This window comes from Excalfactoria chinensis, unplaced genomic scaffold (assembly GCF_039878825.1).
Source record: "Excalfactoria chinensis isolate bCotChi1 unplaced genomic scaffold, bCotChi1.hap2 Scaffold_71, whole genome shotgun sequence".
In the NCBI taxonomy this organism is placed as follows: Eukaryota; Metazoa; Chordata; class Aves; order Galliformes; family Phasianidae; genus Excalfactoria; species Excalfactoria chinensis.
In genome coordinates, this window is record NW_027315711.1 from 82983 (window position 1) to 151865 (window position 68883).

The following is a 68883-nucleotide window of genomic DNA, read 5'->3' on the forward strand; positions in this document are numbered from 1 at the left end:
CAGAGGCACTGACAGATGTGAGCCTGAAAGCACAGACCCCAGCCAGGAGCCCAGGGATGGCCCGTCAGCTGTTGCAGGCTGAAGGCACCGCACAGTTTGATGAACAGCTGTGTGCTTCCTGCTGGACTGTGAGTTTCTGAGAACATCCGACCCCATCAGCTCCAAAAGAAGGAGGACAGACAGAGTCACTGCATGTCCTTTGTTCTGTTAAGGATCACAGAGAGCCTGGTTCATTATATAGAGTATGTCTGGGCTAATCTACAAAGGAACAAGCTGAACAGGAATTGACTTGAGTAATGATGTTTTGGTGAAAAACAATACAGTATTTTAAAAAATGTATAAGAACAAATTACAAATACAAAATGGCACAAAAACAAACAAAAAAAAAACAAAAACAGTAAAATACAGCTCGATTTAGTAAAAAGCTGCATTAAATATAATGAATTCAAAAAGATGGGCAGTACACTGCTTTTGAAACACATCTAGTCATAACATTCCTCACCACATCCTTGACTTCGCTGTTCCTTATGCTGTAGATGAGGGGGTTTAGTGCTGGAGGCACCACTGAGTACATAAGTGCCACCATCAGGTCCATGGATGGAGAGGAGACAGAGTGGGGATTCAGGTAGGCATACATGCCAGTACTGAGAAATAGGGAGACCACAGCCAGGTGAGGGAGGCACGTGGAGAAGGCTTTGTGCCGTCCCTGCTCAGAGGGCATCCTCAGCACGGCAAGGAAGATCTGCACATAGGACACAACTATGAATACAAAGCATTCAAAGAATAAACTGACACTGAAACTCAGAAACACAACTTCCCTGAGATTTGATTCTGAGCAGGAGAGCTTGAGGATCTGGGGGACTTCACAGAAAAACTGGTTGACAACATTGCCTTGGCAGAGAGGCAGTGAAAACGTACTGGCAGTGTGCAGCACGGAAAGGAGAACCCCATTGCCCCAGGCAGCTGCTGCCATGGTGGCACAAGCTCTGCTGTCCATCAAGGTCCCGTAGTGCAGGGGCTTGCAGATGGCAACGTAGCGGTCATAGGACATTATGGTGAGAAGGGAATACTCTGCTGAGATGAAGAAGGAAAAGCAAAAGAGCTGTGCAGCACATTCTGTGTAGGAGATGGCCCTGGTGTCCCAGAGGGCATTGGCCATGGCTTTGGGGAGAGTGGTGGAGATGCAGCCCAGGTCGAGGAGGGCCAGGTTGAGCAGGAAGAAGTACATGGGGGTGTGCAGGCGGTGGTCGCAGGCTACGGCTGTGCTGATGAGGCCGTTGCCCAGGAGGGCAGCCAGGTAGATGCCCAGCAAGAACCAGAAGTGCAGGAGCTGCAGCTGCCGCGTGTCTGCCAACGGCAGCAGGAGGAACTCGCTGATGGAGCTGCTGTTGGGCATCTGCTGTTCCTGGGCTTGGAGTCCTGCTCAGAGTGCAGAATACAAAGACAATTCCAGACCATTCTCAGAGACACTCCTGCTGTAATATTTAAGTTATCCTTTCCCTTTGGAAAATGATCATTTAACTCCAAAGTTTGAATTTATTTTTATGAGCTTCACCATCCCTTAAGGAGTAGAAGACTGTGGAGCTCTTTCTCTCATCTCATTTCCTAATCGTATCCCAGCTGCCTGCATATTTTCCTCTTTTCTGCAGCTGCTCTTCAAGACTTCAGCCCGAGACTCTGTGCATATCAGATTGTCCCAGAGAAATCAGCCTGTTTACAGGATAAGTTTACTATTAAGGTCTGCACAAAACAACTATGAGAACAGAAAATGACTGCGTCTTTTAAGGAACGAGAGGCTGAAAGAACAACCAGTGTGACTGTTAATACAACAGACGGACTGAAAAATTACTGGGGAGTCTCAGAGCTGTGTTCAGAGTTGACAGCCCCTTTTAGATTTTTGCCTCCAATCTTCTTCCCTTCCCTAAGAACGGGACATGGTAACCCCCTGCTTTGTCTTTCCTTTTGCATAGGGCCCTAGGAAACATTTTGTTGTGCAGTGGAGCTGTGATCCCCTGCCCCAGGCAGCAGCTGTGGCAGCACAAGCCCTGCCATGGGGCTCCTTCCCCCCACACGTCTCCCCGCAGCGCCCTGGGCAGCTCCCCGGGCAGGCTGAGTGCTGAGCCTGGCAGGCGGCAGAGTCCCATAGCCGGCACACAGCCCCTGGGGCACAGCAGGGACCCTGCTCTGCAGGACAGCCCAGGGCACCCGCCTGCAGCCCTATATGCACAGCCTGCAGCCGTGCTGGGACAGGGCTGTGCTCTGACGCTGAAGCACACAAGTCCTCAGCTAGAGCAGAAGTCCTTTTCCACATTAAAAAACATGCAATGCCTGCAACCAGATCAGCTATGGGATGTCTCAGTTTAGTTATCCCTCTATGAAAAGCAGCTGCATGGCCTGCATTGAGTCTTACCGTGTTGTGATCTTTGAGCAATGCTCCTGCACTGGGCTCACAGTCCGCTCACAGCAGACAAATCCTGCAAGCTCTCTTCCCTTTCTCTCCTCACCTGTCGACTGCAGGCTGTGCTGTGCACAAGAGCTGCACCTGGAAAAAGCTGTCCCTCTGCAGCGCTGCCCACTTGTATGAGCTCCCTGTGTCCCAGGAGCCCAGCCCAGCTCAGCAGCAGAGGATGTCATGTTTATCCTTCCCACTCGTCTCCCCTGAGATTTCCAGAGTTTTCATGGCCAACAGCTCCTGAAAGACAACAGCATCGTGACTGTGCTTTGAAATCTGCTGAATTAAACACCAGATGTTCAGTGGACAGTGATTAAATCTAGATATATGGGGAGTCCTACTAGGTAGTGTTTGCTGAAACAGATACAGCACACAGACAAGGACAGGGAGGGTTGGACTTCTCCTGTGCAGGGCAGTGATCCAGCTGAGGTATTGCATGCGCCTCAACTCTACCTGCAAAGAAATAGGGCCAGAAATAGGATTCAGCTCCCCACGGACACACAGGAGCTGGGAATCTTGTGATTCTGTTCTGATGTGCACAAGGAGTTGCCTGCATGTGAGCTCCTGCTCTGAGTCCTCGGTCCTTCAGCACGGAGGCAGTTGCTCACACACAGACTGGGTGATGCCCAAGTTGCCTGGGGCGCTCCTGGATTTGTGCCAGTGCATGTAAACCGTGTGGGAAATCCCTGAGACAGACACCTCCTTCCTGAGCATCAGCTGAGGGCAGAGAGGCAATAGAGGCATTCCTGACCATCCTAAATAACAACAGACCCCAGCATTTAGGGCACCTCAAAGTGCCTTTCTCTCCCGTCTCCACGGAGCATGCAGAGTTACTCAGCTGACTAAATGGGTGAGCTCACAAAAGAAGAGTCAGATCTTTTTCCTTTTTCCATCTAATGTATATTCTGGAGCTCAAGGCAATACAAAGCTAACATACGTCTTTATTCGTCAACAGACAAAACCTTGGCTTTCTATGGACTCTCAGCTGAATGGCAGCAGAAGCAGCCTACCATTACGTCTGTTCTTTTTCATCACACTCATATGCAGCTGCAAATGAAGCCATGCCCGAAGAGTGTCTGTGGTGCTACGTCAACTCCAAGACCCATAATGGGTCTAATGCTTGTGTGCCACCTCCTACACACTAATACCATAGACGAGCTATCCAGTCAGGCTATGTCCAATGATGGTTTCTAATTAGGACGTTTACTTCTGTGGTTTTTGCACTAATGCAAACACCAACACACAATAAGCTAAAAAACCTGGCAGAGCTGCAGGCCTGAGCTCCTGTTTGGAGCACAGGGACACAGTTGAATGGCTTCCACAGCTGCAGTGTAGTGCAAGGGAGATACAGACTCTTTAGGATGGATGGGCGATGAGACAAGGAAGGACGACTACCCTCTGTGAGAGTGCACTGAGCTCTGCCTGAGGATGGCAGAGCAGCCAGGTCAGAGCTAATGGAAATGGCAAACAGAGGAGACCAACAGTGTCTGTTCCTGTCTTCCTGATCAGGGAGAGCAAGTGGAAGATGCCCCCTGTAAACAGATGGGAGCCTGATGTTGTCCGTCCCTTGTCCCCTTTGGGGGCCTTTTTCACTCCAGTGTCTGCTGCAGGGACAGCACAGCAGGGCATGTGCCATCCAAGAGCACACAAATGGCAGCTTCTTGGCCAAGCCAGAGGAGACAAAGCAAGAGGAGAGATTCTCTGCTAGATCTCATACTCACCAGCAAAGAACGGCTGGTGGTGAATTTGAAGGTCAAAGGCATACCAGGCCGTCTGCGAGACACCGAGGGATCTATTTGAATTTATGTATTTATTTGTTTGAAGCTGTAAGTTTAAAAGATGTTCACTAATGTCAATAGAAATGAAAGAAAACATTGAAGCCAAAGATTGAAATCAATGAAAATGTGTTAACCCGTCTCAAATGATAAATTCTCATGAGTCTTGTTCCACTTTTAGTTGTAAATATGAGTCTTTGAGGGGATTTTTTTTTTTTTTTTTTCTTGAAACTTCAGTGCTTTCCAGAACTGTAGAACACAGTGGCCTTCAGGTTCAGAGACACAGACAGTGATGCTGGCGTCGATGCCTTGTGACTAAAGCCTGGCGTCTTTCGCTATTCTTCCTTGCTGCCTATTTGATGTCCCTCATCCTCCAGGTGTCTCCAGCTCTCATAAATAAATAGCCATGGTTAAGGGCATGTTTCCAGCAGGCCATTTGGACACACACTTCTCCCACTGCCCTCCAGATTTCCCCATCCTTTGCTCTTTGTTCAGTCAGATACCTCCCCATTACCTGTTTGATTTCTGACTTTCAGGGGGATAACTCAAACTTGCTCCATCACTCCAAAGTCTGATGGACTCTGTTGCCAATTCCTTCACCGTGATTCTATCTATCCCTTCCTATCTATTATTTTCTTTTTTTTTTTTTCCTTTTTCTTTTTCTCTTTCTTTTTTTTATTCTCTTTCCTTTTTTTAAAGCACGATCTCTGAAAGATGTTCATTAATGTCAGTAAAAGTGAAGAAAAGAGTTTAAGATAAAGATAGAAGTCAATGAGAATGTGTTAACCCTTCTCAATGTGTGAAATACTCACGAGTCCTGTTCAGTTTTAAGCTGATACCTCCCAACTATTTGGCTGATCCATCCCAGGGAGATTACTGGAATTTGCTCCATTCCTCAAAAGTCGGATGGATTCTGTTGTCATCTCCTTCACTGTGATTTGATCTATCCCTTACTATCTGTGTCTAACTCATTTCTTGTACAAATATTCCCTGTGGAAGATAAAATTGAATAGAAGCAGCATGGACATGATTTGCAGTTGATCACTGTGTTTTACTCTTCATTCAATTGCATCACCTTTCCTTCTGTTTGTTGGCCAAAAAAAGAGAACGCTTTATTCGCCCTTGTGCAGCGGGTTCTCTGTGGAAAGCCAGTGGGAGTTGGTGCAAAGCAGGTTTAACACTGAGCGGGTGACGGCAGAGGAGAAGAGTGATGTGAGGAAAAGTGATGCAAGTCCCATGGGGCCAATGTGAGTAGAAATGGCATGGGGAGCTTGAGAAGGACATTTGTCCACAGACTAACAGAATAGAACTTATTGGGGACATCCTGGATTGATATCAGTTGCACAGTGCTGCTTTAAAGACTTGTTTATGCCCAACTATAAATAAATAGACAGTAAATGTCTGCTGGATTCTTCCTCTTTAAGCTCTCTCCAGATATCTCTCCATTTTGCTGAACAAGTTCTGAAAACCTGAAGAAGATGACAGGAAGGCACAAGACACAGGAGGCTCTTTAGGTTATAATGGGCCCCAGGGTGGATTTGATGCCGAGTCCATCAACCTCCAGTGCAGAGAGAAGTTTGCACAGAGTGCTCAACAAGACAAAGTCAGAAGTAACAGTGAGGTTTCTTGGAGTATTAATGGGTCCACTGAGGGACACTAACAAGCAAGCTTCTCAAGGGACTTGTTAGAGCAGATAATTGGAAGTAATGACTACAGGCAATGAAAGGCACTGTCATGGTGGCTCTGATGCTGAGAACCTCCTCCTTTGTCTCCTTTGTCTCCTTTGTCTCCTTTGTCTCCTTTGTCTTATGAAGCAGAAAGGCCAAGCCCTGATTCCCAGACCCTTGGCAGGAAGATCCTGTCCCTCATATTGGCTAAGGGTCCTTCCTGGGACAGGAGATGCAGAATTGTATGATGTCAAATGAAAGACAGGCAGAAGATCCCAGGCTCTGCATGTGGTGCAAGGACGCTGTGAGGGTCATGTCCCACGTGTGTCCTGTGTCTCATCGCAGGATGTGGGATGTAAGAAAGGCCCAATCTGAATATGTAGTCAATCCCATTGAAACTCTGAACTTCAGATCTCTCAGTTCCAGTGGCCCTCCTTTGCACACCCTCCAATAGATTAATGCCATTAATGTTCTGTGGTGCCCAGAAGTGCACCCAGTGCTCCAAGTGAGGCTGTAGCAATGCAGAGCAGAGAGATGATCCTTTCCCTCACCCTCCTAGCAATAACTTGTTTTCTGTGCTCCAGGGGACCGTCAGCCTTCCTGGCTGCCTGGGCACACTGCTGACTCATGTTCAATCTGATGGTGACCAGGACCCCCAATCCTTTTCAGTCAGACCACTCTCCAGTGTCCCATATCCAGTCAGTGTGTATGTCCAGGTTGCCCCTACCCAGGTGCACAATCAGGCACTTGTTCTTGTTATACTTTATGCACTTGGTGCTTAGGACCAACTGGTACCCACTTCTCTGACTTGTCCACATCTCTCTGCAAGTCCTCCACCCTCAGTGGAGGCAACAGCACTTCCTCATCTGGTATTGGAATGTGGAGATACTGAGGGCCTTCTTTGCTACTGTTTTCAGTGAAAAAGCTCTCTCAGGAATCCCAGACCCTGGAGCTTAGTGAGAGGGTCTGGGGAATGGAAGACTTCCCATTATTCGGGGAAGAGCTGGTCTGAGAGCACCTAGGCCACACTGATGTTCATAAAGCCATGGGACTTGATGGGGTGCATCCATGGGTGCTGAGGGAGCTGGCAGAGGAGACTGAAGAACAGCTCTCTATCATCTTTGAGAGGTCTTGGAGAATGCGGGAGGTGCCTGAAGACTGGAGGATAGCCAGTGTCACTCTGGTCTTCAAAAATGGCAAGAAGAAAGATCTGGGTAATTACAGGCCAGTCAGCCCCACCTCTGTCACTAGAAAGGCCAGGGAACAGCTTGTGCTAGATGCCATCTCCAGAAAGACGGAAGAAAAGGAGTTTATCAGGAGTAGGCAGCATGGGTTCACCAAGGGGAGATCATGCTCGACCAACCTGGTAGCTTTCTATGATGTTGTCACTGGCTGGGTGGATGGGGGGAGAGCGGTGGATGTCGTCTACCTTTATTTCCGCAAGGCATCTGATAGTGTCTTCCATGAAAGTATGCTTATAGGAAAGCTGAGGAAGTGTGGGATAGATGAGTGGACAGTGCGGTGGGTTGAGAACTGGCTGACTGGCAGAGCATAGATGGTCATCATTGTCAGTGCAGAGTCCAGTTGGAGACCTGTAAGTAGCGTTCTACTACCCAGGGGTCGGTGCTAGGTCCAGTCTTGTTTGACATCTTTATCAGTGACCTTGATGAGGGGATAGTGGCCACCCTCAGTAAGTTTGCTGATGATACGAAGTTGGGAGGATTAGCTGACACGCCTGATGTGTGTGCTGCCATTCAGCAAGACCTGGACAGGCTGGAGAGCTGGGTGGTAAGAAACCAGATGGGGTTTAACAAAAGCAAGTGTAGTCTTGCACCTAGGGAGGAAGAATGCATGCACCAGGACAGGTTGGGGGATGACCAGCTGGAGAGGAGCTCTGCAGAGATGGACCTGGGTGTCCTGGTGGACAACAGGTTGGCCAATGGCATTCTGGGGTACATTAAAAAGAGCATGTCCAGCAGGTTGAGGGAGGTGATCCTCCCCTTTATTCTGCCCTGGTAAGACCTCATCCGGAGCACTGTCCAGTTCTGGGCTCCCCAGTACAAAAAAGTCAGGGACCTCTTGGAAACACCCCAGCAGAGGGCCACAAAGATGGTGAAGGGACTGGAGCATCTCCCCTATGAAGAAAGGCTAAGCGAACTGGGTCAGTTTACCCTTGAGAAAAGACGACTCAGAGGGGATCTAATCCAGGTTTATAAATATCTGAGATGTGGGGGGCAAAGTGGTAAGGCCAGACTCTTTTGAGCAGTGTATGGAGACAGGACAAGGGGAACTAGCCACTAACTGGAGCATGGGAAGTTCCGCACTAATGTGTGCAAGAACTTCTTTACAGAGCAGGTGACGGAGCACTGGAACAGGCTGCCAAGGTGCTTGTAAGAGTTTCCTTCTCTGGAGATATTCAAGACCCGCCTGACCGCCTACCTGTGCACCTACCTGGTGTTCCCCAGGGGTCAGTGCTGGGGCCTGTCCTCTTCAATATCTTTATTGATGACCTGGATGACGGCATCGAGTGCACCCTAAGAAAGTTTGCAGATGACATCAAATTGACTGGGAGCGTGGATCTGCCTGGGGTTAGCCAGGCCCTACTGTGGGATCTGGACAGGCTGGAGAGCCGGGCCGAAGCCAATGGGATGAGGTTCAACAAGACCAAATGCCACGACCTGTACTTTGGGACCTGTAATGGACTGCCCAGAGGTGTGGTGGAGTCACTGACCATGGAGGTGTTCAAGGAATTATTGGAGGGACAAAGATTAGTGGGAGCTATTGGTGATAGGTGAACAGTTGGACTGGATGATCTTTTAGGTCTTTTCCAACCTTGGTGATTCTATGATTCTATGATATCCTGTCCTTGTATGTGTTCCCTTTTTGTTTCAGCAAACACTCTGCGGGAGGACTCACCACATGTCTGGAATTATTTACTGACTGCTGGAAATCTGGTGTTAAATTAAACAGATTTTAATGTACAGTCATGATGCTGCTCTCCTTCAGGAGCTGTTGGCCATGAAGATGCAGGGACATCTCAGGGGAGATGAGTGGGAAGGATAAAAATGACACACTCTTCTGCTCAGCTGGGCTGGGCTCCTGGGACACAGGGAGCTCATACAGGTGGGCAGAGCTGCAGAGAGAAAGCTGTGCCCATGAGCAGCTCTTGTGCACAGCACAGCCTGCAGGTGACAGAAGGAGAGGAGAGAAATGGGAGAGAGCTTACAGGATGTGTGAGGTGTGAGCAGGCTGTGAACTCACTGCAGGAGCATTGCACACAGACCATGACACGGTAAGTCTCACTGCAGACCATGCAGCTGCTTTTCATAGAGGGATAACTAAATGTGGGACATCCCATAGCAGATCTGGCTGCTGGCACTGCATGTTTCTTTTCTTTGGAAAAAGAACTTCTGCTTTGACTGGGGGCTTCCATGCTGCACTATGAAAGCACAGCCCTGAGGGCGCCCTAGACCAAGACGGCTACAGGCTGTGCAGCCGGGGCTACAGGCGGGTGCCCAGGGCTGTCCTGCAGAGCATGGTCCCTGCTGTGCCCCAGGGGCTGTGTGCCGGCTATGGGACTCTGCCGCCTGCCAGGCTCAGCACTCAGCCTGCCCGGGGAGCTGCCCAGGGCGCTGCGGGGAGACGTGTGGGGGGAAGGAGCCCCCCGGCAGGGCTTGTGCTGCCACAGCTGCTGCCTGGGGCAGGGGATCACAGCTCCATTGCACAACAGAATGTTTGTGAGGGCCCTTTGCAAGAGGAGAGCCAAGGCAGGGATTTTTCTTTTCCTGTTCTGAGTGAAAGCAGAAAGGATTGGAGGCAGAAATCTAAAAGGGGCTGTCAACTTTGAACACAGCTCAGAGACTCCCCAGTATTTCTCCAGTCAGTTGGCTGTTTTGTGAACAGTCACACAGGTTGTGCTTTCAGCCTCACCTTCCTAAAAGGATAAAATCAATTTAAGTTATAGTTCTTTTCTGCAGGCATTAATAGTTCACTTGTCCTGCAAAATGTCTGATTTCTCTGAGACAAATTGAAGTGCAGAGAGGCTGGGGCTGGGGTCTCGAAGAGCAGATGTAGTAATAGTGGAAAATTTCCATGAGGCTGGGATATGATTAGGAAAGTAGCAGAAGGAAAGAGCTCCCTAATCTTCTACTCCTTAAGGGATGGTAAAGATCATGAAAATAAATTCAGTTTCTGGAGTAAAATGATCGTTATCTAAAGGCAAATGAAAACTTTTATAGTATAGCAGGAGGAGTGTCTTTGAGAGTGGACTGGACTTGTCATTATCTTCTTCACTCTGAGCAGGACTCCAAGCCCAGAATCAGCAGATGCCCAACAGCAGCTCCATCAGCGAGTTCCTCCTGCTGCCGTTGGCAGACACGCGGCAGCTGCAGCTCCTGCACTTCTGGCTCTTGCTGGGCATCTACCTGGCTGCCCTCCTGGGCAACGGCCTCATCAGCACAGCCGTAGCCTGCGACCAGCGCCTGCACACCCCCATGTACTTCTTCCTGCTCAACCTGGCCCTCCTCGACCTGGGCTGCATCTCCACCACTCTCCCCAAAGCCATGGCCAATGCCCTCTGGGACACCAGGGCCATCTCCTACGCAGGATGTGTTGCACAGCTCTTTCTGTTTTTCTTCTTAGCCTCAGCAGAGTATTCCCTTCTCACCATCATGTCCTATGACCGCTACGTTGCCATCTGCAAGCCCCTGCACTACGGGACCTTGATGGACAGCAGAGCTTGTGTCACCATGGCAGCAGCTGCCTGGGGCGCTGGGGTTCTCAATTCCCTGCTGCACACTGCCAGTACGTTTTCACTGCCTCTCTGCCAAGGCAATGTTGTCAACCAGTTCTTCTGTGAAATCCCCCAGATCCTCAAGCTCTCCTGCTCAGGCTCCTACCTCAGGGAAGTTGTGTTGCTCCTTTTTAGTGTCAGCTTAGGCTTTGGCTGCTTTGTTTTCATAATGGTGACCTATGTGCAGATCATCCTTGCCGTGCTGAGGATGCCCTCTGAGCAGGGACGGCACAAAGCCTTCTCCACGTGCCTCCCTCACCTGGCCGTGGTCTCCCTGCTTGTCAGCACTGCCTGTATTGCCTACCTGAAGCCCCCCTCCATTTCCTCCCCACTCCTGGATCGGACAGTGGCACTTCTGTACTCAGTGGTTCCTCCAACACTGAACCCTATTATCTACAGCATGAGGAACAGGGAGATCAAGCACGCTCTCAGGAAGGTGTTGCATTAAGCACTATTTCAGCTTCAATAAAGCGCACATCTTCCTCACGCAATTCCCAGAGATGGTTCTTTTTGTTTAAAGCATCTTTGATTGTTTGATTGTGTGTGATATAGCAACCTGCAAAAAAATGTTATTGAACTTATAAATAATTTTTTTTTCACTTTTTCTTACCTACTTTCCATTTTCTCACTCCAAGAGCTCATATAATCATGGAGCCAGATTTCCTGAATAGGTTAAAGGATTCCTAAAAAGCTCTCAATATAGAATTTTCCTTATCTCTTCTCTCTTCCTACCTTGTCTGGGTGTGGGGGAGGTTCAGCCACAGACAGCAGCACAACGTGCTCTTTTCATTCCTGCTCTCTTTCCACTGCCACAGTGCTCTCAAGTCCTCTCATTTGTGCAGTCCTGAAGGTTTTGTGTGTCTCACAGCAGTCCTGTTGTCTCTACAGCAGCACACTGGGGCTGCAGTCAGTAGCCGTCAATATGAACGGCTGTGTCAGAGCTGGTCTCCTTGCTGGCACTGCCATAACAAGAGGGCCCCTTCAGAGCAGGACCAGAGAACTGGAGGCCTCTTCCAAAGCTGGTGTAAGGAATGTACCTCTGGAGCTGCTCCCTGAGAAGAAATTGAGATCTTCTGGTGCTCTTCACTGAGTGACGGGGACAGTTCAAACATCCCAGGGAGATCTGTAAGGGACTCAGGACAGGGCTGAGGTTCAGAATTTGTGGTTTGCAGTAAAGATATGAGGAAAAGGATTATAAATATGGTATACACATATATTCGTATATGATATATATAGTATATTTTCACACATATACAATATAGGTAGTTGCTAACATTTAATCATAGATACTTATAGATATGCTTATCTGTTTGGAAGTCCAGGACCAGCTGCAGGGGTTTTAGCAGCTACAGGGTTCACTGTAGGAACTGGAGCAGCTGTTTTCCTGTTGCAGTAGTTGGAGCAACTGCTGAGCTCATTGCCAGAGCTGGAATCACCACAGGATCTGTCACTGAATTTGGTGCAGCCACTGGGCTCATTGGAAGGATTGTGCCTCCTGGCACAGTGCACCTCCCTTAGGAGGCATTTGTTTCATTTTCTTATCACAATACTTGATACAGCTACAGGACCTGTAGCAGGAGTGACTGCAGAGCTCATTATGAGGAGTGGGGTGAGAGCGATTTCTGTCCCAGAGCTTGGAGCTACCGCAGGACGTGTAGCAAAGCCTTGGAGCTACTGCAGGGTCTGTGCCAGGAGTTGCAGAGGCTGCAGCACTGCCAGCAGATCCAGCTCTCTGGATCTGGCACACTGCAGTCACTTGTGCCTCTTGGGGATTACCAGAGACACAGCAGACTTTACCCCAGTATTCTACCAGTTTCTCAGGGTCCTGCTTGGAGATGACGTTCCAAAGCCCTGGGATTGCCCACCGCTCCAGGCAGCTGCCCAGACAGTCCAACACGCCCTGCCTTGAAGAGCCTTCACACCTTGGGGCAGATCTCTCCATGATATTATTGAATAACTGTTTAATCTGAGAAATAACCTGGAACAAATTAATGACACGTAGCAATGGGAGGGTGCTGGTGTGAGCATCCCATGAATTGTCAAAATCCTCAGGAGCTGTTGGAACTCGCTCTGGAGCTCCAGGGAAAGAAGAAGAGAGAGGGAGGCTGAGGGACTGTTGGAAAGTGTCCGTCATTCTCACCTCCATAGCCGGGCTCCCTGAGGGGGCTGCATGAAGGGTGTAATTATTAATCATATCAACAGTATTGCTTCCAAAAGCCAAAGATGATAGCAGAGCTGAATGTCCTCAGAAAGTCACTTTGTCAGCTGCCAATTTTATCATGATATAAACCAAAGTCAAACAGCATAGCAAAATAAATATCCTTATCCAGCCCCCAGAGTTGGCAAACAGTGCAGCAGAGAAAACAAGCAGCAAGCAAGGAGCTGTGCAATGCCTGTGTAATGCCTGTGCAAGGCTGAACAAGCTACACAAATAGGGAAAAGGCCAGCAATTCTGCAGCTCCCACAGAGCCCTGTGTTATCTCGCTCTGGACAGATGTGCTGCTGTCTCAACCCTTGGAGTCTCACATCGGGCACCAAAATGTCGATGGTGCTTGAACCGAGCAGGTGGCTCAGCTGCACACAGTGCTTTGTGCACTGCCCCTTCCCAGTTGGATGGGGAAGAGGATTGGGAAAAAAAGTAGAACTTGTTTGTTGAAATGAAGCAATTTACTAACAGAGTTAAAAGGGTAGGAGTAATAGTTATCACAATATATCCATTTATATGGAATAGTACGTAACAGCTGATGCACAAGCATTAGCTCAGCACCACCAGACTGATGCTCAGATGGGCCCTGGGCAGTCAAGAGAGTTAGATGAACACCCACACCTTTCAGTACTCCTGCTTGCTGTCAGGTGGTACAGAATGTCCCTTTGGATACTTTGAGTCAGCTGTTCTCACTCTGTTCCCTCCCAGTTCCTTGAACCCTCCACTGACCATGGCCTTGGCTCTGTACAACACTTCTTAGCAGCAGCTGTAAACACCACAGTGTTATCAGGTTTCTTTTTGTAGAACCAAAACACTGCACTGTTGCAGACAGTCTGAAGAAAACAATTCCATCCCAGCTGTAACTCAGACAACCTGCCTGTCCTTCTCATCTTGTTCTTCCTCGTCAGGAAGCAAGGAACAGAATCTGCTGCTCTCCTTTTTGAGACCTTTCCATCAGTTCTCAGTTGGCTCCTCTGCCATCCCCGGGCAAAGCTCATTGCACTCCCACAGAGGGCAGCAGCCTTTCCTCATCTTCCTTGGCCATCTATCATAAAGAGTCAGTACCCCATTTGCTACAGTTCAGAGATGGGAACCATCCCACCATGTCTCTGTGAGCCCAACAAGACCCTATGCCTGCAAAGGCACAGAGATTTCGAGCTCACTGAGTGACTGTTTCTGGTGCAGAACATCCTATGCTCCAGTTTCTGGCCATTACCCCTTGTCCTGTTTCCACACACTGCTGAGAAGAACCTAGTCTCTCCACTTTGACGCCACACCTCAGATATTTATAGACCAGGATCAGGTCCCCTCTCAGTCTTCTTATCTCAAGGTTAAACAGACCCAGCTCACTTAGCCTTTCTTCATAGGGGAGATGCTCCCGACCCTTCACCATCTTTGTACTCTTTGCTGCACTCTTTCCAAGAGATCCATGATTTATTTATTTATTTATTTAATGGTGAGCCCAGAACTGGACACAGTACTTCAGATGAGGCCTTACCAGGGCAGAGTAGAGGGGAAGGACCTCCTCCCTTGACCTGCTGGACACACTCTTTTTCATGCACCCCATAGTGTCATTGGCCTTTTTGGCCACGAGGGCACTCTGCTGCCTCTTGGCCAACCTGCCGTCAATCAGGATACCCAGGTCCCTCTCTGCAGAGCACCTTTCCAGCAGCTCATCCGCCAACATGTCCTGGTGCATGCAATTATTCCTCCCTAGGTGCAAGACTCTTCACTATCTTTTGTTAAACCTCATCTGGTTTATTACTGCTCAGCTCTCCAGCCTGCCAGACCTCGCTGCATGACAGCACAGTCTTCAGGTATGTCAGCCAGTCCTCCCAACTTCCTGTCATCAGCAAACTTGCTGTGGGTGGCCATTATCCTCTTGTCAAGGACTCTGATAAAGATGTTGAGAAAGACTGGACCCAGCACTGACACCTGGGGAACACCGCTACTAACAGTTCTCCAACTGGGCTCTGCACCACCAACAACGACCCTCTGTGCTCTGCCAGTCAACCAGTTCTCAACTCACCTCACTATTCATTCGTCTATCCCACACATCCTCAGCTTTCTTATAAGCAAACTTTTGTAGGAGACAGTATCAAATGCCTTGATGAAATCAAGGTAGAAGACGTCCACCACTCTCCCCTCATCCACACAGCTGATGACAATGTCATAGAAGGCTGTCAAGGTTGATCGAGCATGACATCTCTTTGGTGAACCCATGCTGACTACTCCTGATAAGCTCCTTTTCATCCAACTGTCTGGAGATGGCTTCCAGCACAAGCTGTTTCAACACCTTTCCAGGGACAGAGCTGAGTCTGCCTGGCCTGTAATTACCTGAATCTTCCTTCTTGCCCTTTTTGAAGAACAGAGTGACACTGGCTATCCTCCAGTCTTCAGACATCTCCCCTATTCTTCAAGACCACTCAAAGATGATAGAGAGTGGTGCAGAAATCGCCACTGCTAGCTCCGTGGATGCATCCCATCGAGTCCTATGTCTTTATGAACATCAGTGTGGCCTAGGCGCTTACGGACCAGCTCTTCCCTGACTAAAGGCAAGTCTTCCATTCCCCAGACCCTCATACTAAGCTCCAAGGTCTGGGATTATTGAGGGAGAGCTTTTTCACAGAAGACGGAAGCAAAGAAGGCCTTCAGTATCTCCACCTTCACAGCATCCCCCATTACCAGAACACCCCCCTCACTTAGTAGGGGACCCACAATCTCACTAGTCTTTCTTTTCATCTTAACATACTTAAAATAAATAAATAAATAAATAAATAAACCTTTTTTTTTATTATCCTTTTTTAATGAGTGTCAACCCATTTATATAATACTATGCTCTTTTTGCAGGGAAGTGTGTCAGAGAGGTGGGCCAATGAGTGCTGGTTCTGCGGTGATGTGTTTATAACTGAATAATACAGACTGTTAATGCAAAGATATATGGTATTAAGGGTGTATATGGGAACTAAAAAACAGTATTGTTTGACAAACACTTTTCATGGTATAAAAAAGTGTAATTGTTGATGGCATATGGAAGTGTACTTGAGGGTATGTGGAAGTGTATCTGAGGGTACAAATAGTGGAATAGTTTACAGAGGAAAAGGAGTTAAAGGGAAAGTGAGTTTATCTGCACTGACATGAGAGCAACCCCCCACACCACTCCTCTGTGAGAAGAGCAAAGCAGAGAAGAGCAGAGAAGAGGCACAGTCCCCATGTATCAGGTAGTGTTATTCTTCTTACCAAATGGATGAGCTTACAACAGAAGAGGCAGTTCTTCCTCTCTGCTCCATCAGTGGCATACTCTGAAGTTCAAGGCATTGCAAAACTATGGCAAATATAAGTTCTATCAATGATTACTCCTTAGTTTGCTCTGGGCTCTCATTTCAATGGCATCTAAATAAGTCTAGGGTCATACCAGTTGACAGGAAGCTGGCAAATGTTGTCTCATTGTGAGGAAGAGCAAGAAAAATGACACGGGCAATTATGGACCTGTCAGTCTCACTCCAGTGCCTGGCAAAATTATGGAGAAAATGATGGTGGGAGTTATGGAAAAACAGCTGAAGGACAATTCTGTCATAGGTTGCAGCCAACACAGGTTCACGAGGGGTAGGTCTTGTTTAACTTAAGGTCTTATTGTGACACGTTTATCCCTTTAGCTGACCAAGGGAAGCCAGTTGAAGTTATCCTTGAGGATTTCAGTAGAGCTTTTGATACTCTTTCTCACGGCACCCTTCTGGACAGAATGTCCTGAATACAGCTAGACAGAAATAGAACGTGGTGGGTGAGGAGTTGGCCAATAGGTCAGGCCCACATGATTATAGTCAATGGGTTCCATCGGGCTGGTGGATGGTCACTGTCAGGGTTCCCCTGACAAAAAAAGCTATTCTCTTCCATGTTTTTGTGGATGACTTACATGCAGGACTAGAAGATGTTCCGAGCAAGTTTGCTGATGATACCAGATGAGGAGGTGCTGTTGTCACCACTGAGGGTGGAGAGGACTTGCAGGGATGTGGACCAGTCAGAGAAGTGGGTACCAGTTGGTACTAAGCACCAAGTGCATAAAGCATAGCAAGAACAAGTGCCTGATTGTGCACCTGGATAGGGTCAACCCTGGACATACACACTGACTGGATATGGGACACTGGAGGGCATTCTGAATGAAAAGGATTGGGGGTCCTGCTCAGCATCAAATTGAATGTGAGTCTGCAGTATGCTCAGGAAGCCAGGAAGGCCAACAGTCCCCTGGAGTGCATCAAGCAAGGTATTGCCAGCTGGGTGAGGGAAAGGATCATCCCTCTCTGCTCTGCATTGCAACAGCCTCACCTGGAGCAGTAGGGGCACTTCTGGGCACTGAAGAGCATAAAAGACATCAAATTATGGGAGGGTGTGCATAGGATGTCACCAGAACTGAGAGATGTGAAGTTCAGAGTTTCACTGGGATTGACTGCTTGTTCATACTGGGCCCTTCTCACATCCCACATCCTCCCATGAGACACAGGACACACATAGGACATGAACTTGACAGCATCCTTGCACCCCATGCAGAGCCTGGATTCTCTGTCCCCATGTCCTTCAATTAACATCATACTGACCTCCATCCCACTGCCCCAGGAAGGGCCCTGAGCCAACATGAGAGACAGGATCTCCCTGCCAAGAGCCTGGGAATCAGGGCTTGGCCTGTCTGCTTCATAAGACAAAGGAGGGTTTCTTAGCATCAGAGCCACCATGCCAGTGCCTTAATTGAAAGCCTTTGCCTGCCTGTAGTCATGGCTTTCAATTATCTTCTCTAACAGGTCCCTTGGGAAGCTGGCTTAGTTATGGCCCTCAGTGGACCCATTAATACTCGAAGTAACTTCACTATTCCTTCTGCATTTGTCTTGCTGAGTACTTAGTGCAAACTTCTCTCTGCACTGCAGGTTGATGGACTCAGCATCAAATGCGCCCTGGGGCCCATTATAACCTAAAGAGCCTCTTGTGCCGTGTGCCTTCCTGTTATCTTCTTCAGGTTTTTAAAATTTGTTCAGCAAAATGGAGAGGTACCTGGAGAGAGCTTAAAAATGAAAAATCCAAAATACATTTATTGTCTGTTTATTTATAGTTGTGTTTAAAGAAGGAATTAAAGCAGCACTGTACAACTCCTTGGGAACATGTGAACTGAGTCAGAGGTATCCCAGCTCCTGTGGGTCTGTCAAGAGCTCAATCCCATTTCAGTCCCAGGGTTTCCATCTGGGGATGTACTGCCTCTGCTGGATCACTGCCCAGCACAGGGGAAGTCCAACCCACCCCTGTCCTTGTCTGTGTGCCCTTTTTGTTTCATCAAACACTCTCTGGTAGGACTCACCTCATGTCAGGAATTGATTGGTGGTTAATCAAGCAGATTTCAAAGAAAACTTATGATACTGATGTCTTTCAGGAGCTGATGGCCATGAGGACCCAGAGACATCTCCGGAGAGATGAGTAGGAAGGATAAAACTGACATCCCCTGCTGCTGAGCATGTACGGGCTTCTGGGACACAGGGATCTCATAAAAGAGGGCAAAGCTGCAGATAGACAGCTGTCCCCAGGAGTAGCTCTTGTGCACAGCACAGCCTGCTGATGACAGAAGGAGAGGAGAGAAACTGGAGAGATCTTGCAGGATGTGTTATGTGTGAGCGGGGAGTGAGCTCTCTGAAGAAGCACAGCTCACAGAGCACAACATGGTAAGTCTCTTGAAGTAGGTAATGCAGCTGCATTTATTAGAGGGTTATCTAAATATGGGACATCCCATAGAAGACATGGCTTCACTCACTGTGTGATTCTTTACAGTAGAAAAAGACTTCTGCTCCAGCTGAGGGCTTCCGTGCTGCAGCGTCAGAGCACAGCACTGAGGGCTGCATGTCCCAGCACGGCTGCAGGCTGTGCATATAGGGCTGCAGGCGGGTGCCCAGGGCTGTCGTGCAGAGCAGGGTCCCTGCTGTGCCCCAGGGGCTGTGTGCCGGCTATGGGACTCTGCCGCCTGCCAGGCTTAGCACTCAGCCTGCCCGGGGAGCTGCCCAGGGTGCTGCGGGGAGACGTGTGGGGGGAAGGAGCCCCCCGGCAGGGCTTGTGCTGCCACAGCTGCTGCCTGGGGCATGGGATCACAGCTCCACTGCACAGCAGAATTTTGTGAGGGTACTTCACAAGAGGAGAGCCAAGGCAGGGATTTTCCATTTTTTGTTCTTAGGGAAGATAAATGAATTGGAGGCAGAAATCTAAAATGGGCTATCAAATTTGAACACAGCTCGGAGACTCCCCTGTATTACTTCAATCCATCGGCTGTTTTGTGAAAATTCTCAGAGAACGTAGATTGAGACTCTCCTTTCTAAAAGGAACAATCAGATTCAGCTCTCGTCATTTTCTACAGACATTAATTGTTCATTAATTGTTCACTTATCCTTCAAAATGGATGATTTCTCTAAGACAAATTTAAGTGCACAAAGGCTGGGGCTGGAGTCTTGGAGACTAGCTGGAGTAAAGAGGAAAATATCCACGAGGCTGGGATGATTAGGAAATGAGAATAAATTAAGAGTTCCCTAATCTCCTATTCCTTAAGGGATGGTGAAGCTCATGAATATAAATTCAAGTTCTAGAGTTAAATGAACATTTTCCAAAAGGAAAGGAAATATTTTACAGTACAGCAGAAAGCAGAAAGGAGAAGTTTTGTAATAAAGCAGGAGGAGTCCCTCTGAGAATGGTCTGGAATTGTCATTATCTTCTGCACTCTGAGCAGGACTCCAAGCCCAGGAACAGCAGATGCCCAACAGCAGCTCCATCAGCGAGTTCCTCCTGCTGCCGTTGGCAGACACGCGGCAGCTGCAGCTCCTGCACTTCTGGCTCTTGCTGGGCATCTACCTGGCTGCCCTCCTGGGCAACAGCCTCATCAGCACAGCCGTAGCCTGCGACCGCCGCCTGCACACCCCCATGTACTTCTTCCTGCTCAACCTGGCCCTCCTCGACCTGGGCTGCATCTCCACCACTCTCCCCAAAGCCATGGCCAACGCCCTCTGGGACACCAGGGCCATCTCCTACGCAGGATGTGCTGCACAGATCTTTTTCTTTGCATTCTTCCTTTCAGCAGAGTTTTCCCTTCTCACCATCATGTCCTATGACCGCTACATTGCCATCTGCAAGCCCCTGCACTACGGGACCCTGATGGACAGCAGAGTTTGTGCCACCATGGCAGCAGCTCCCTGGGGCGCTGGGGTTCTCCTTTCCCTGCTGCACACTGCCAGTACGTTTTCACTGCCTCTCTGCCAAGGCAATGTTGTCAACCAGTTTTTCTGTGAAATCCCCCACATTCTCAAGCTCTCCTGCTCAGGCTCCAACTTCGGGGAAGTTGTGTTTCTCATTTTTAATGCCAGTTTAGCCTTCGGGTGCTTTGTTTTCATAGTGGTGTCCTATGTGCAGATCTTCATGGCCGTGCTGAGGATGCCCTCTGAGCAGGGACGGCGCAAAGCCTTCTCCACGTGCCTCCCTCACCTGGCTGTGGTCTCCCTGTTTCTCAGCTCTGCATTTTTTGCCCACCTGAAGCCCCCTTCCTTCTCATCCCCATTCCTGGATCTGACAGTGGCACTTCTGTACACAGTGGTTCCTCCAACACTGAACCCTATTATCTACAGCATGAGGAACAGGGAGATCAAGCATGCACTCAGCAAGGTGTTGCAATACTCACTATTCCAGCTTCAATAAAGCGCACATCTTCCATACACAATTCCCAGTGATGGTTCTTTTTTTTTAATGTACGTTTGAGTTTTCAGAGCAGGACCAGAGAACAGGAGGCCTCTTCCAAAGCTGGTGTAAGGAATATACCTCAGGAGCTGCTCCCTGAGAAGTCCTCGAGATCTTTTGGTGCTCTTCACCACATGACCAGATCAGATTCAGGAGTCCCAAGGAGATCTGTAAGGGACTCAGGGCAGTGCTGTGGTTTAAAGTTTATGGGTTGAGATAAATAGAAAAAGAAAAGGATAATAAAATAAAAAGGATCATTAAAAAAGGATAATTATAATTATGACAAATGGAATTATACATATCTGATGTATTCAGTATATTTTCACATATATACAACATATGCAGTTGCAAACAGATATGCATAGATACTAATACGTATGCATACCTGTTTGCAAGTCCAGGACCTTTTGCAGGGGTCTTAACAGCCACAGGGTTCACTGTAGGAGCTGAAGCGGCTGTTGGGCTTTTGCAGGATCTGCAGAGCTCATTGCTAGAGCTGGAATCACCACAGGACCTGTGACAAAGTTGGAGCAGCCACTGGGCTCATTGGAGGGGTTGGATTTCATTCTCTTATCGCAATATCTGCAACAGCTGCAGGACCTCTAGCAGGAGTGGCTGCAGAGCTCATTATGAGGGGTGGATTGACAGTGGGATCTGTCCACAGCTTGGAGCAACCACAGGACGTGTAGCAAAGCCTTGGAGCTGCTGCAGGGTCTGTGCCAGGTGTTGCAGAGGCTGCAGCACTGTCAGCAGATCCAGCTCTCTTCCCCTTGAGGATGCTGAAGAGTGTTGAACACAGCTCAGGAGGTGTGGGCCAGGCCCTGGCACACTGCAGTCATTTGTGCCTCTTTGGGATTACCAGGACCACAGCAGACCTTCCCCCAATATTCTGCCAGTTCCTCAGGATCCTGCAGTTGCTCGGAGATGAAGTTCCAAAGCTCTGGGATTGCCCACTGCTCCTGACAGCTGCCCAGACCATCCCACACCCCCTGCCATGCAGAGCCCTCTCACCTTGAGGCAGATCTCTCAGTGATATTCTTGAATAATTGTTTAACCTCAATCATAGAATCACAGAATCACCAAGGTTGGAAAAGACCTAAAAGATCATCCAGTCCAACCGTTCACCTATTACCAATAGCTCCCACTAAACCATGTCCCTCAACACAATATCCAGTTGCTTTTTGAACACCCCTGGGCTTCCAGATGAGACAATGTAAAATGTGTAATTCCTAATCATATTGAAAATATTACTTCCAAAACCCAAAGATGACTGCAGATCTGAATGTTCTCAAAACTTCACTTTGTCTGCTGCCAGTTTTATCGTGATATAAACCAAGGTCAAATAGCATAGCAAAATAAATACTGTAATCCAGCCCCCGGAGTTGACAAAAAATGCAGCAGGGAAAACGAGCAGCAAGCAAGGAGCTGTGCAATGCAGCTTCATGAGAAAGCTGAACAAACTCCACAAATAGGGAAACAATCAGCATCATGGCCAGCAATTCTCCAGCTCCCACAAAGCTCTGTGTTAACACTTTCTGGACAGATGTGCTGTTATCTCAACCCTTGGACCCCTACATTGAGCACCAAAATGATGGTTGATGAACCCAGCAAGTGGCTCAGCAGCACACAGTGCTTTGTGCACTGCCCCCTTCCCAGTAGAATGGGGAACAGAACTGGGGGGAAAAGAAAGTAAAACTTGTGAATTAAAATGAAGCTATTTACTAAGAACGATAAAAGGAGAGGTGCAATTGTTACAACTATATATCCAGATACATAGGATAGTACATTACAACTGATGCACAAGCACATACTCAGCACCACCAGACTGATGCCCATCTGGCCCCTGAGCATTAGAAGAGAGTGAAATGATCTCCCACCCCTTTCAATACTCCTTCTTCTTGCTCTGAGATGGTACGGAACGTCCCTTTGGCCACTTTAAGACAGCTGTCCTTAGTCTGTTCCGTCCCAGCTCCTTAAGCCCTCCACTGACCATGGCACTGGCTTCTTACAACACTGTTTAGCAGCAGCTGTAACCATCAGAGTGTTATCAGTTTTTTTCTCGTAGAACCAAAACACTGCACCAAAGCAGACAGTCTGAAGAAAACAATTCCATCCCAGCTGTAACTCAGATACCTGCCTGTCCCCATCCTCTTGTTATTCCTGATCAGGAAGCAAGGAACAGAATATGCTGCTCTCCTATTTGAGACCTTTCCATCAGTTCTCAGCTGGCTCCTCTGCCATCCCCAGGCAGAGCTCAGTGCACTCTCACAGAGGGCAGCAGCCTTTCCTCATCTTCCTTGGCCATCCGTCATAAAGTGTCCATACCCCATTTGCTACAGTCCAGAGGTGGGAACCATCCCACCATGTCTCTGTGAGACAAACCAGACCATAGGCCTGCAAATGCACAGTGATTTTGAACTCACTGAGTGAATGTTTGTGGTCTTCTCATTAGTGTAAAGACTCTTCAGAAAGCATCCCTTTCCAGAAGCATGATTAGTATTAGCCTGGTTTGGCCTGGCATCTACACCGTGGTACTGGTGTTCAGAAGGTGCCACACAGGAACGAGACCCATTGGGCTCACAGTTGTCCAGCAAGCACTGACACTACCTGGGCATGGCTTTCCTGAAGATCCTCCACTGCATTTGCCAGCTGGCTGGGGGTGTGCTGGAGACCCACAGAACTGCCATTTAAATGAGAGTCCAAAACAGACAAAGGTGCCATCAATGAGAGAAGGTGGGTTTGTCACAGCTTTGGAATGCCTTAAGCTCTGGTATTTTCTCTAGATATATAAAGATATTTCTCTTCTTTGGGTGTACTCATCCATTTGTTCAGCTGAATAATGCTGCAATCTCGGTTGCCCATTACTCACAGAATCACAGAATTGTAGGGGTTGGAAGGGATCTCTAGAGATCATTGAGTCCAACTCCCCTTCTAAAGCAGCTTCCCTACACCAGGTTGCTCAGGTAGGCATCCAGGCAGGTCTTGAATATCTCCAGAGAAGGAGACTTCACAACCCAATTGGGCAGCCTGTTCCAGTGCTCCGTCACCCTCACCATAAAGAAGTTCTTGCGCACATTCGTGCAGAATTTCCTATGCTCCATTTCCTGGCCATTTCCCCTTGTCCTGCCTCCACAACCTGCTGAAAAGAGTCTGGCTGCGCCACTGTGTTCCCCACACCTCAGGTATTTATAAACCTGGATCGAATACCCTCTAAGCCTTCTTTTCTCAAGGCTAAACAGACCCAGTTCCCTAAGTCTCTCCTCATAGGGGAGATGCTCCTGGACCTTCACCATCTTTGTGGCCCTCCATTGGACTCTTTCTAAGAGATCCCTGTCTTTTTTTGTACTGGGGAGCCCAGAACTGGACACAGTATTCCAGATGAGGCCTCAGCAGGGCAGAGTAGAGGGGGAGGATCACCTCCCTCGACCTGCTGGCCACGCTCTTTTTTATGCCCCCCAGTATGGCATTGGCCTTTTTGGCTACAAGGGCACACTGCTGGCTCATAGAATCATAGAATTACCCAGGTTGGAAAAGACCTCAAGTCCAACCGCAGCCTAACCAGTACCCTAACTCTAAAAACTATCCACTAGATCATATCCTTGAGTACCACATCCAAACGGCTCTTAAACACATACAGGGATGGTGATTCAACCACCTCCCTGGGGAGCCTATTCCAGTCCCTAACCATGTGTATCCCATTCCAGTCCCTAACCATGTGTATCCCATTCCAGTACCTAACCACCCTTTCTGTAAAGAAGTTCTTCCTAATATCCAACCTGAACTTGCCCTGGCGCAACTTGAGGCCATTTCCCCTTGTCCTGTCACATGTCACTAGTGAGAAGAGACCTGCCCCACTCTCACTGTAAGAACCTTTCAGGTACTGGCAGATGGCAATAAGGTCTCCCCTCAGCCTCCTCTTCCTCAGACTAAACAGCCCCAGCTTCCTTAGCCTCTCCTTGTAGGGCTGATTCTCCAAGCTCTTCATGAGCCTTGTTGCCCTTCTCTGGACCTGCTCCAGTACCTCCATGTCCTTCTTGTGCTGAGGTGCCCAAAACTGGACACAGTACTCGAGGCGAGGCCTCAGCAGTGCCGAGTACAGGGGCAGGATGACTTCCATAGTCCTGCTCACCACAACATTCCTGATATAAGCCAGGATGCCATTGGTCCTCTTGGCCACCTGGGCACACTGCTGGCTCATATACAGCTGACTGTCCATCAGCACACCAAGGTGTGACAATGACCCGTCATTTTTTCTTAGTTGGTGAAGTTCTAATGGTGGGTGACGAGCAGTTAGACTCAGTGGGCACCACCAACTGAGGAGTACCATCATCACCACCATAGTGCAGCTGTCCCTTCAAGAAAGATGACAGAGGTAATTACGGACCTGTCTCATTCCAGTGCCTGGTAAAATTATGGAGAAAGTGATGGGGAGAGTGATTGAAAAGTACCTGAAGAACAATTCTGTCACTGGTCACAGCCAACACAACTTCCAGAGGGGAAGGTCCTGTTTAACTATAGATCTTTTGATTACAAGGTTATCCATTCAGTTGACCAAGGGACACCAGTGTGTTAGATGGTCACTATCAGGGTTCCCCAGGGCTCCATTTTAGGACCACTTCTCTTTCATGATTTTGTGGATGAGTTGCATGCAGGACTAGAAGATGTTCTGAGCAAGTTTGCTGATGAGACCAGATGAGGAGGTGCTGTTGCCACCACTGAGAGTGGAGAGGCCTTGCAGAGAGATGTGGACAAGTCAGAGAAGTGGGTACCAGTTGATACTAAGCACAAGTGCAAAAAGCAGAACAAGAACAAGTGCCTGATTGTGCACCTGGGTTGGGTCAAGTCTGGACACACACACTGACTGGATATGGGACACTACAGAGTGGTCTGACTGAAAAATATCGTTGTCCTTGTCAACATCAAATTGAATGTGAGTCAGCAGTGTGCCCAGACAGCCAGGAAGGTCAACAGACCATTGGAGTGCATCAAGCAAGGTGTTGCCAGCTGGGTGACGGAAAGGACTGTCACTCTCTGGTCTGCATTGCTACAGCCTCACATGGAGCACTGGGTGCAATTCTGCGCAACGCACAGCAGAAAGTACATCAAACTATGGGAGGGTGTGCAAACGAGGGCACTGGAACTAAGAGATCTGAAGTTCAGAGTTTCAGTGCGATGGACTGCTTGTACAGATTGGGCCCTTCTCACATCCCACATCCCATGATGAGACACAGAACACACACGGGACATGAACCTTACAGTGTCCCTGCAACCCATGCAGAGCCTGGGATCTTCTGTCCCTGTGTCTTTCATTTGATATCATACAAATTTCCATCCCAGCGCCCTAGGAAGGGCCCTGAGGCTACATGAGGGATAGGATCTCCCTTCCAAGGTCTGAGAATCAGGTCATGGCCTTTTTGCTTCATAAGACAAAGGACTGGTTTCTCAGCAACTGAGCCACCATGCCAGTGCCTTTCATTGCTTGCAGTCATATCTTCCAATTATCTTCTCTAACTAGACCCTTGGGAAGCTTGCTTGTTAATGTTCCTCAATGGGCCCATTAATACTCCAAGAAACTTCACTGTTACTTCTGACTTTGTCTTGTTGAGCACTCTGTGCAGTCTTCTCTCTGCACTGGAGGTTGATGGACTCAGCATCTAATGCGCCCTGGGGCCCATTATAACCTAAAGAGCCTCCTGTGCCTTGTGCCTTCCTGTCATCTTCTTCAGGTTTTCAGAACTTGTTCAGCAAAATGGAGAGATATCTGGACATAGCTTAAAGAGGAAGAATCCAGCAGTCATTTACTGCCTATTTATTTATAGTTGGGTATAAACAAGTCTTTAAAGCATCACTGTGCAACTGATATCAATCCAGGATGCCCCCTGTAAGTTCTATTCTGTTACTCTGTGGACAAATGTCCTTCTAAACCTTTCCATCCCATTTCTGCTCACACTGGCCCCATGGGACTTGCATCACTTTTCCTCAAATCACACTTCTCCTCTGCAGCCACCCACTCAGTGTTAAACCTGCTTTGGACCAACTCCCACTGGCTTTCCACAGAGAAACAGCGGCACATGGAAAAGATTTCTTTTATCTTTTGGCCAACAAACAGAAGGAAAAAGTGATGCAACTGAATGAACAGGAAAATACACTGAACAACTGCATGCCTTGTCCAAGCTGTGTCTATTGAGGTTTGTCTTTCTCAGGGAATAATTGTACAAGAAATGAGTTAGACACAGATAGGATGGGATAGATAGAATCACAGTGAAGGAGTTGACAACAGATTCCATCAGACTTTTGAGGAATGGCTCAAATTCCAGTAATCTCCCTGGGATAAATCAGCCTGTAGTTGGGAGGTACCAGCTTAAAACTGAACAGGAGTTGTGAGTATTTCAGACACTGGGAAGGATTAACACATTCTCATTGATTTCTATCTTTGTCTTCAAATCTTTTTTCACTTTTACTGACATTAATGAACATCTTTCAGACTTCCTTCCTTAAAAAAATAAAGAAAAACTAAAAGAAAAAGAAAAAAGAAAAAGAAAAAAGAAAAGAAAAGGAAAAAGAAAGAAAAAGAAAGATAAAAAAAAAGAAAAAGAAAGATAAAAAAAAAGAAAAAGAAAAAGAAAAAGAAAAAGAAAAAGAAAAAGAAAAAGAAAAAGAAAAAGAAAAAGAAAAAGAAAAAGAAAAAGAAAAAGAAAAAGAAAAAGAAAAAGAAAAAGAAAAAGAAAAAGCAAGGAGCATAAAAAATAATAAAGAAAGAAAAAGGATAGGGAAAGAAAAAGGGAAAGAAGGAGAAAGGGGAAAAAGATAAGAAAATGGAAAAGGAAAAGGAAAAGGAAAAGGAAAAGGAAAAGGAAAAGGAAAAGGAAAAGGAAAAGGAAAAGGAAAAGGAAAAGAAAGGGAAAATAAAAAAGGAAAAGGAAATGGGAAAGGAAAAGAAAAGGAGAATGAAAGAAAAAGAAATTGAAAAAGAAAAAGAAAGAAATAGGAAAAGGAAAAAAAAAAAAAAAAAAAAAAAAGGAAAGGGAAGGGAAGGGAAGTAAAGGAAAGGGAATCATAGAACCATAGAATTACCCAGGTTGGAAAAGACCTTGAAGATCATCAAGTCCAACCGCAGCCCAACCATAAAGGGAAAGAAAAGGGAAGGGAAGGGAAGTGGAAGGGGAAGAGAAACAGAAAGCAAGAGGGTAAAGGAAAAGGAAATAGAAAGGGAAAAGGAGAAGAAAAGGAAAAGGGAAAGAGAAAGGAAAAGAAAAAAGGAAAAGGAAAGGGGACGGGAAAGGGAAAAGGACAGAAAAATAAATAAACAAACGAAAGATCCATTTGTGTCTCTCACATGGCCTGGTGCCTGTTTTGCCTTCACATTCCCCACCAGCCCTTCCTTGCCGGTGAGTACGAGATTCAGTAGAGAACCTCAGAGGGCATTGGCACTGGCACTGCTGTCTGTGTCCCTGAACCTGAAGGCATCTGTGTTCTGCAAACACAGTTCTGGAAAACATCGTAAATACAGGAAAAAAAAAAAAAAAAAAAAAAAGACTCAAAATCTCCTCAAAGACTCATGTTTGCAGCTCAAAATGAAACAGGACTCATGAGATTTTCTCATCTTGAGAAGGGTTAACACATTTCCATTGATTTTTATCTTTGTCTTCAATTATTTGTCTCAGTTTTATTGACATTTATGATCATCTCCTAAGCTTACTGCCTCAAAATAAACAAACAAACAAACAAACAAATAAACAAATAAAAAGAGATCCAATTGCATCTTCCACATGGCCCGATGACCCTTTGACCTTCACAATTCCCACCAGCCGTTCCTTGCTGGTGAGTATGAGATCCGGCAGAGAACCTCTCCTCTTTGGTTCCCCCATGGCTTGGTCCAGAAGCTGCCATCTGTGCTCTCCACGGATCTGCTGGATGGCACATGCCCTGCTGTGCTGTCCCTGCAGCAGATACTGGAGTGAAAAAGGCCCCCAAATGGGACAAGGGCAAGAAAACATCAGGCTCCCATCTGTTTGCAGAGGGCACCTTCCACTTGCTCTCCCTGATCAGGAAGACAGGAAGAGACACTGTTGGTCTCCTCTGTTTGCCATTTCCATTAGCTCTGACCTGACTGCTCTGCCATCCCCATGCAGAGCTCAGTGCACTCTCACAGAGGGCAGTCGTCCTTCCTTGTCTCATCGCCCATCCATCCTAAAGAGTCTGTATCCCCCTTGTGCTACACAGCAGCTGTGGAAGCTGTTAAACTGTGTCCCTGTGGTCCAAACAGGAGCTCAGGCCTGCAGCTCTACCAAGATTTCTAGCTTATTGTGTGTTGGTGTTTGCATTCCTGCAAAAACCACAGAAGTAAACATTCTACTTGGAAAGCATCACTGGACATTGCCTGACTGGATAGCTCATCTATGGTATTAGTGTGCAGAAGGTGGCACAGAAGCATTAGACCCATTATGGGTCTTGGAGTTGATGTAGCAACACGGACACACCACGGGCATGGCTTTCCTGAAGGCCCTGTGCCGCATGAGCAGCTGCATATGAGTGTGATGTAAAAGAAGAGACATAACACTAGGCTGCTTCTGATGTCATTCAGCTGAGAGTCCATGGAAAACCGAGGTTTTTTTCTGATGAAGAATAAAGACGTATGTTAGCTTTGTATTGCCTGGAGCTCCGGATGGAGAACAGAGAAAGATCTGGCTCCTTTTTTGTGAGCTCACCCATTTAGTCAGCTGAGTAACTCTGCATGCTCCATGGAGACAGGAGACAAATGCACTTTGAGGTGCCCTAAATGCTGGGGTCTGTTGTAATTTAGGATGGTCAAGAATGCCTCTATTGCCTCTCTGTCCCTCAGCTTATGCTCAGGAAGGAGGTGTCTATCTCAGGGATTTCCCACACAGTTTACAAGCACTGACACACATCCAGGAGCAGCCCAGGCACCTTGGGCATCACCCAGTGTCTGTGTGTGAGCAACTGCCTCCGTGCTGAAGGACCAAGGAGTCAGATGAGGAGCTCACATGCAGGCAACTCCTTGTGCACTTCTGAACTGAACCAGAGGAATTCCAGCTGCTGTGTGTCCGTGGGGAGCTGAATCCTATTTCTGGCCCAGGCTTTGCAGGTACAAGTGAGGCGCTTGCAGTACCTCAGCTGGATCACTGCCCTGCACAGGAGAAGTCCAATCCTCCCCGTCCTTGTCTGTGTGCTGTATCTGTTTCAGCAAACACTACCTAGTAGGAATCCCCATGTATCAAGATTTAATCACTGTCCACTGGACATCTGGTGTTTAATTCATCAGATTTCAAAGCACAGTTATGATGCTGTTGTCTTTCAGGAGCTGCTGGTCAAGAAGCTCCAGGGACATCTCAGGGGACACGGGTGGGAAGGATAAACATGACGTCTTCTGCTGCTGAGCTGGGTCAGGCTCCTGGGACACAGGGAGCTCATAAAAGTGGGAAGAGCTGCAGACAGACAGCCGTGCCCAGGAGCAGCTCTTGTGCACAGCACAGCCTGCAGGTGACAGAAGGAGAGAAGAAAAAGGGGAGAGAGCTTACAGGATGTGCACGGTGTGAGCAGGCTGTGAGCTCACTCCTGCAGGAGCATCGCTCACAGATCATGACACGGTAAGTCTCACTGCAGAGCATGCAGCTGCTTTTTATAGACGGTTAAATTAATCAGGAATATGCCATAGCAGATCTGGCTGTAGACACTGCATGTTTCTTTACTGTGGAAAAAGTCTTCTGCTCCAGCTGAGGGCTTCCGTGCTGCAGCATCAGAGCACAGCCCTGAGGGCTGCGTGTCCCAGCATGGCTGCAGGCTGTGCATATGGGGCTGCAGGCGGGTGCCCAGGGCTGTCCTGCAGAGCGGGGTTCCTGCTGTGCCCCAGGGGCTGTGTGCTGGCTATGGGACTCTGCCGCCTGCCAGGCTCAGCACTCAGCCTGCCCGGGGAGCTGCCCAGGGCGTTGCGGGGAGACGTATTGAGGGAAGGAGTTCCCCGGCAGGGCTTGTGCTGCCACAGCTGCTGTCTGGGGCAGGGGGATCACAGCTCTGCTGCACAGAATTTTTGTAAGGTTACATTGCAAGAGGAGAGCCAAGGCAGGTGGTTTCAATGTCCCGTTCTTAGGGAAGGAAGCAGAAGGCAGAAATCTAGAAGGGTCTGTCAACTTTGAACACAGCTCTGAGACTCCCCAATAATTTTTCAGTTCATCTGTTCTATTTTGAACATTCATACTAGTTGTTCTTTCCGCCTCTCGTTCCTAAAAAGGTGCAGTCAGTTTCAGTCATAGTTGTTTTCTGCAGATATTAAAAGTTCACTTGTCCTTTAAACAGCCTGATTTCACTAGGACAATCTGATATGCACAGAGTCTGGGGCTGGGGTTTTGAAGAGAAGCTGCAGAAAAGAGGAAAATATCCAGGAGGCTGGGATATGATTAGGAAATGAGAAGAGAGAAAGAGCTCCCCAGTCTTCTACTCCTTAATGGATGGTGAATCTCATGAAAATAAATACAAGTTCAGGAGTTAAATGATCATTTCTCTAAAGGGAAAGGAGAATGTAAATAGCATAGCAGGAGAAGTGTTTCTGAGAATGGTCTGGAATTGTCATTATCTCCTGCACTCTGAGCAGGACTCCAAGCCCAGGATCAGCAGATGCCCAACAGCAGCTCCATCAGCGAGTTCCTCCTGCTGCCGTTGGCAGACACGCGGCAGCTGCAGCTCCTGCACTTCTGGCTCTTGCTGGGCATCTACCTGGCTGCCCTCCTGGGCAACGGCCTCATCAGCACAGCCGTAGCCTGCGACCGCCGCCTGCACACCCCCATGTACTTCTTCCTGCTCAACCTGGCCCTCCTCGACCTGGGCTGCATCTCCACCACTCTCCCCAAAGCCATGGCCAACGCCCTCTGGGACACCAGGGCCATCTCCTACGCAGGATGTGCTGCACAGCTCTTTTTCTTTTCCTTCTTCATCTCAGCAGAGTTTTCCCTTCTCACCATCATGTCCTATGACCGCTACGTTGCCATCTGCAAGCCCCTGCACTACGGGACCTTGATGGACAGCAGAGCTTGTGCCACCATGGCAGCAGCTGCCTGGGGCGCGGGGGTTCTCCATTCCCTGCTGCACACTGCCAGTACGTTTTCACTGCCTCTCTGCCAAGGCAATGTTGTCAACCAGTTTTTCTGTGAAATCCCCCAGATCCTCAAGCTCTCCTGCTCAGCCTCCTACCTCAGGGAAGTTGTGTTTCTCATTTTTAGTGCCAGTTTAGCATTTGGGTGCTTTGTTTTCATTATGATGTCCTATGTGCAGATCTTCCTTGCTGTGCTGAGGATTCCCTCTAGGCAGGGACGGCACAAAGTCTTCTCCACGTGCCTTCCTCACCTGGCTGTGGTCTCCCTCTATCTCAGCACTGGCTTTTATGCCATCCTGAAGCCCCTCTCAGTCTCCTCTCCATCCATGGACCTGATGGTGGCAGTTCTGTACTCAGTAGTGCCACCCGCAGTGAACCCCCTCATCTACAGCATGAGGAACAGCGACGTCAAAGATGCGGTGAGGAAAGTGATGGTCAGAGGTGTTTCAAAAGCAGCGAACTGCCCATCTTTTGGAATTCATGGCTTGTAATGCAGCATTTTACTGAATCAAGCTCTCTTTTATTGTTGTTGTTTTGTGCCATTTGTATCTGCAATTTATTCTTCTTCTTATTATTATTTTTTAAAATATCATAATGTTTCTCATCATTAGTCAAATCAATTCCTACTCAGTTTATACCTTTCTAGTGTAGCCCATATGCACTGTACATAATGAGACAGTGTTGTGGGTTAACCTAAAATCTACATGCACCCATCACAGGGGAAATAGACGGCCTGCAGGGCCGCTATCCCAAAAGGAAAAGGGAAAAAGGGAAAAGGAAAACAAATACAGCGGCAACGATCTAAGGAGGCACACTTATTTACTAAATACTATATCGGAATACAGAATAACACAATATAATACAATATAATTGGAATTAAGGCTAACGAATCAAGTTAAATAAGAGAGTGCCCCCGGTGGCGCACGGTGGTAGAACTGCCGCTTGCAACACCGGAGGCCCGGGTTCTAATCGCCCCTGTGGATCAAGTGGAAGAAGTGCTGCTCTGCTACACAGAGGACTTGATTCCCGGGAGTTGGACTCGATGATCTCTAAGGTCCCTTCCAACTCGCACGATACTTTGATACTATGATACTATGAGAGTGAGTCCTGAAAACTGAGAGGTCTTCTGTTACTCTAGACGAAACGGCTGGAATACTTCCACACACTCCCCCATAGCTGGCAGGATTCAAGAGAGCGAGTCCAGCACTGAAGTGAGATTATATAGAGTCCTTGTCATATGACTGAACGTGATGTCCTCTGGGACATTCAGTCTTCTTCTCTGAGCAGCACATTCATCAAAATTATCCATGCTTTATCATGATGTTATGATGTGGAATACTGATAGCAAAATTACAAAATTGCAAAACCATGACAGCCAGGCTCTCTGTGAACCTTAAAAGAATAAAGGACATGCAGTGACTCTGTCTGGTCTCCTTTTGGAGCTGACGGGGTCGAATGTTCTCAGAAACCCACAGTCCCGCAGGAAGCACACAGCTGTTCATCAAACTGTGAGGTGCCTTCAGCCTGCAACAGCTGATGGGCCATCCCCGGGCTTCTGGCTAATGGACCTGTAGCTGCCAAGATCATCTTTCTGACCCTTTTTGAAGATGGGCATCACATTCGCCAGCCTCCAATCCACCGGGACATCCCCAGTCAGCCAAGACTGCCAAAAAATGATGGAGAGTGGTTTGGCGACCACATCCGCCAACTTTCTCTAGGAGCAAACTCTAGGGTGCAATCCATCCGGCCCCATGGACTTGTAAACATCCAGCTTTTGAAACAGGTCCAAAACTATCTCATAGTGGATCATGCAGGGCTTATTCTGTTCCCCCTCCATCTACCAGTGCAGGGGCCCGTGTTCCCAGGGAGCAACAAGTTTTACTATTAAAGACTGAAGCAAAGAAGGTATTAAGTAGCTCAGCCTCATCCCGATCCTTGGTGACTCAGTTGCCCTCAGCATCCAACAAGGGGTGGAGATTTTCCCTAGCCTTCCTCTTGCTGTTGATGTGTTTATAAAAATAGTTACTGTTCTCCTTTACCTTAGCAGCCAAGCTCAGTTCTAGCTGCACTTTGGCTTTCCTAATCTTCTCCCTGCACAGCTTCACTACATACCTGTAATCCTCACATCTGTAATCCTCATACCGGTAACCCTGTCACATCTAACTCCCCTCCCTTCCCCCCTCGGACCCAGTTTAAAGCCCTGGTAGTCAATCCAGAGAGCTTGTTCCCCAGCACACTTCTGCCCCACTCGCTCAGTTGAGTCCGTCAGGAGCCCACATACCCAGTTTCTCAAAGGCCTGCCCGAGATCCAAATACCCAAAGCCTTGATCAAGTCACCACCCCCTCAGTCAGCATGTTCTCCTCCATCTTCCTGGGTCCCAGCCGTCCACTGGAAGGACAGAGGAGAATGCTACCTGCACCCCTGATCCCTTCAGCATCTTTCCAAGGGATGCAAAGTCCTGTTGAACATTCTTTAGTTTCCTCATTGCAGCATCCTGGGACCCAGCCTGAATGACAACAGAAGGATAGCAGTCTTCCAGTTTAATGAGCCATGGTAGAGCCTTCCCACTGTCTCTAACATGTGCCCCTGGAAAAGAGCACGCCTCACTGGAGAGATTATCTGGGTGGCAAATGGGAGCCTCAGTGCCCCCCAGCAAGGAGTCCCCAGTTACTAAGACTCTCCGCCCTTTTTTGGTGGCACTGGTATTGAGGCAGTGCCCTGACCGGCCTCGCTCCCTGTGCTTGTTACTCCCTGTATTCTCAGTGTGCTTCTCAAGGCATGAGTTTGGACCACTTTGCAGACCTTCATCCCTCTCCTGTGCAAGAGCCTCTGTGAGGAACACACTCAAGAATTTCCAGTCAGGAAAGAAGAACTGTTTATTCAGCATTGTTTATTATATAACAGCTCTCTGTGAAGAGCTGTTTATTCAGCACTGCAGTAGTGTGTGCGCCCACTGCTGACCATTGCACAACTTGTCGGTGAAACCCATTCTGTTATATACCCTGGGTCTGGCGCAGGTAGAGCCTCTCCTGGCACCCACTGGTCGAGCATCTCAGGCTCACAGTCTACCGAAGCTCTTACTGCGTTACACTTCCACAGCTACGTTACACTTCCACACAATGTCTGTTAGCAACCCATTGTCTTTGGGCATGTTCTGTGCTTCTTACATCGAGAGGAGGGCAATGTTTTCAACAGCCTGCGCTAGTTCTGTCCTGTACCGGACTCTCCCCTACCCTACATAATTACCTCACCTGACGCCTGTGCTTATTTTACTATGGTCAGAATGCCCCAGTCTCAAGTTTACTCTGATTGGAAGCTTTCTCTCTGAAAAGCAACTTAAGCTACAAACAGAAATACTGGCTATTTCCACTGCAAAAACACAGTCTGCCTCTCACACCTCAAATCTCTCACTCAGGGACGCTGCAGGGGACACTGCAGGGGTTGGCAGCACCATGGGGGCTTGGGAGCAGACGCTTCCTTCTGCTTAGAGTAGAGACGAGGCTCCAGCCCCTTTCCCCTCTCGGGCTGTCTAGATCTCTGACCTGCAGGTGAGCAGCTGGATTGGCTACTCCCACTCGCATGGACTCAGGATGAGGCTGCGTGTCTGCGGTGGAAGTAGGCTCACACCTCCTCCTGTCTGTCTCCCTCAGAGATCCCCAAGAGCTCCTCGGGTTGCTGATATCTTGCAGCAGCCTGGCCGTCTGCTCCAGCAGCTCCTCGAGCAGGGTACACCGGCAACCAGGTTCTTTTAACTTAACTAGCTCGTAGGTATGGTGAGATGTTTCCTTTATTGCCATCTAAATGGAAACCACAGTGAACTGGACGACCCGCTGCTGTTCTTCTCCAGTGCCAGAGAAGTCCACGCATCCCAGCGCCACGAAAGGTGGTCCGTACAGCCCAGCACTGTAGGAGGCGGTTCCGCCCAACACCGCTTAAAGCCACTGTGCCCCAGCCTCCATTTGGTGCTGGGCCAGAAGGCCGCACTGCCCCACAGCGCAGAAGGCCACTGCCCCGCCCTCCATTATGTGCTGGGGGCACAGGGTCGCACTGTCCAATAGAACTGAAGGCCACTGCCCCACCCTCCATTATGAGCTGGGCCAGCACACAGCACAGAAGGCCACTGGCACAGCACCCCCACGGCATTCACTGTCTGCACACCCTTGCGACAGGGACGAGAGGCAGTGGGCGCTACGGGGTCAGGGGCAGCTGTCCTTGCAGACCCCACAAAGGAGAGCGACTGTCGGTGGCCTTTGGCCACAGCTTTTGGAGGCCAAGGGTCTTTTCAGATCCCCGTGGCCATGCTGCGAGACAGCGCGGGACGGGGACAAGCCAAGTACGGCCGGCCCTCTCCCCGCCGGGGCCCGGCACAGCCCCCGGCCTGCGCTGCGCAGCGGGAGAACAGCTGGGAGCTGGAGGTGCTGAAGGCCCAGCTGGAGGGCGAGCGGCTCCACTGCCAGGAGCTGCAGCGCCGCTGGGCTGCTGAGAGATGTGAGCTGCAGGAGGCGGCAGAGCGGGAGCGGCAGCTGCTGGTCGACCAGCTGCGTTGTGCCTGGGAGAAGCAGCAGGCCCAGGAAGAGCAGCGGCTGAAGGAGTGGGAGCAGCGGCAGCGGGCGACGGTGACCCGGCAGCTGCTGCGCTGGAAGGAGGCCGAGCTGCAGGCAACAAAGGAGCTGCTGCAGCGTGAGTGCGATGCGGCCCTGCGCCGGGCTCGGGAGCTGCAGCAGCAGCTGGCCAAGGTGCTGAGGAACCCTGCCAGGTGCAGCAGGGAGGCCCCTGCCCAGCTGCAGGACGTCCTCAGCAAGCTGCGCTGGGAGACGGATGGTGAGCAGCCTGCCTGCATCCGCCACCTCCAGCATCAGCTGGAGCTGGAGAGGAGGCTCTTCAACCAGTACATCGTGGGGAGCTGGGAGGGCAAGTCCCCTCACACAGAAAGCCATGGAACATCCTGCTCCCAGGACAGAGAAGGAGCTCTGTGCCGCCACCGTGCAGAGCAGGGCTCCAGTCGACCGACTGTGAAGAACACTCATGTCCAGGTGAGATAACACACTGAGAGAATAGGGATTGTTCAGCCTGGGGAGGGGAATTTCTGGCGACACCAAAGAGCAGCCCTCCAGTGCCTGAAGGAGAAAGCTGGAGAGGAACTGGTTGTAAGGGAGGGTGGTGATACAACAAAGGACAACACCCTGAAAGTAGAAGAGGGGAGATCTGGATGAGATATAAGGAAGAAAGATGGGGCACCGTGAGGGTGCAGAGGCGCTGGCACAGGCTGCCCAGAGAGGCTGTGGTTGCCATACCCCTGGCAGTGCTCCAGGCCAAGCTGGAGGCACCTTTGGGCATCCTGACCAAGTGGAAGCTGTCCCTGCCCATGGCAAGGGCTTGGAACGGGAGAGTCTTGGAGGCCCCTTCCTACACAAACCATTCTGTTATTCTATGATTTTCTGGTTCTAGGTGCCAGAGACAGCCAAGGAAGACCTGGGGCTCCTGGGCAGCCGTCCCTCTCCTCGCCGGGGCCCAGCACAGCCCCCCGCCTGTCCTGCGCGGCGGGAGGAGAACAGGCAGGAGCTGGAGGCACTGCAGGCCCAGCTGGAGGGCGAGCAGCTCCGCTCCCAGGAGCTGCAACGCCGCTGGGCCAGCGAGAGACGTGAGCGGCAGGAGGCGGCAGAGCGGGAGCGGCAGCTGCTGTCCGACCGACTGCTCTCCAAGTGGGAGCAGGAACGGGTGTCAAAGCTGCAGCGCCAGCGGGAGCAGAGCCTGAGGCAGTGGAAAGCAGAGATCCGCCAACTGCTGCAGGAGAAGGAGGCCCAACTGCGCCAGATGCAGGAGCTGATGCAGAAGCGTCGCAATGACACCATCCGCCAGGCATGGCATCTGCAGCGGCAGCTGACAGAGGTGCTGCTGAAGAGCGGCAGCAGCAGATGGACCGCAGAATGCAGCTGGAAGTCCAGCGGCAGCTCTGCTGGAAGTCCCGCGGAGAGCAGGCAGCCCATACCCTGCGCCTCCAGCGTGAGCTGCAGGAGCAGAGAAGACACTTCCTGCAGTACATCCTGGAGCACGGGGAGGGGCAGCCACCCGCCTCCTGCAACGGGGCCAGGGCCTGCCATCGGGCTGTAGCAGAGGTGGGTGTTCAGGCTGCAGAGCAACAAGAGGCCTGCCCACCTGAGCGCAGGGAGCTGCAGGAGCAGGACGTCCATCTGCAGAGGAAGCTGAAGGAGCTGCAGAGACAGTGCAGCCTCCTTGAAGAGAGCTGCCTGCTGTGGAGCAGAAGCTCTCAGCAGATGCAGGAGGAGGTGGAGTGGCTCAAGGACAAGACGCGTACGCTCAGCCTTCGTACCCAGCAGCTGTGGGAAAGAGTCCATCAGCTCAAGGAGGCCTCTTCCACATCTGAAGAGACCACAGAGAAAGCAGAGGAAGTCAACCAGCCGCAGGGACAGAATTTGGAAAAGGAGAATGAGACGGACAAGGAAGACCTGGGGCTGCTGGGAAGCTGGCCCTCTCCTCGCTGGGGCCCAGCACAGCCCCCTGCCTGCCCTGTATGGCGGGAGGAGAACAGGCAGGAGCTGGAGGCGCTGGAGGGCGAGCAGCTCCGCTCCATGGAGCTGCAAAGCCGCTGGGCCAGCGAGAGACGTGAGCGGCAGGAGGCAGAAGAGCGGGAGCGGCAGCTGCTGTCCGACCGACTGCTCTCCAAGTGGGAGCAGGAATGGGTGTCAAAGCTGCAGCGCCAGCGGGAGCAGAGCCTGAGGCAGTGGAAAGTAGAGATCCACCAACTGCTGCAGGAGAAGGAGGCCCAACTGTGCCAGATGCAGGAGCTGATGCAGAAGCGTCGCAATGACACCATCTTCCAGGCATGGCATCTGCAGCCGCAACTGGTGGAGGCGCTGCTGATGAGTGGCAGCAGCAGAGTGGACTGCAGAATGCAGCTGGAAGTCCAGTGGCAGCTCTGCTGGAAGTCCCGCGGAGAGCAGGCAGCCCATACCCTGCGCCTCCAACTTGAGCTGCAGGAGCAGAGAAGACACTTCCTGCAGTACATCCTGGAGCACGGGGAGGGGCAGCCACCCGCCTCCTGCAACGGGGCCAGGGCCTGCCATCGGGCTGTAGCAGAGGTGGGTGTTCAGGCTGCAGAGCAACAAGAGGCCTGCCCACCTGAGCGCAGGGAGCTGCAGGAGCAGGACGTCCATCTGCAGAGGAAGCTGAAGGAGCTGCAGAGACAGTGCAGCCTCCTTGAAGAGCAGAGCTGCCTGCTGTGGAGCAGAAGCTCTCAGCAGATGCAGGAGGAGGTGGAGTGGCTCAAGGACAAGTCGCGTACACTCAGCCTCCGTACCCAGCAGCTGTGGGAAAGAGTCTGTCAGCTCAAGGAGGCCTCTACCACATCTGAAGAGACCACAGAGAAGGCAGAGGAAGTCAACCAGCCGCAGGGACAGAATTTGGAAAAGGAGAATGAGACGGCCAAGGAAGACCTGGGGTTCCCAGGCAGCACAACCAGCAAGCTGCTGGAGCAGTGTAGCTGCCCCCTACAAGTTATGAGCAACCTGGAGAGGCAGTGCCAGGCCCTGAAGGCCCAGAACCACCTGCTGAGAGAGGGATGCTCTCCAGAAGTGTGCCAGAAGCCGCAGAGTCTCCAGCAGGCTGAGGTCAAACTTGGAGCGCTCGGCAAGCGTCTGGACGAGAAATGCGTGCAGCTCCAGGAGAATGGGAAAGAGCTGAGGCTGCACAGAAATCCTGAACAGGAATGCTCCAACCCCCAGGAAAAGCAGGGGGAGTCAAAAGTGTGGCCAATGGCAGTCTGCAGCATGCATTCTTGCAGACCAACATCACCACTAATACGAAGATTCTTAGCTCGTCACAGCTACGATCCTTTTGATGGCCCTAATGAGGACCCAGAAAATGAGCTTCCACTGACAGCTGGACAATACATTTACATCTGTGGAGACATGGATGAGGATGGCTGGTTTCTGGGAGAGCTGACGGATGGCACAAGAGGACTGGTCCCTTCCAATCTGGTGGAAGAAGTTTCAGATGATGACCTGGATACCACCGTGCCTCCATTGCTTCGTGATCTCCTGCTGGATACTGATGATGAAGCAGAAGGAGCAGTGGCAGAAAGTTATGGTCACCATCTAGAAATCTGTGCATGTGTGTTGGCTCAGCCTGGGGGATGCCAAGATTCCTCTCCATAAGACAGCAACATCTAATCAAGATTCCACCTTTCTGGATGAAGGCTACCTCCTGCTCCACTTGATGTTCAAGTGGAGTGTGGTCCAACAGCAGCGAGACCTTAAAAATTCATCATTTGTATGACTGAGAATTTATTACATTGGACTGGATTAAAAAAAAAAACAACACCAAAAACACCAAAAACACCAAAAACATCAAAAACACCAAAAACACCAAAACAACAACAACAAAATTACTAAAAAAAATTAAAAAATAAAAATAACCAAACCCAAAATGCGTGTCCAGTCTTCTTGTTTTCTGGCAGTCTGCTTTTGTAAAGGTACGAGGAAAGGAAGAGGCTGAGGAGAGCCTCCAAAGTCTTTCTCAAGCGCTCTACCTACAAGTATTAGAATCAAGAGAGAAAGGAATCATCGCTGCTTGCCTCTGTTCTTTAGGGCACCTGAAGTACCTTGGAAGGCCACACTTCCTGAGCCCTACAGACAGTCTGTCCCAAAGCAACTGTTTGATCATTTCCATTGGGTGACAATGCATAGCGCTTGTATCATCTGCAGGCACGGACTCAGATGCAAATCCACATCCTTAACTGTAGGTCTGTACATCCTTTCTATACATACTCCAGCTCCCCCTTGAAATTTTCTGTCTGTCCCTGCATGTCAGCAGAGCACTTAACAAGTCTCCTTCATGTCTAGACACCAACTGCCCACACAAGTGCATGTGATAATGCACACAGCTGCGGCCAGCACTCTGTGTAAGGGAAGCTGTCAGAGAGCTGCACATCAGGGAGGGATTCCTTGGTCTCAGCCTCTGCTTGCTTTTCTGGCTGGCTGTGAGGGACACTCACGTCCAGGTGAGATGGCACACTGAGAGGGTGAGGATCTCTGGAGATAGGAGAGTTGCATTCCTTGAAGCCAGATGTGCATTCTTCATTCTCGAGTGTTGAATTCTCTTCTGGTGTTGAATGTCAGGGTGTGCATTGTGCATTCACGTATGCAAAAAGGTGTTTGCAGGTGTACTGTTTGTTCTTGCACACTTGTGTGTATGCACATGGTTGAGAGCAAGGCTGTGCAAGTCTTCATGCATGAGCGTGCATGGAGTTGTGAGCAAGGGGGGGTTGCACACATGTAGGTGTGCAGAGGTGAACAAATTTGTGCAGCTACACAAGTGTGTCCATGCACTGCAGAGATTTGTGCATGCATGTGGGAGGGCGTGCAAGGACGAGGTGATACGTGTGTGTGTGTGTGTGTGTGTGTGTGTGTGTGTGTGTGCAGGCGGGGAGTGCAAGACTGGGGTCGTGCCCATTTGCACGAGCACAGAGGTGTGCAAAGCGGTGGGTGATTGCTACTTGCAAGAAGCAAGCGTGTCAGTGCTCCAGTTGCAAGGAAGTGCATTGCTGGACCAGGTCAGAGCTGAGCCTGCAATGGCAGCCTCCTTTGCACAGCCCACCGAGGGTGACACAGTTGTGCTTTCTGAGCAGCTCAGGGACGTTCTGGACAGAAAGAGCCGAGTCCAAAGTGCCTGGTGTGAAGTGCTGCGAACATTGGGCTCTCTGGGCGAGCTCCGGGCTGACAGCACCGCTCCCCTCTGCCCTCGCCTGGGCCTGCTGGGAGCTGCAGGCCCTGCAGGAACTACCACTCCCAGGATGCAAAGCTCTTTGTTTTGTTGTGTTTTGTTTGTTTTGGGGGGGCTGCCGTGCTCCAAGCAGTTCTGTTCCTGGCAGTGAGGCTGCAGGGAGGTCGGTCATCTCAGCAGTCATCGACACTGTAAGTGCTGCAGCTCTGCAGCCATGTATGGCATTCCTAGTGTGCAGAGACAGATGGGACCCAGAGGGCTTATGGAGGGGATGTAGAAGGGGGGGACATAGATTGGACTCTGAAAGAAGATGGAGGGGATATGGAGAAGACTGGGAAGAGGACGTAGAGAAGACGTAGGTGGGACATGGAGGTGAGATAGATGGGGCATGCACTGAATATAGAGGGGTGAGAAGGCAAGGTGGATCGTGGGGACATGGGCACAGGTCAAGGGCCAAGTCCAGCTCTGCAACCACAGCAACATGTTGGGGATGCCGAGCTGCAGCTGGGGGTGAAGCAGAGCAAGATGGAGGGGGGGGGACATTCAGGAACCGAAAACATCTTCCAATGGGGCTTTCTCCATACCTCAGCCTGCAATGCAGCCACACGACCTAGGCAGGCCTCAGACTCTGATCCTGCTGCTGGGTACTGCAGGGTGCAGCCTGGCTCAGTCCTCTCTGCGCCTGGGGACTGATGGCTGTGTCTGGGATCGCAGTGAGCCTCCTCCACTACAGGCTGAGCCACTCAGCTCTCCAAGAATTCCCATAGCCCTTTCTCATCCCTCCATTCCCACGCAGAACTGACTGAGGAGGGGAGGGGGTCCTGGAGGGGAGGGATGGGTCCAACGGTGGTGGCAGATCTGGGTCGCTGCCCTTTCTGCTGCCCAGATTGCCCTGAAGGTGGGCCTGGGGGCCCGGGGAGGTGGGCTTTGTAACTGAATGAACGGCTGCAGGCAGAGGTATAGCAAAGTGAATGCAAGACATTTAATAATGGAATGTACAAAACAGTAAATAAATGACAATAGCTTGTGTTGCCAGGAGCGCATGGACAGTAAGCAAAGTGTTGTGCAGGCAGGGAGAAATGAGTGCTGTGGGTCCTGGGGGCAGCAATGAGAGATGCTCCTCCTGCTAGTGCTGTTCCACTGGAACTTCCCTTTGTTTTTCTACTTCTGGGAATGTTTGAACTGGTTGAAAGATGTCTACAGACAGAAGTGTAGCAAAGTGAATGCAAAACATTTAACAAGTCATTGAGATCTGACAGTGAAAGCAACTTTCTTTCCAAATATCTTATTTTCAGGAATAAAAAGCAGCATTTTGTGTAGAAAATGTTTTATTTTGGGGATAGAAAGCAGTGTTTTGGTGAGATACTATCTTCTATTTGGTAAAACAGATGATGTTTTGGGGAGAAAATGTCTTATTTTGGGGATATAAGGTGGCATTCTGGGAAGAAAATGTGTCATTTTTGAATACTACACTTGATGACACTGTCTCCCATGCTAACCTCCTGCAGAAGCTGGCAGCCCGTGGCTTGGATGGGTACACTCTCGGCTGGGTAAGGAGCTGGCAGGAGGGCCGGGCTGTGTGCAGGCCAGGGCATGAAACCTTCCCTCGGCAGCTGCTGAGCTTTTCCCCCACGTCTGCAGACTCTCCGATGAGGCTCTGCAGCAAAGCCAGCCGGGCCATCCTGATAGTGCACAAGGGGTTAGGAAAGGGCATAACAGAGCGGTCATTGAAGAGCACAAAGCAGCGAAGCACAGCACGAGCCATTGATTGCCTGCACAGACGAGCTTCTGCAGGCACCTCCGTTGGAGATCTGCGTACTGAGTGTGGGCGGAACGTGAAGGGAAAGGAGGAGAGGAGGGGAAGGAAGGCAAAGAAAGGAAAGGAAAAGAGGAGTCCAAAAGGCCAGAGCAGGAAAGGAGAAGGAAAGCTCCGTGCCGCCGGCGCCACCCGCCAGGAATCCGGGAGCGAACCCCCCCACAGGCCCGGGCCGGCCCCAGGCCGCCCTTAGCAACGGGACGGCGCAGGCGGTTGCTAGGGCCGGGGCAGGAAGTGCTTCCTGCCGGCCGAGAGCGCTTCCGGGGCGGCGCGGCGTGGCGGCAGTTTGAATGGGGCCGGTAGGAGCGGGCTGTGTGCTGCCAGCGGGGCCGGGCCGCGGTGCGGGGCACGGAGGGATGTCGGCGGAGCAGCTCGCGGTGCTGGCGGCACGCAGAGGCGATGCGTGCGGTGCCAGCGAGTGCGGAGCTGAAGGAAGGGGAATCCATGTCCTTCCTCTGGCTGTCGGCGAGCGGGACGAGTCAGGGCTGCAGTTGTGTGTGACGGTGTTTGTTGCTGGGACCGGCTGCCCGAGCAGAATGGGGGCAGCGAGAGGGAGGCTTGACAAGCGCCCGCAGTCAGCAGCACGGCCCGTTCCTGCCCGCCTTGTTGCTGCCGTTGTGAGTCTGTTGGATGTGGAAGCTGGAGGTATTAATGGTGGGTCGTGGTTGAATCCCCCAAGAGGCCGCCCAAGGAGAGGCGCTGGATGCCAACATGGAGAGCAGAGCTCGTGTGTCCCAGGAGGCAGGCGTAGTCAGGTCCGCTTTGGAGCCTGCTGTTGTTGGCGCTGAGCTCAGGAGCCCCATCAGCGTGGTGCTGCGTGCTGCGTATGGCAGCCCGAAGAGATTCCCTTGTGGTGGAAGGGGGAGGCCGAAGGAGGCCGAAGGAGGCCGAGGGCCCTTTGCTCAGGGCCGGCTCCTCTGTGCCCTCTTGCTGGCCGGAGAGCAGGGCTGCCCGCTGGGCACAGCGAGTGCCTTCTGGCTGCCGTGCCGTGCCCTGCCCTCCAGCCCCCTCCTCATGCCATGTGGAACGCCAGTGCCAGCAGTGCCAGCAGCGCGGCCGCCATTTTAGAACCCTGGCCATGTCACAGCCGTTGCCTTGGTCACCGCTGCCCCACGCAACGCACTCGCCTCTCCGAGCTCTGGCAGTCAACAGCCATGTGGGCAGCCAAGAGAGCGAGGCTGGACGATGGGCAGGATAGAGGTGGGAAGGTGGAGCCGTGGACCGCAGGATCCATAAGGAAGAGGGGGCCCGCCATGACCATCGGGCAGCAGACAGGCAAGAGAGCCCGTTCCCATCGCGCCTGGACCAGCCCCGTGACCACCTCCGTGGAGCCCATGGAGGTGGATCCACCTCTGGACGAGCCCATGGAGGTGGATCCACCTCTGGACGAGCCCATGGAGGTGGGTCCGCCCGCGGCACAGCTGGCCTGGCACCACAGCACCGTGCCAGGCCCCGCATCAGTACCACCAGGGCTGCAGCATCGCTGGTCCAGGCGCAGGGCTCCTTCCCATCTGCGCGGCCCCCGCCCCCGGCATTAGCCGGGAGGCTTCATTTAACATCTGCTCCTCCTCTGCGGGTCCCTGGTCCCATCTTAACCCTCCTATGTCCCATCTTAGCCCTGTTTTTATTGTTGGTTTTCTTGTTAATTTAGTTGTAGGGTTAGGAGTAGGTTGTTGTTTGTGTTTTTGATTAGGAGTAGGTGTTACTGTTCATGTTTTAGTGTTAGGAGTAGAGGATTGTTCCTGTTTTAGAGTTGGGCTTAGGTTACTGTTGGTGTTTTATTGTTAGGTGTAGGTTTTTGTTCCTGTTTTAGAGTTAGGCTTAGGTTACTGTTCGTACTTAGAGTTGGGTGGGTTCCTACCAGCAGCTGGCAGCAAACAGCGCTCACTTGGTAAGCACACGCCTGCTTTCTCACCCGAAGACGTGAGCGCTGCTCCACGAGTGCGGAGATGTGCTGACATCTCCCAGGGATGGGATTTGCAGCTTGTGACTCTTCTGTTGCAGGTTGTCGAGGGGCAGCGCGTGAGTGGCTGTGAAATGCAATTGGGCTTCAGGAGAGCAGTCTGGAGCTGCGTCTGGAGCTGCCGTTGTAAGGTAGGTGTGCCTTACTGTAAGCGTGCTCTGAAGCAGTGCTGGTTAAGCATGGCTCACTCCTCTGTCTTCAACAGATCAGCTTTCTGCTCGCTTTATTTCCGTGGCTGGCGGTGTAGAGCACAGCAGCAGCAAGGCCGCGAACACGTCCACAACCAGGTACGTGAACGTGGGTAACTTTAATGGTAGGAATAACATTGCTGTGATAGTAATAGGGCAGTGGTTACGTGTGTGTGATGGAGCTCAGGGATAGGTTTAATCTTGCCTGGTAAGCTCTTCCCTTATTTGACGTCCACCCGTCCTCTCTGCTTCTCTTCCCCCACCTGCAAGTGCAGCAGTACCGAAGGCTGAGGGCTCTTTTCCTAGGCAGGCGGGCAAAGGGAACTGGAATGCAAGTTTGATGTCCCTCTTTGTTCTCGGGTCAGTAGGCCCTGGATCTCTTCCGAGCAGCTCTCTAAGTTAGCCTGGAAATGTTTGCTGGCAGGATGTGACCCCGTCGCAGTGCCTGAGACTAACAGTGCCTTTTTCCCCCTCTCAGCAGGCAGCCTCCGTGAGAGCAGTGGAGCAGCAGGCTGTCTGCACTATGGCTGCTGAACTGCATTTCTCGCCACCTGAGATCCCTGAGCCCACACTAATGGAGAACGTGCTGCGCTGCGGACTCTTGTTTGGAGCCCTTTTCCAGCTCCTGTGTGTTCTGGCCATCATCCTGCCAGTTTCCAAGTCCCCAAAGGCAGTAAGTAGCGCTGTGTGAGACTGATAGCAATGCTCAGGCAGTGGGCTGGGAGGGAACCGTCTGTAGCTGCTGCCTACGGCAGAGTGCCCCGGCACTGCTGAGAGTGCCGCACTTGGTTCTGTCCTTCCTTCCGCACTCCAGCAGCATTGAGGTGCCAGCTTGTCCTATCCTGCAGCTGCTGCTGCGCCCTATGAGCTGCCAGGCAGGGGGTCCACTAGCCAAGGACCACCTTGCTATAGAGGACTTTAGGTTCTGGTTTGCATGGGATTTTTGGGAACTAGACAGAGGTGGAGTTTCTAATGTGCCCTGAGGTCAGGAAGGTGATTTCCAGTGCTGGTCCCCAAAGCTGCTCGGTCAGGTGACTTGAGCTCCCAAAGCCAGCTGTCAGCCAGTTGATAGGGAGCTCCCTGACTGTGTCCCAATTGCTTCTCGTAGGACTCGGAGGGTTTTGAGTCTAAGACTTGGGAGACGGTGAAGAAACCCAAGGCGAGTGCTGCAGAGCTGAGCAAGAAAGCCAAGAAGGAAAGCAAAAAGAAACGATAAGGGCTTGAGCAGTGAGGCGCAAAGGACAGCAGAATCGCTTGGAATGCTTCCTCAGAGGTGCACCAAAGGACACAGACTGCGTGGTCCTGTTTTCAGGCATGGCCGTGCTTTCCCTTTTGTGGACTGCGGAGAGGAACTAAGGAAGCTGTGTCTTTAGTCATTACCAGTATCCCGCCTATTTGATTTCCCATTGAAATGTATTTTGGTCGCATTTAGCATCTCTTTCTTGCAAATAAAAGCGGAACAAACATTTGAATAGTGGTGCTGCCTCTTTCAGTAGCTGCTCAAAAGGTGCCTGGCTCGGGCTGGCAGTCGCAGGGCCATGAAGCGGTCGGCTTCACGTCCCTCCCTGGAAATGGAGCTGCTCGTCCCACGTTTCAATTGGCTGGGAGTGTGGATCTGCCTGGGGGTAGCGAGGCCCTACAGAGGGATCTGGACAGGCTGGAGAGCCGGGCTGAAGCCAATGGGATGAGGTTCAACAAGAGCAAATGCCGGGTCCTGCACTTTGGCCACAACAAGCCCAGGTGATGCGACAGACTTGGGGCGGAGTGGCTGGAGGACTGTGTGGAGGAAACGGAGCTGGGGGTATTGATTGACACGACATGAGCCGTTCATGATCGGGTCCTTTCCCGGCAGCCGCCCCCCCCCAACAGGCCCCGGGCCGCCCCCAGCCCGGCCTGAGCCACGTGACAGGAAGTGCTTGGCGGCGGCAGAGAGCACTTCCGGGGCGGTGCAACATGGCGGGGCCGGGAGGAGCGGGCTGTGCGCTGCGGACGGGGTCGGGCCTCGGTGCGGGGGCACGGAGGGGCTGCCGGGGGAGGAGCTCGCGGCGCTGCCGGCACCCAGAGGCGGCTCCCGGGCGGCTCCACGGTCTCGCTGCGGAGTCAGCCGGCCGGCCCCAAAAGCCTGGAGGCAGAGCCTGAGCCGGCCCGGATCGTGCGGTGCGGCTCCGGCCGTGCTGGGCCGCGCGGCAGGAAGACGTCCGTTTGTTTGCCGGTCGCTCGCTGGCTGTAAGATCCGGGTGGCGCCGGGTGCCGAGCCGCGACTCCCCGGCGTGCTTCGGTCCGCTGTTGTGCTGACTTGCGGGATCAAACTCTATAATCCAGAGATCGGTTATAAAGCAGGTATGTTTATTCCAGCTTCCTTTACTTATTTCTATAAACTACCTTTAACTATCCCCCTTTTAGCCCCCCTTTGTTCCAAATTCCTGCTTCGCTCTTCATTCCCCCCTTTTCTTTCATCTAGCAGGATTTCTCTCCTGCTAGATCATTCCTTTCCAGTGTGTGGCATCGAGATTCCCTTATCATTTCTATGTTCTTGTTGATTGTCACCCACCAAAACAGTGACTCAGATCCTGCAGCATTTTGATTTCTTGCCTTAAATTTATCAGGGACACCTCTAGGTACCTGACTGAATCTATATACATTTCTTTTCCAAATGCCGGGGTGAATGGTAGAACTCATTGAACAAGCGCACAGGTGCCTCCCCAGTGAGATGGTTAAGTCGGACCATAAAATCTTTCCCCCACGGTACCACCAGAGATCTGCCCTGGAGATTCCCAATCTTGAATAATTTCCTGCTGAGTCCTCCATAACATTCAAGACCTCACTGCATAAGGAAGTTTCCCATAGGCCTGGTAGCCTTCACACCCTGCCGTGAGAGGCAAGCTGTGTGGTTACCTACTGCTGTAGAGATTGCAGGAGGGATCTTGACATCTGTATCAGGCATTGGAGGAACGAGAGAGAGAGATCTGCAGTCTCTGTTTCCTAGGCAGTTTTCTCTTGGTACAGGGCAATCATGCATCACATTCTCTTGGGTCCTTGGTCCACCCCAGCAGAAAGGGCACCACCTGAGCTATGGGCCGTCCCGATGCACAAGCATAGCAATTGCTACGGTTGGGACTCTGGACAGTACACTTAATCCATTCTACCCAGGCATTAATGTCCCCGTATCTTGTTTCCATTTCCAGTGTTTGCCTAAGATTTTTTATCTCCTTAACTGTCCTAACTGCAGGGTTTTTAGGGAGATTTTCTACCCCTTTTTAAGCTCTTCCCTATCCTGGATGTTCTGGGTATTTTCAAGGAGTGTATATGTCCAGCCTCAATAGGCAGTTGTCCACCATACATCATTCCATACACTACAAGAGTCCCTCATTCACATCAAAACTATCAGTTGGTCCCTCCCTTGCATTACTGTCAAATTTTACATTTTCCAGATAATTATCAGGATAACGAATGGGTGCAGCAGTAAAAACTCCTTGTTACAACATGGAAAACTTTTGTGAGCATTAGTTCTATATAGGTTATAATACTCTCCCACTTACACATACAATTTATTCACCTATTTGAGGAGAAGTTAAAGGTTAGTTAAAATGATAATAAAAAAATGCATATATAAAAAAACTTTTCATGATTTCCTTCTAATTCTTATCTTTTAAAGGTTTTTCTGTGGCAACAGTTCCCACGCCTCAGGGCTAGTGGATGCCTTTACCAGTGTGTAGTGAGTCCATCCTTTCTCGGCATCCTCACAGCTGTTTCAGTCATTAGAAGTACTTGGAACGGTCCTTCCCAGTCAGGCTGCAGCTTTGTCTCCTTCCCCGTCTGGATCAGGATCCAGTCCCCAGCTTGAAATGGGTGAACTAGAGATTTCAAAGATGATGTTTGTGCTAATAGTCCTTGGATCCTGGTCAGTAGCAGTTACTGCATAAACTGCCTTACAGTCTCCTTGTTTCACAGAGCTGCAGCTGTGCAGTAAACCAGGAACTTCTGCATCTTCTAGGGGTTTGTCCTTTAGGTCTGACTGACCGTCTGAAATGTGCAGCTTCAGTTGTTTCAAAGTAGTCAGGAGATGCTGGTTCTCCAGGTGTAAGCTTCAAACTTCAGCTGTAATCTCCCAAATATGTCACTTGCTGTTATTTGTGCTTTCTGTAAACGAAGAAACGCGGCAAACTTCTACCAGGTTGCGAATACAATTAGAATACAGTTATACAGTGCTCTATCCCCAGAGCTTTCCATGATTTTTCTTATCACGGCTTACGGTTCATTTCAAAAGAAACTAACAGAGATGAACTTGGGTTAGCGTAGCCCGTTTTAAATGATCCTACTGTGTCTTTTCCAGGCTGGTAGCAGAATGGAGACTTTCCCGAGGCGCTGAGGAACAGACACAAGCTTTTTTTGTAGGCTTCAATGCAATTCTGCCACAGCAGTGTCTGCAGTATGTTGGTGCTAAGGAGCTGGAGGTAAAGGATTCTTTGACTATTGCCAGACCCAGGCTGCTTTATGTAATCCTTCAATTTCAGTCAGTGTCTGAAGAGCAGAGTTCATTGAGGCTGGCGGTTCTGTTTTCAGGATGTGCGAGAGAAGCTGTATGTATCAGTTAGTGTTTGGTTAGCGCGTTGTTCTTAACTTTCTTCTTTGCAACCAACGTGCACGTTTCTAACGTTAAGATTCTGCCAGTGTAAATTTTTTGGCTAACAGTGTTTTGTCATCCTTGACAATGTGATTGGCGTGTGCTTAAAGAGTGAGCAATTGGAAAGCAAGGGAGATAAGAACCAAATATGAGCGGATGGTCAAATTACTGAGTGGACCAGGTTTTAGCTGCTTTTGTTCTCTCCAAATTATACTCTGCAGCAGAACATCGTATTTCTAGCACAGAATGGTACGGTTAGGCAATGGCAAAGTATACATTCCTAGTTTGAATGTCTAAATACAAACGTTTTCATGACTGGATTTTCTCTTTTGTGGCTTCTCCACATTTTCTTTGTGAGCGGATGTTATTATTTGCTGTGGAAGCCTGAGAGTTTAATATTAAAAACGAGCAGGTGCTTTGAAGTACAGTAGTATGTACTTCATGACATAGTAGCATTTAAGTACAATAGTCTTGCTGTAGAAGCAACTAGCTTGTAGTTTCCATGTTTCTGATCCTTTTTCTCCCCTAAAGGTGCTGCTGTGTGGAATGCAAGAAATGGATCCGAATGCCTGGCAGAGGCATACCATCTACCGGCGTTATACCAGAACCAGCAGACAGATGCTGTGGTTCTGGCAGGTTTGTAGACTTCTTTTTTTCCTCATAAGAACACAGCAACAGCTTAGTGAGCAACAGTCAGAATTACTCAGCAGATACATAGTGTGTAAATATAAATGATAACTGCTGATCCAGCTGTCCGAGGGGTGATGGGGAAGTGAACGTCTCAATATTAAACTTAACATCAGTGTTAATTATTATTTTTCAGTTTGTGAAAGAAATAGATAACGAGAAGAGAATGAGACTTCTACAGTTCGTTACTGGAACGTGCGGATTACCAGTGGGAGGATTTGCTGTCCTCATGGGTAACGAGCCCTCTTTAATGCATTTTATGCTCACTTTTATTCCTTGCTTGTTTGTTTTTTTGTTTGTTTGTTTTTTTCCTTATAAGGACCAAGCTGTGTGTTTAAGGGTATTTTTTTATGAATTTATATGGAATCATTTTTCTAAATCTTGCATATGGGTAGAGCTGTGACAGAAAAAGGGACGGAGGGAATGTGAACACGCCTTGCATCAGAGACTTGATAGATGGTTTGGACGTGGTCCTGGCAGGGCAGCCTGCTCTGGGTATCCCTGCTTGCTCAGAGTGGAAGGACTAGGTGGTAAACTCCAGGGATTCCTTCCAGTACCAAACCAACGATGTGATGCAGTGGTTGAGTTTCTTTGAAAACCGCTTGATAATTTTGCATTTCACTACGTGGATTTCTTCAGAGGGATGTAGTGAGAGACAGATGTCTTTGTGTTCTGCAAGTAGTTCTAATCTTGTTTTCGAGCCTTTCTCGCGCTGTTGTCATGTATTACCTACTGGTAGACACGGGCAGTTAGACCTCAGGATTCATGGTTTGATTTTTGTACAGGGAGCAACGGACCCCAAAAATTTTGCGTTGAGAAAGTTGGGAAGGAAAACTGGTTCCCTAGAAGTCACACCTGGTAAGTACGAAGGATCAAACTCTGCCGTGGTTCTGTTCTTACGGATGGCAATCTCCTTTCAGATTGTAGGAAGTGGGTGTGATATGGAAGTGGCTGAGACTGTGTGAAAGCAAATCACTGGGTGATGGCAGTAAGCTCTGCTGAGTAATAGCTGAACTTCTGAAAAGCAGTTTTGTTGTGGAGCTGATTCCATTGTAAATGCCGTGGATTTGCACACCACTAAAAACAGCAAGTTACTTTTAGTACTGAAGGTAGTACTTTCTTCTAAAGAGTCTGGGATCGATCTTTCATGATCACCAGACCTGATCTTGGCAATGAAAACAAATAGCCGCATTCGTGCTCCCTCTTGGCTGGAGGAAATGTAGCTTCTGCTCAGTTTCTCAGTTCTGCTGGTGCTTTGTGAAGATGCTCAGATTTTAACTTTCAGATACAGAAGAGAGATAAGGTGAGAGTTGTTACTGAACACGTTGCCAGTTCTGGAAAGTTATCCCTGCTCAAGTGCTTGTTGTGCTTTAACTCTCAGAGACAAGTGCACATCAAGATACAGCTATTTTAGAGGGTACAAATGCAGTTATCCCTCTGAACAGGACAGTTCACATGCCTGTGTTCCTAGTGGATTTTTTTGGTGGTCTAAGCTGTTCTTCAATACTTAAGGTTTCTCTTTGTTTTCAGTTTCAGTCGCTTGCACCTTCCACCCTAGAAGAATTATGAGCAGCTGAAGGAAAAGCTGTTATTTGCAATTGAAGAACAGAAGGTTTGGGGCAGGAATAGCTGTGATTTGCACCTTGAAGAATGTGAACTCAACGTGACGTTCTTCTTCGCTTCTTCTGCTTGTTGCACACTTCCTTGTAAAGTAGACTTGACTTGGATTATTTAACAATAGTCGCGTGTAAGTAAATGGATGTTATCCTGAGGTTTTATCCACGTAAACTCTGGATTTCTACTGAGAGCTTTCAGAAACCAAAAGAGCAATCAGATATGGCGACAAAGGAATTGTGACCCGAGTAGAGATTTAATACAGCTCTGGGCTCTTAGAATGTGTCCTTAAGGACGGAGAGGTTTTTTTAAAATAGTTATGTCTTTCCTATTCAGTAGCATATTTGGCTACTGATGTACTGGGAAGTTCAGTAGTAGCTGCAGTGCTGCAGCAACATCATCACCTCTTGACAGCAGCGATATTAGAGCCGGCTTGTAACCGTCCTCTGCCTACTGTGAGCAAATTCATCACTTAAGCTATTCTTCTAACTCAAGTGTGGCTGGACTGTTTTTCCTTGCCTGGAGTCTGCTCACGTGCCAGTGGGACTCAGACTGCTGTTCAGGGGATGTCAAACTGTGGCACCAATCCAGGGCGTAGCTTTGCTTTGTTTTCCTCACAGTCTTGCTAATTTCAGCAAAATAACCGTCTGCCCAAAGTTGCTGGAGATTTGCTTGTGCCCTCTGAGGAGTTCTGATCTTTTTCTGTGTAACACCTCTAACTTTTCAAACTATGTTCACACTGTGGTTCTTCACTTGTTTTGCAAAAGACAAGACCACCTGGGATTGCACTGATTCAACTTAGATTCCCGTTTGCAGACTGATGTTTCCTGTCGGGAGTGTTAATGGACGTTTTCCTCAGTGTTATTCTTCCACGATGCTGTCAGTTTTCTCTGGAGACTTCTTTGGTGTCTCGGGAAGAGGTACAAAATAACTGGGTATTGAAAATGATGGTACTTATCATTTTTGGTGATGAACTGATGATGCAATATCAGCATTAGCAGTTCTCGGAGGACTTGAAAGTTTGTACGTGGATTCCAGACTGTTTGTGTATATGTGCTCTATTGAACAAGGCCATGAACTGGGATCAGCAGCACTGGATGGTAAAATACTGCACTGAAATTCATTGTCGAAATTTCCTTGTATTGTAATTTCCAAGACTCAGGTAACTGTAACAATATCTCCGTAAGTCAAATACTGGCATCCTTCTGGGAGCTCCATCTTTCTTCCTCTGGGCTCAAAGTCCTCTAGGGAAATGCCACTCCTCCCCTCCCTTCTGAGAGCCACAGTGCCCAAAGAAGGCAGGCCACAGGACCAGAAGGTGAACTCTTGAACTGCCACCGCTCTGCATGATGTTCTGATGTGGGATATCTACAAAACATCCCCAAACCACAACAGGTAGCACGGAGCTGCAATGGGGAATGCCCTCCACACACGGCCCTGTCGGTGCACAATGCTGCAGACACGCTCCTTGCCATCTGCACACACGTGGGCCGGCTTTGCACTGCCGGGCACATCATCTGGCCTGGGCACTGCAGGTACCCACATGATGGGGTGCAGACACGGCAAGGCCAACCCTGGCTGATTGTGCATCTCATTCCCGCTTGGCGTGGGAAGAGGGACTTCAGTGGGACACAATTGCTCCAAAGGAGTTTTGGGGCTCGGTTACAAATGTTGCCCTGACCTGTTGGCCTTGTCTGTCACCAGTTGCAGTGGTTACAAAGCACACGGAGGATACATTGCGTTGTGTAAGCTGAATAAAACACGGGATCACACAAAGTACAAACGTCTGAGTTACAACAGCACACATCTCCAACTTGTCACAGACACTAGCCCGTGGTTCTGCAGGAGTGGTGACACAAACATTACAGACCATTACAGATGTCAACATCTTCCTTTCACACCCTTTTCTTCCCTGCACACGGAGCAGCAAGCTGCAGGCCATCAGAGGGCTTGCAGTGACATCAGAAGGTGGCTGCGGTCATCCGAAGGCTTTGTTGGTTGGCAGAGGGCTCCACTGGTTGTCAGAGATGTTCACTGACCATCAGAAGGCTTCATTCATTGAGTTGGGATGTCACCGGTCATCAGAGGGCTTCATTGCTCATCGGGAGATTGGAGGTGTCCATGGGAGGGGATATGCAGCCCTTGTTCGGGGTGATGGGTAGGGGGTTGGGGCACTGAGGCACGCGGCCTAAAGCAGACCCAAAGGTGTGACAAGTGGCTGCAATAAGAGAGGGGCTAAAAGGAGGGTGTTGTGGTCACACTGTGTCCATGCAGAGGTGGATCAAAGGGTGAAGGCTTTGGGAGGAAATGTACGGAGGAACTGAGAGAGAGCAGAGGGAGGGTACTGGGGTTGATGGCAGCATGAGGAGCTGCATCCTTTAGGACTTTGGAGCAGATGATGAGTGAGGGAGGGGAAGCCCACAGGGGTGCAGGACATGGTGTGCATGGCATGGAGCTGGGGAGGCCTCCCAGAACTGTGAGGTGGACAGTCCCTGCTGAGCACGAGAACAAGGACACGGACACACAGAGTGTAGGTTTGCTGAGGGATTTATTGATCATCAGAGGGTGTCACTGATCATCAGGGTCCTCACTGGGCACCAGAGGGCAGCACTGGCAAGGAGGAGCCTTGTCTCTGCAGGGTTTGTCCCCAAGGACTCAGGGCAGGAGAAGGACTGGCAGCAGCCAAGAGACCCGGGGCAGAATGTGGGTCCACTGGGGACAGAAGCCACATCCCCTGTCCCACCTGCATGGTGACTCTGGCCATCCATAGGGCACCCTGAGCCTGCCCCCTCCAGATCCGTTCCTCTGCACAGCCCCATAGAGCACAAAGGAAGGGCTGGAGGTGACAGTGCCCAGGTCCCCCTGGAACAGGCCACAGACAGTCCCCTCCATGCCATCAATTAATTCCCAGCCCCTGATGCCCGGTCCTCAGGGCTGAGGAGACACGCAGGGTCCCCCAAGTGCCCTGTGGGGCTGTAGTGTCCCCGTGCCGCTCACCTGGACGGTTGGGGTTGGAAATAGGGGCAGGGCAGAGGGGCAGGGAGACTAAGGGGAGGGAAATAAAGGTGCCCAGAGACTTGGGGGTGCCAAATAGAGAGGAAGGGGGAGCTGAAAGGGAGAAGAACGGGGGTTGGGGACCAAAAGAGATGAGAATAGGGCTGCTAAAGAAAGGAGATCTGTTGGTTCCATAAGGATGGGATATGGGAACCCAAAGAGAGGGCATTCTCTGGTTCTTAATGACCTTCAAGGACTCTTCCAGCACAAACCACGTTCTGTCCCTGTGACCTCCCAGGACCCTCCTGTGCTGGTGACGTCACAATGTCGCGCTGACCTCACAGAGCCCCCCCGGGGTGGGGCAGGGGCAGTGGGTCAGCGCCGAACCTGCCGGCCCCATTCTGCAGGCGGTGCAGGTCCTGCGAGCAGCTGTGCCAGTGGTGCAGCAATGCGGGCCCAGTTTGCCAGCGGAACATTAACAGCTCTGCAGCGCGTGGAGCTGCTGCAGCAGCTGGAGCAGGTGAGCTCTGGGTGGACGGGCACAGAAGGGCCGAGCTGCCGGCTGGAGGGCACCCTGCCCACGGCATGGCAGCAGAGAGAGCCGGGTGCCAACGCCGCTCCTTTCCCCTCCCACAGGCTTATGAGCGGATGATGGAGAAGCGCACGGCCGCGGCCAGGGCGTCGTTGCTGAAGGTGAGCAGATGCTGCTGTGTGGGGTGCGGTGGGAGAAGTGCCCTCGTGTGGGTCTGCAGCTCCAGCCCTGCAGGCCCTGCTTGCCCCGATGGAGGAGGCAGGAGGGGACGGAGCCCCGTGGGAGCGCCGGTGCCCTGACGGCCGCTGCTCTTCTCTTTCCCACAGGATGCCCAGCAAATACGGGCTGAAAGAACGGCTGCCCGTAAGGAGGAGCTGGAGCAGGTAGGGGGCAGTGAGGGCTCGTCCTCACAGCTCGGCATCCTCACGCCTCTGGCTGTGCAGGAGGACCTCGGTCCCCATCCCTCGGGTCCGTGGGTCCCAACGCGGCCACCCCTCATTACAGCCGTTGTCTTGCAGGAGAAGCAGCTCATTGCCCAGCTGGAGGAGCAGCTGAAGGCTGGGAGCGAGGAGATGGAGGTAGTGTGGAGGGGCGAGGGGAGCGGGGCTGCCCACCCCCGTGTTGTGGACATGGAGCTCAGCCTTTTGTCTGCCAGGTGCTGCGCCGGGAGAAACAGCGCCTGCGAGAGGAGCGGGAGGAGCTGGAGCTGGAGGGTGCCTGGTGAGTGCATGGGAGCCACCCATGGGACCCTGCAGCCCACGCCTGCACACGGGGGTCTCTGACACACCTGGGGCAGCAATGGGTGCAGCGCTGCTGGGGATGGGGCTCTGCTTCCTGCATGGTGTGGCAGAGCGGCCCCGTCCCAGCCCTGGGGTGGGCACACGCTGCTGGGGAGCCCCCGCGGTGACAGAGGCCGGCAGCCTCCAACCAAGCCTTGTTGCCCACAGGCGGCAGCATCAGATGGAGCTGGAGGTAGAGCGCGTGCCTGGGGCTGTGCTGCCGGAGCTGGTGGAGGCACAGCTGGTAAGGGGCAGAACACACAGCACCCTCACCCCATCCAACAGAGGTCTCCCTGGGGACAGGGCTCCCTGCAGCACCGTTGTGCTGCTGGGCTCCCAAGTCCTGCATGAAGCCCTGCTGCGCAGCGGGCCCTGACCACCATCCCTGCCCCATCTTCACCTACAGGAGAAGAAGGAGCGGGCCAGGAGACGTGGGCTCTCCTTCTGGATGCAGTGAGTCTCCCCTCCTTGCCCTGTGCCCAGCCAACAGCAGCCGGGCTCCCATCAGTGGGCTGATGGCCAGGACCCCTCTTTTGCCCCACAGGACCATCTGCCTCATCTTGGTCTGCCTCCAGCTGCTGCTCATTGCTGTGCTGGGCTCTGCCCTATTTTACGCCCAGCACTATGACCAGGAGCTGCTCTATCGGCTCCTGCTGCGGGTGCTGCCCCAGCCAATGTACGCTCCCATGGCGTACTTTGCAAGCAGGACCCTGCGTGTGGTCTGTGATGGGCTGCTGCCCATCTGACCGCCCAGCTCAATAACCCCTCCCAGCTCGGGGCTGCGTGCTGGGGCAGGGGACAGGGCTCTGTCCACATGGAAGGGGCCTGTCCTGTGCTCCTGCCCCCAGGCACAGCAGTGGGGCAGTGCTGGCAGGCGGCTGAGTGCCACCACGTTGGACTTGTTGGAAATCGGTCTGGACTGTCATCGGGAGCCGCTGTCAGCTGAAGAACAAACCTCCGACGGCCCATCAGACGGAAGATCCGCACCCGACAGCAGGACGTGGCTGGATCTACCAGCACTGAACCACCTCGCTTTGCTGCCTCTCTGTCTCGTTTTCTTCCCCGTTTTCTGTCTTTTCTCTTGGTCTTCTTTCATTCTTTGACTCATCAAAGCAGCCGTGGCCTATGCTAACGGCCTCTCATTGTAATTAGCCCATTAGCCAATGTTACCTCCAATTGGTTGTTAAGAAAGCCCTCAATAAATACCTACCTATTATTCCCCTCAATTTGGTGGTTGTGCCTCTTTGCTGAGCAGGGGAGGCTCAGGAGGTGGGAAAAGATCCACCCCTTGAAAAGCACAGAGTGAGAGCAGACGTAGATGGGAAGAGAAATGGGATGGGCAGCATCCCTCTGCACTCAGATGCCTGCTGCTTTGTCTGCATGCATCTCTTCTGCCCACTGCAGTTTATCCATGAAGGCTGCAGCAAAGATAAAGTGTCTCTGCTATGGAGCCCTGGAGGGGGATAGAGATGGAAAATGGGGAGAAATGGAACCTAAAAGCAGAACCCCGAGGCCAAATGGGTCAGCCCTACAGCAAACTGCATAACCCCAAGAAATAAAAGGGTGAAGCCCTTTCAAAAGGGCCAAAGATTGAACCCCTTTAGCAAAAGGGTGCACCCCAGTGCCAAATGAGATCCAGAGCTGCAGCTCCAGTGCTGTGTTCATTGTTGGGCCCCTCACTACAAAAAAGGCTCGGGGAGACCTTATTGCTCCCTATAACTTCCAAAGGGAGGCCGTGGTGAGCTGGGGGTCAGTCTCTTCTCTTGCATAACAATGATAGGACGAGAAGGAATGGCCTCCAGCTGCACCAGTTGAAACGAGATGATCATTACAGTGCTCCTCAATGCAGGCCATCCTATGATCCTATGATAAGATATTGAGAGCCCCTCAATGCCCTCCACTGCACCCCGGTGCTCCTCAGAGACCCCAATGCCCTCCATTGCCCCCAGTGTCCCTCAGAGCTCCCCAGTGACCCTCAGAGCCCTCCCCAGTGTCCTCCATTGCTCCTCAGTGCTCCTCAGAGCCCCCCAATGCCCTCCACTGTCCCCAGTGCTCCTCAGAGCCCCCCAATGCCCTCCACTGCCCCCCAGTGCCCCTCAGAGGCCCACAATGACTTTCACTGCTCCCCAGTGCTCCTCAGAGCCCCCCATTATTCTCCACTGCCCCCCAATGCCCCTCATAGCTTCCCAATGCCCTCCACTGCCCCCCAGTGCCCCTCAGAGCTTCTCAGTGCCCTTCAGAGCCCCCCAATGCCCTCCACTGACCCCCAGTGCCCCTCAGAGGCCCACAATAAAGTCCACTGCCCCCCAGTGTCCCTCAGAGCCTCCCTATGCCCTACACTGCCCCCCCAGTGCCCCTCAATGCCCTCCATTGCCCCCAGTGCCCCTCAGAGCACTCAGAACCTCCCAGTGCTACCAAAGCCCCCCTGCATCCCTCAGAGCCCCCACTTCCCCCTGGGGCCCCCCAGTGCTGGGCACTGACACTGTTGGTCTAAGGCTGGGGTGCTGCTCACTGGGAGGTGACTGAAGGGAGTGACGTTTGGGTGACATTGGGGCTGTGTTGGAATGACGTTGGGGTGATGCTGGGGTGACATTGGTGTGACATTGGAGTGGTATTGTGGTAACACAGGGGTGATATTGGGGCTGTGTTGGCGTGATGCTGGGGTGACACTGGGGTGATATTGGGTCTGTGTTAGGGTGACATGGGGGTGATGTTGGGGTGACATTGGGGCTGTGTTGGGGTGATGCTGGGGTGATGTTTGGGGTGACATTGGGGCTGTGTTGGGGTGATGCTGGGGTGATGTTTGGGGTGATGCTGCTGGGTTGATGTTGGGCTGACGTTGGGGTGACGCTGGGGTGATGTTGGGGTGACACTGAGGCTGTGTTGGGGTGACACTGGGGTGATGCTGTGTCACGGTTACCTAGATTTACCTGTGCCTGTGACAGGGGGCAGCTGCCCCATAGGGACCCCAGCCCGGAAAAGGAAGGGAAAAAGGGGAATGGGAAAAGAGAACAGTGGCAGCAATCTAAGGAGGAAAAACTTATTTTACTAAATATGATATCGGAATACATGATAACACAATACAATATGATTGAGGCTAATAAATCGAACAAAACAGAGAGACACAGTCCCCAAAAACCGAGAGGCCGACTGTAACCTCTAGGCAACACGGCTGGAACGCTTCCCACTCTCCGAGAGTTCGAGAGAGAGAGAGAGCTCCAGCCTGGGAGCGAGATTATAGATGTCATTATAGATGTCCTCCTCCCGTGACTTCTCTCTGGCCACGACGTCACAATATCCAAATATCCATAACATGCTGCACATGATGTTATGATGTGGAATATTGACAGCAACATAACAACACCATGACAACAGGGCAGAGGTGGTTCTATTGGACACAGTGGGAACTGTGGGATAAACTGGGAAATACAGGGCAGAGTCAAAGTGGCATCTGTATGTAGGTTTCTCCAAAAGCAATACAAGAGTTGGTAAAAACTCTGCAGGATCAAGTGGTGAACAATTCAAATGGTGAATTGGGGAACAGCTACAAAGAGAAAAACATCATTCAGTTCTGTTGGAAATGGCTTTTAAGGAGCTGTTAACGTGTAGGGATAACAGCAACGCTGTCGTTCATAACTTGCCTCAAGAAAAAATCCATCCTCTAGAAAGACTGAAAGAAATAAAGTCCAGGCTTGACAAAGTAGAGGACTCGCCAACCCAATTGCATCCTTAGATAAAAACTGAAGATGCATTTGATCACAGCACTAACATGTTAACATCAAATGAATGTTAAAGAAATTCCCTTCTCTGCCACTGAGTTAGCAAAATTAAAAAGAGATTTTGGTCTCTCTCCAAAGGCACAGTATGTATGGAGGGTCAGTCTCACGGGTGGAGACCAAATACTATTAACTGAAAAGGAGGCTGAAGGTTATTGGGGACCAGAAGTATTTATAACAACTGGCAACAGTAGTTAAAGATGCTCCTTGGTCCTTAACACAGAGGGATGCCTATTGGGCAGGCGGTCTTAACACTTTAGAAAGGGAGAGACCCTCTTGTCATTACTGGGACAGCTGATCAATTAGTGGAAAGTGTTCAAAAGGCTGCCTGTCTCCAAATGATGCACGATAGAAAGCTGCAGCCACATCATGAATCACCTGTTGCCTGTTGATCCTGAGAGGATGACTCTTTTAATCAGGGGGCTTCGAGAATCGCTGAAACCCATGGGCGTACAACTGCAAGGGAAGATACTGGCTGTGTCCCAGGGAGAAAGAACCCGGGCAGTGTTAGAAGGAATTGTAACATCCAACCATCTGCAGTCAGGATACAAAGTACGGACATGGGGGAAGGTTACCCAAGAGTTAACTAACTGTGGGAGAAAATATGGGCCGGTGATTTCTTCTACCAGTAAATCTGAGCCAAGGGGAGTGAGGCTTGCAGCAGTCAGACTTGCCCCTGGGCCACCCGGCCCAAAGCTCAATGGGACTGGAAGGGTCTCATTGCCAGTAAGTACAAGTAGGCGAAATATTGATCATGAATGTCATTGTCTCTGGATAATGGGCTGGCAAAAGGGTGTTCCATGAGATTTAATGGAAGCTCAAGGAAAACTGATGCCTTCGTCCCCTCCCCCAGATGAGCAGGAGGTGGGGGGATGGCAGTGAGGAGTGGAGGCATCAGAAAGCTCACAACAAAAGGAGAAGATCCTCGATTTAACACCTTCTGTCCCAAGGCCTCACTCTTGCCAGTTGCCCCTGTGAGTCACCATCCAGTTGCAGATAAGCCAGCAAAACACTTCTCTCCCTGGCCAGCCTGTGTCAACTGACTCAGCTCCGCTGAGGCCAGCTTCCCTAAGCTTAATGAAATCCCATAGCAAATATTCTTGGAAGGCAAAGGACACCCCAAAAACGGAATGTAAAATCAACTCTCGCTGGATCGTTCCTTACCCTACATTTGCTCTGTAGTATTTGTGTCAGCACTCCTGCAGAACCACGGGCTGCTGTCTGCGACAAGTTGGTGTTGTGTGCTGTTCTAACTCAGACATTTGTACTTTGTGTCATCCTGAACAGTGAAGCAGGAAACAGATGCTCTGCTAGAATTCCAAATAAAGGGGGGCTAAAAGGGGGATAGTTAAAGGTAGTGAACAGTGAAGCAGGAATTTGGAACAAAGGAGGGCTAAAGGGGATAGTAAAGGTAGTTTATAGAAACAAGTAAAGGATAGTTAAAGGGAGCTTATAGAAATAAGTAAAGGAAACTTAAAAGTAACAAGTAAAAGAAACAAGGGGCCTAGGAGAGCAGGGAGGATGCAGATAAGGAGTGAGACCTCACAGACAACATCAGGCAAGGAGGAGTAAATACCAGAAGAGGAGTTGCATTCCCCCTGATAAGACAAGAGGGGGTCTGCATGCTAAAGAGCTATTGAATATGTATCAGAATTCCAAGAACTATTGACTATGTATTAGAAGTCCAAGAAATCATTGACTATGCATTAAATGTACCTATATCTGCGTCACGATGTTACCAGTCGGTGTGCAAGTTTGGAGGAGCTATCCCCCTTGCACCCGGCGCTGCACAACGCTGGAATAAACATACCTGCTTTATAACCGATCTCTGGATTATAGAGTTTGATTCCGCAAATCATTTTGGCACCCCAGATGGGACCCTCTCTGTTCGGCTGCAGGACCGGCTGAGAGAGGGGACACCTTTGGCGCGCCCCGAGATTTCTCGGAAGGACTCCCTTCCCTCATCCGATCACTGCGGGAGCAGACAAGGACCCTCTATCGGCGGATAAGGGATGTTTAATGGGTACAGGGGAATCCGTAAGTCGTGAGGAGACGTCCTGCGCGGGAGGTGTGAGCTGTCATGCTCTCCCCTTTGGTAAAGGGCCCGGGTTGTTGGTTGTGTAATCACGATCAGGGGCCGTGTAGATCGTGGGTTCGAGTCCCACTGAAGCGGTCTCTGAGCCGTTTCAATTGTGGGTTTAAGTCCCACTGAAGCGGTCTGAGCTGTTCTAATTGTGGGTTTGGGTCCCACTAAGGCAGTTTCAGCTGTGGGTTCAAGTCCCACCGGGATTACCGTGCGTGCACGAGGAGAGCTATTTTTGCTCCCCCTTAAGGGGCTGGTTGGTTGGTGACAAAGTACACTCTGTCAGTGTTAGCCTGGGTTTTCCTAGCTGTATTAGCAGGAATTGTTGTGTATTTGGCCATTATTAGCATCTCTTATTAGCGCTTGTTACTGTACATTGAAACTAAGTACTGAAATTTTGTACCTTGAAGTGTGTAAAGACCGGTCTTGTGCAGTCTGTGTGGCTGTGGTGTGAGTGAGACGCAGCTGCTGCGGGGCGAGAGCGGAGTCCCGACCCGCGGTTCCGACCTCCTGCAAGGGGACGGATAAAGCGAAAGTCTCTTTCATGTTCTATATGTTGCTGTGTGTTTGTCTTATTAATTATTGGTAGCGCAGTTGGGTTGTGTTACCTCTGCTTTAACGTGTTGGCTTTTTGAGATTTGCTTTCAACCATCGGTTCCCCCCCCCCCCCGTTGTGTGTGTAGGAATCAATAGAAAACAGAGTAATGGGGGGGAACACAAGGGAAAGAGATACCTAAGAAAAATGATCCCAAAATCAGGAAAAAGGACAGGGAAAAGTTGTTTAAATATTGTGTACAGATATGGCCTAGAGAGCCACTACAGGGAAAATCAATATTTGGCCAAAATATGGATCTGATGAAATTTGGGTTTGTCAGATCTTGAATTTATATGTATATATATAAGAACAAAACCCCTTTTCGAAGGAGGAATCAGAATATGCTGCCTGTTAGATACAAGAAATCAGCCTGTAATTAGTAAAAAGAAAAAGGCCGGGACCAGGAGGAAGAGGAATTAGGAAAAACAAACAAACAAACAAAAAAACTCATCAATGGGACCCTCTAGAGAATCTCCCCCCCATGTAACCCCAATGTAGCACAAAGGGAGACAGGCACTGCCCCAGTAAGAGAAAATGGTAAAGCACATAGGGTCATTTCACAGAAAAGGGGGGCATGCTGGGCTCTGAAGAGAATTAGAACAATGTGAAAGGGACGCTAGCTGTACCAACACCTCAGTGTACCCCTTATGGAAGGTCCCACTGGGACAAGGACAAATATGCTATGTAAACTCCCACTCACTAGTGGAGACATTAGAAATTTTAAGAAGGAAATGAAATCTTTAATTGAGATAAAAATAAATAAAAAATGAGTTAAATAAGAGTAGCAGAACAATGAGAACAATTTCTGGGGCTTTCAGAATTTTGGTCCCACCAGGAGCCCCATGTAAATATAAAAGTGGGACCTGAGGGTGAAGAAGTTGTGTTTTTAGTTGATATGGGGGCAGCTCATTCATTGCTGGTCCATAAGGTAAAAGGACTCGAATTAACAAATGAGGCCTTAAAGACAACAGGGGTAGAGAGAACCTGGATGACAGCACCAATTTTTGAGAATACTGAATTAAAACTAGGGGATAAAGATGAAATTGGGAATCAAGAAAAACATGAAATAAGGCCATAAAAATAAGGGTGGAACAGCCCAAGGAACTGAACGCTATGGATTGCTAAAGGAACGTTATATGGTACTAAGGGTGTTTGTGGAAACTGAAAAACTGTATTGTTTGTTCTGTGGGTTCTGAAGGGAATGGAACAAACTGCTTTGATGGTATAAGAATTGTAATTGTTAATGATACAGAAGTATAACTGAGGGTATGTGGAAATGTAACTGAGGGGACAAATAGTGGAATAGCGTGCAAAGGAAAAAGAGTTAAAGAGAAAGTGAGTTTATCTGTGCCTGTATGAGAGCAACCCCCTGCACTGTTACTCCCCCCCCCCCAGCAAGAACTCTTGGAGAGAAAGAGAGAGAGAGCCAGACAGAGACTGCTGCTGTAAACTACAAAGGGGGAGGGGACAGGGGGAGGTGAAGGGGACAGGGCAGTGGTGGTGAGAACAGCCTTCATGTGCAGAGGTCTGGGAAGCCTGAAATTCCAGTGTTAGCGCTGGACACCTCTGGAGAGAAGGAGATAAAACTGAAATAGGATGTTAGTAGTTTATGTAACGATGAGAGTTTGGAAAGTGAGAAAGTTTGGGACAGACACAGGCTGAAGAAGGCAAGGACTGGCAAGGTATAACAGGGATATCAGGACTGAAGAGAGGTGAACGATATGAAAACAAAACAAAACAAACTGATCGACAAACAGACAGTAAGGGAATTGGTGATAATAACAGCTGTTACTGTTGTGGTGCTAGAATAGGGCCATAGGACCCAGAGATCCCCTCAGGGAGAGGTGGGGGGAGTGGGGGATTGAAGAGCCCAGGGAAAGCTGCGCCCCTGGAAGGAAAGCAGTGTGCAAACTGCAAAGGAAACTGCATCTAGGGAAGCAGGATGAAGAGGTTTATTTTCTGGTGGATATGGGTGCTTCTTACTACACATAGATGGTTTTGTAGCAGTAGTAGAAGCTACTGCCCAACAAGAAAAGGTTTATGTTTTTTGGATTAATTAAATAAAAGTAGGAACACAGTAATTCTTGTACCTGCCAGGTTACTCTGGCAAGAAATTGAATAAAACTGGAGCTAAGGGTCCAACAATATTGACTGATTAAAAACTGTAAATGTGGCTCTAACAAAAACAGGAAAAACAACGTTGTACCCCCAGGAATCACAGCAAGCTCAAATATGATGCACTTAGGGGTGTGGGCATCAGGGCCAAACATGAAGCCCTAAATAGAAGTTAAAAGCAAGAGATTGCCCAGTCAGGGTAAAGCGGTGCCCTATAAGGATAAGTAACTGTAGAAGGATAGAAGAAATAATAGATAACTTTTTGGAGCTTGGACTCCAATTTTGCAAAAATTTCTGATAGCAAGTGTAATAGTTTGGTACAAGACTTGAGGACAAGTAATGGAATTGTTGAATGGATACACTCAGTGGTGGCAAATCCATGCACCTTATTAACCTAGATAAGGAATGAATAGGTGGAGTTTACCTTCTGGATTTGAAGCACGTCTCTTCTGCCTGGTTTGGCCAATATGGGGAGAAGAGACTCAGTTAACCAGCACAGTGTTACCCAGGGTTGTGAGAACAGCTTAATGATTTTTGTGAACTGGTCAACTCGTGAGCCCGAGACCTGGGATCCTCCATCCCAGGGTGGAACTTTACTGCAGCACGTGGATGCCACAGCAACAAAAGAGAACTGTGCAATGGTCTGTGAGTCTGCTGAGTTTCTTCGTTTACAGAAAGCACAAATAACTCAACAGCAAGTGACATATTTGGGAGATTACAGCTGGACTTTGAACCTTAAGGAATACCAGGAAAGAAGCCATCTGCAAAACCCCTGAGCTGCAAATTGCCAAGGAAACGAGTAAGGGATGGCCAGGGTGTCTGAGGGCAGTGGCTGCACTGGTGCTCAATATTCAAGCAGCCTGTAAATCTACACTGGGACAAAGGATCCCAGTTTTAATATCTCATCCAGTGTTTACTGTATTGGAGGCAAAAGGGGGACATTGGCTCTCACCCCAAAGATTCCTGAAATACCAGGCCCATCCTGATAGAGCAGGATGTTGTAGAAATAATTGTAACTAATATTGTCAACCCAGTATCTTTCCTTAGCGGAACACCTGGAGAACCAGTATCTCCTGACTACTTTGAAACAACAGAAGCTGCACATTTCAGACAGTCAGTCAGACCTAAAGGACAAACCCCTGGAAGATGCAGAAGTTCCTGGTTTACTGACAGCTGCAGTTTTGTGAAACAAGGAGACTGTAAGGCAGTTTATGCAGTAACTGCTACTGACCAGGATCCAAGGACTATTAGCACAAACATCATCTTTGAAATCTCTAGTTCACCCATTTCAAGCTGGGGACTGGATCCTGATCCAGATGGGGAAGGAGACAAAGCTGCAGCCTGACTGGGAACGACCGTTCCAAGTACTTCTAATGACTGAAACAGCTGTGAGGATGCCGAGAAAGGATGGACTCACTACACACTGGTAAAGGCATCCACTAGCCCTGAGGCGTGGGAACTGTTGCCACAGAAAAACCTTTAAAAGATAAGAATTAGAAGGAAATCATGAAAAGTTTTTTTATACATGCATTTTTTTATTATCATTTTAACTAACCTTTAACTTCTCCTCAAATAGGTGAATAAATTGTATGTGTAAGTGGGAGAGTATTATAACCTATATAGAACTAATGCTCACAAAAGTTTTCCATGTTGTAACAAGGAGTTTTTACTGCTGCACCCATTCGTTATCCTGATAATTATCTGGAAAATGTAAAATTTGACAGTAATGCAGGGGAGGGATCAACTGATAGTTTTGATGTGAATAAGGGACTCTTGTAGTGTATGGAATGATGTATGGTGGACAACTGCCTATTGAGGCTGGACATATACACTCCTTGAAAATACCCAGAACATCCAGGATAGGGAAGAGCTTAAAAAGGGGTAGAAAATCTCCCTAAAAACCCTGCAGTTAGGACAGTTCAGGAGATAAAAGATCTTAGGCAAACACTGGAAATCGAAACAAGATACGGGGACATTAATGCCTGGGTAGAATGGATTAAGTGTACTGTCCAGAGTCCCAACCGTAGCAATTGTTATGCTTGTGCATCGGGACGGCCCATAGCTCAGGTGGTGCCCTTTCTGCTGGGGTGGACCAAGGACCCCAAGAGAATGTGATGCACGATTGCCCTGTACCAAGAGAAAACTGCCTGGGAAACAGAGACTGCAGATCTCTCTCTCTCGTTCCTCCAATGCCTGATACAGGTGTCAAGATCCCTCCTGCAATCTCTACAGCAGTAGGTAACCACACAGCTTGCCTCTCACGGCAGGGTGTGAAGGCTACCAGGCCTATGAGAAACTTCCTTATGCAGTGAGGTCTTGAATGTTATGGAGGACTCAGCAGGAAATTATACAAGATTGGGAATCTCCAGGGCAGATCTCTGGTGGTACCGTGGGGGAAAGATTTTATGGTCCGACTTAACCATCTCACTGGGGAGGCACCTGTTCAATGAGTTCTACCATTCACCCTGGCATTTGGAAAAGAAAAGTATATAGATTCAGTCAGGTACCTAGAGGTGTCCCTGATAAATTTAAGGCAAGAAATCAAAATGCTGCAGGATCTGAGTCACTGTTTTGGTGGGTGACAATCAACAAGAACATAGAAATGATAAGGGAATCTAGATGCCACACACTGGAAAGGAATGATCTAGCAGGAGAGAAATCCTGCTAGATGAAAGAAAAGGGGGGAATGAAGAGCGAAGCAGGAATTTGGAACAAAGGGGGGCTAAAAGGGGGATAGTTAAAGGTAGTTTATAGAAATAAGTAAAGGAAGCTGGAATAAACATACCTGCTTTATAACCGCTCTCTGGATTATAGAGTTTGATCCCGCAAGTCAGCACAACAGCGGACCGAAGCACGCCGGGGAGTCGCGGCTCGGCACCCGGCGCCACCCGGATCTTACAGCCAGCGAGCGACCGGCAAACAAACGGACGTCTTCCTGCCGCGCGGCCCAGCACGGCCGGAGCCGCACCGCACGATCCGGGCCGGCTCAGGCTCTGCCTCCAGGCTTTTGGGGCCGGCCGGCTGACTCCGCAGCGAGACCGTGGAGCCGCCCGGGAGCCGCCTCTGGGTGCCGGCAGCGCCGCGAGCTCCTCCCCCGGCAGCCCCTCCGTGCCCCCGCACCGAGGCCCGACCCCGTCCGCAGCGCACAGCCCGCTCCTCCCGGCCCCGCCATGTTGCACCGCCCCGGAAGTGCTCGCCGCCGGCACCAAGCACTTCCTGTCACGTGGCTCAGGCCGGGCTGGGGGCCGGGGCCTGTTGGGGGGGGGGGGCGGCTGCCGGGAAAGGACCCGATCATGAACGGCTCATGTCGTGTCAATCAATACCCCCAGCTCCGTTTCCTCCACACAGTCCTCCAGCCACTCCGCCCCAAGTCTGTCGCATCACCTGGGCTTGTTGTGGCCAAAGTGCAGGACCCGGCATTTGCTCTTGTTGAACCTCATCCCACTGGCTTCAGCCCGGCTCTCCAGCCTGTCCAGATCCCTCTGTAGGGCCTCGCTACCCCCAGGCAGATCCACACTCCCAGCCAATTGAAACGTGGGACGAGCAGCTCCATTTCCAGGGAGGGACGTGAAGCCGACCGCTTCGTGGCCCTGCGACTGCCAGCCCGAGCCAGGCACCTTTTGAGCAGCT

At 50.2% G+C, this 68883-nt stretch overlaps 5 protein-coding genes across 11 annotated transcripts; 4 read left to right on the forward strand and 1 right to left on the reverse strand.

Annotated features, from left to right (window-relative positions):
- Window positions 1-445: 445 nt before the first annotated feature.
- On the reverse strand, window positions 446-1396 carry LOC140265194 (olfactory receptor 14J1-like). Its single transcript, XM_072361078.1, has one exon. The coding sequence runs from the start codon at window positions 1394-1396 to the stop codon at window positions 446-448; it is 951 nt and encodes a 316-aa protein (XP_072217179.1).
- A 5479-nt stretch (window positions 1397-6875) lies between these two features.
- On the forward strand, window positions 6876-32236 carry LOC140265196 (olfactory receptor 14J1-like). The gene is made up of 2 exons (XM_072361080.1): window positions 6876-9186; window positions 31248-32236. Exon 2 carries the CDS (start codon window positions 31271-31273, stop codon window positions 32234-32236), a length of 966 nt encoding a protein of 321 aa, XP_072217181.1. The 5' UTR covers window positions 6876-9186; window positions 31248-31270.
- Window positions 9655-11134, forward strand: LOC140265195 (olfactory receptor 14J1-like). Its single transcript, XM_072361079.1, has one exon. It carries the CDS (start codon window positions 10220-10222, stop codon window positions 11132-11134), a length of 915 nt encoding a protein of 304 aa, XP_072217180.1. The 5' UTR covers window positions 9655-10219.
- Window positions 32237-42965: 10729 nt separating the features above from the next.
- On the forward strand, window positions 42966-46905 carry LOC140265209 (protein MANBAL-like). 5 transcript variants are annotated; one of them, XM_072361104.1, is made up of 5 exons: window positions 42966-43037; window positions 45308-45397; window positions 45472-45553; window positions 45933-46127; window positions 46563-46905. In XM_072361104.1, exons 4-5 carry the CDS (start codon window positions 45978-45980, stop codon window positions 46668-46670), a joined length of 258 nt encoding a protein of 85 aa, XP_072217205.1. In that variant the 5' UTR covers window positions 42966-43037; window positions 45308-45397; window positions 45472-45553; window positions 45933-45977; the 3' UTR covers window positions 46671-46905. The 5 variants fall into 5 exon arrangements, 4 of the variants coding, with proteins under 4 accessions (XP_072217205.1, XP_072217203.1, XP_072217207.1 ...); XM_072361102.1 differs by lacking the exon at window positions 42966-43037 and adding an exon at window positions 43573-43602; XM_072361106.1 differs by lacking the exon at window positions 42966-43037 and adding an exon at window positions 43573-43602 and having other exon boundaries at window positions 45936-46127.
- Window positions 46906-54822: 7917 nt separating this feature from the next.
- LOC140265206 (uncharacterized) lies at window positions 54823-58314 on the forward strand. Of its 3 annotated transcripts, XM_072361098.1 has the most exons (8): window positions 54823-55893; window positions 56010-56066; window positions 56232-56288; window positions 56424-56483; window positions 56561-56625; window positions 56853-56928; window positions 57091-57137; window positions 57229-58314. In XM_072361098.1, exons 1-8 carry the CDS (start codon window positions 55573-55575, stop codon window positions 57428-57430), a joined length of 885 nt encoding a protein of 294 aa, XP_072217199.1. In that variant the 5' UTR covers window positions 54823-55572; the 3' UTR covers window positions 57431-58314. The 3 variants fall into 3 exon arrangements, 2 of the variants coding, with proteins under 2 accessions (XP_072217199.1, XP_072217198.1); XR_011906216.1 differs by having other exon boundaries at window positions 56232-56483; window positions 56853-57137; window positions 57229-57248; XM_072361097.1 differs by having other exon boundaries at window positions 56232-56483; window positions 56853-57354.
- Window positions 58315-68883: the final 10569 nt, after the last annotated feature.

Bases quoted from the DNA above. Each gene is read 5' to 3' on its own strand.
- LOC140265209 (XM_072361104.1), top strand. From the start codon at position 45,978: ATGGCTGCTGAACTGCATTTCTCGCCACCTGAGATCCCTGAGCCCACA. The intron at 46,128-46,562 runs GTAAGTAGCGCT...TGCTTCTCGTAG, and splicing joins TTTCCAAGTCCCCAAAGGCA to GACTCGGAGGGTTTTGAGTC.
- LOC140265196 (XM_072361080.1), top strand. From the start codon at position 31,271: ATGCCCAACAGCAGCTCCATCAGCGAGTTCCTCCTGCTGCCGTTGGCA.
- LOC140265206 (XM_072361097.1), top strand. From the start codon at position 55,573: ATGGGATATGGGAACCCAAAGAGAGGGCATTCTCTGGTTCTTAATGAC. The intron at 55,894-56,009 runs GTGAGCTCTGGG...CCCCTCCCACAG, and splicing joins TGCTGCAGCAGCTGGAGCAG to GCTTATGAGCGGATGATGGA. The intron at 56,067-56,231 runs GTGAGCAGATGC...TCTTTCCCACAG, and splicing joins CCAGGGCGTCGTTGCTGAAG to GATGCCCAGCAAATACGGGC.
- LOC140265195 (XM_072361079.1), top strand. From the start codon at position 10,220: ATGCCCAACAGCAGCTCCATCAGCGAGTTCCTCCTGCTGCCGTTGGCA.
- LOC140265194 (XM_072361078.1), bottom strand. From the start codon at position 1,396: ATGCCCAACAGCAGCTCCATCAGCGAGTTCCTCCTGCTGCCGTTGGCA.